The sequence below is a fragment of the Schistocerca piceifrons genome, chromosome 3, assembly GCF_021461385.2.
Source record: "Schistocerca piceifrons isolate TAMUIC-IGC-003096 chromosome 3, iqSchPice1.1, whole genome shotgun sequence".
Taxonomy (NCBI): Eukaryota; Metazoa; Arthropoda; class Insecta; order Orthoptera; family Acrididae; genus Schistocerca; species Schistocerca piceifrons.
In genome coordinates, this window is record NC_060140.1 from 208,778,413 (window position 1) to 208,850,501 (window position 72,089).

Below are 72,089 nucleotides of genomic sequence, written 5' to 3' on the forward strand. Positions count from 1 at the left end.
AAGCAGCTTACAGACAACGGTCAAAGATATTGTGCCTACGCAAGCCTGTAGGGTTGCCATATCTTGCAAAGAAAATCAGTCTCATTACTTTATTGTCACACCTCGTCAGTCAATGGGGACAGTTGAAAATGTGTGCCCCGACCGGGACTCGAAACCGGAATCTCCTGCTTACATGGCAGACGCTCTATTTATCTTTTTTTCGGTATTGTGCGTTGCGTTTGGTCTGGGCGGACGTCACAAGACATTCATTCAAGTTGATCGTTGATTCTTTTACTCAGTTTTTTATTACAGAGGGCGAACAGCCCTCTGATCGAACACGCTGAGCTACCGTGCCGGCATCCATCTGAGCCACCGAGGACACAGAGGATAGTGCGACTGCACGGACTTATCTCTGGCACGCCTCCCGTGAGACCCAAATTTCCAACTTACTGTCTCGCACTATATTCATAGTGCACCTGCCCATTATGCTCATTACTCGCGGCTTTTTACCTATTCCCATAACAGTTCGGGCACTGTTTGTGCATCCGCACGGAAGAAGATGGTCAAATGGCCGGTGAGCCTTATATATATATATATATGAACCGCAAACTATGTTGAAATCGTTCTCTAGGTAGCAGTTTGGAAAATATTGGTGTATGAATAACGGTACATAGGTCAAACTTCCACACAAGTCGAGCGTAGTTAAGCGGAGAAATATGACACGAGGCGGAACTGCTACAGCAGTCCACCGACTGGGTGGCACATTCGCTCCCGCCTTCTACAGACGTTCGCCGTAGCGAAGGGGTTAAAATGGTCCCACATAGCGTACAGTTTCCTGAAACAAATTATTGCATTAAAAAAGACAATTAACTTGGCAAATATGTTTCATTTATATTGGTTGGGTTGGGTTGTTTTGGGGGAGGAGACCAGACAGCGAGGTCATTGGTCTCATCGGATTAGGGAAGGATAGGTAAGGAAGTCGGCCGTGCCCTTTGAAAGGAACCATCCCGGCATTTGCCTGCAGCGATTTAGGGAAATCACGGAAAACCTAAATCAGGATGGCCAGACGTGGGATTGAACCGTCGTCCTCCCGAATGAGACGTTCGTATTAGTGGTACAGATATTTTTCTGTTTGCTTTCGCATAAAGTGATAACAGATGTCTGCAGTAGACGTCACCTTGAAACGTGGTTCTTTGAACTATGGGGATGAATGCATCCTCATAATACGATATCTCGCTGGTAAGCTTCTCTCAATCATGTATGGAATTATCTTTTAAATTCAAATGGCTCCGAGCACTATGGGACTTAACTGCTCTGGTCATCAGTCCCCTAGAACTTAGAACTACTTAAACCTAACTAACCTAAGGACAGTACACACATCCATGCCCGAGGCAGGATTCGAACCTGCGACCGTAGCAGTCCCGCGGTTCCGGACTGCGCGCCTAGGAATTATCTTTTAACTTTTTCCTAAGTGCCTTCGCTGATTTGCTGAAACTGTGGTGTCACAATGATTTCAAATGTTTCAGTTGCTTTGTGTTACCTTCTCTCAAATGATTCTTACGTGTTTTGTTATCCGCAGTAGCACATTCAGACGGAGAACGATGTCCACTCAGTTGCCCATAGCGAATGTTGTTTTCCATCTACACTACTAGCCATTAAAATTGCTACACCAAGAAGAAATGCAGATGATAAACGGGTATTCATTGGACAAATATATTATACTACAACTGACATGTGATTGCATTTTCACGCAATCTGGGTGCATAGATCCTGAGAAATCAGTACCCAGAACAAACACCGCTGGCCGTAATAACGGCCGTGATACGCCTAGGCATTGAGTCAAACAGAGCTTGGATGGCGTGTACAGGTACAGCTGCCCACGTAGCTTAAACACGATACCACAGTTCATCAAGAGTAGTGACTGGCGTATTGTGACGAACCAGTTGCTCGGCCACCATTGACCAGACGTTTTCAATTGGTGAGAGATCTGGAGAATGTGCTGGCCGGGGCAGCAGTCGAACATTTTCTGTATCGAGAAAGGCCCATAGAGGACCTGCAACATGCGGTCGAGCAAAATCCTGCTGAAATGTAGGGTTTCGCAGGGATCGAATCAAGGGTAGAGCCACGGGTCGTAATACATCTGAAATGTAACGTTCACTGTTCAAAGTGCCGTCAATGCAAACAAGAGGTGGCCGAGACGTGTAGCCAATGGCACCCCATACCATCACGCCGGGTGATACACCAGTATGTCGATGACGAGTACACGCTTCCAACGTGCGTTCACCGCGATGTCGCCAAACACGGATGCGACCATCATGATGCTGTAAACAGAACCTGGATTCATCCGAAAAAATGACGTTTTGCCATTCGTGCACCCAGGTTCGTCGTTGAGTACACCATCTCAGGCGCTCCTGCCTGTGACGCAGCGTCAGGGGTAACGGCAGCCATGGTCTCCGAGCTGATAGTCCATGCTGCTGCAAACGTCGTCGAACTGTTCGTGCAGATGGTTGTTGTCTTGCAAATGCCCCCATCTGTTAACTCAGGGATCGAAACATGGCTGTACGATCCGTTACAGCGATACATATAAGATGCCTGTCATCTCGACTGCTAGTATTACGATGCCGTTGGGATCCAGCACGGCATTCCGTATTACACTCTTGATCCCACCTATTCCATATTCTGCTAACAGTCATTGGATCTCGACCAATGTCGCGATACGATAAACCGCAATCACGATAGGCTACAATCCGACCCTTATCAAAGTCGGAAACGTGATGGTACGCATTTCTCCTCCTTACACAAGGTATCACAACAACGTTTCACCAGGCAACGCCGGTCAACTGCTGTTTGTGTATGAGAAATCGGTTGAAACCTTTCCTCATGTCAGCACGTTGTAGGTGTCGCCACCGGCGCCAACCTTGTGTGAATGCTGAGAAAAGCTAATCATTTGCATATCACAGCATCTTCTTCCTGTCGGTTAAATTTTGCGTCTGTAGCACGTCATCTTCGTGGTGTAGCAATTTTAATGGTCAGTATCGTATTTTTGTCCTCTCACGTCTGCAGCCTCTGTGGCAATACATTTTTATTGACTCCATTCAAGAACACCACTTTTCTACAGAGAGTGCTTCTCGCAGATCTAAGGTACCCTTGTGGCAGAATTTTCAGCAGTATATAGATTTACCGCTAATTATTTCTTAACTCATTAATTTTTATTAATTTTTAAATATACCTTCCCACGTAGAGCAAGGAGTTTTAGCATTGTGATCCCTAGATACTGCAGTATCTAAGTATCAAGGTCAAACAGCTAATAATCTCCCTTAATTAATAAGCCCTTTAATTAGTAAGGCTGGCGGCAACGCAAACAGTATTCTTCTTCATTTTTCGAGGGAGAATACTTGGCGCCGGAAGCTTTCAGCAGCGTACAGCAACTCAGGAAAAAACTTGCTGCTCTGTCGGTCCATTGATTCCGTAGGGAGAAGAGTTCGTATCACCGAGGGAGAAGATTGTACCAAAATCAGTCCTTTCTGCATGAGGTGCAAGGGATCTGCCTCTTTAAACTCCGACACATGGCACACCACTCTCATTTTCGAGACTTAATTGTAGCTGATTTTTTTAAAGCGCATTTGTTTCTAAGATTCGCGGTTTATTAGCTGAGGGCCGCATTGTCTGACGCCATCTTGTAGCGCGTTAGGTTGCATTGCTTTAACTGCGAATTAAGCACATACACTGCCTAACAAAAAACGTGATACACCAAGAAGGGGAGCAGCAAATTAAACTTCAAGTGTTGTTATTTCAGTTATTAAAAATGCGCAAGAAACTTGGCAGTATGAACCCACGTCTTAGGACGGCGTGCACCCCGTCTGCTCTGGAAGCATGCACTGATTCATTTGGGAAGGTTGCCATTAAGCCTTTGTATCCTCTCTGGAGGTAAGGTGGCTCACAACCGTTGAAACTGGCAGTTGATGTTCTGGATACTACCACTGCGGTGGAGTTGACGTTGGAGATAGTCCCATGCATGTTCTATCAGGGACAGATGTGGCGATTTTGCTGGTCATAGTAGTACCACAATACGACGCAGACAGTTCATAGAGACATGTGCCATGTGCGGACGAGCATGATACTGTTGCGAGACAGGTAACACATGAGGACGTAGGTTGTCCATGACGTACCATCGTATCAAAAGGAACGACAGGAACACAGCACTCACTTTCAATCACATTGGCTTTTTTTAAATTCTTATATATCCAGATTTTAGCTATAGTCATTTTCCGTGCTTAAGTACATGGAAATTATCGAATCAGAAAGGATTTACATAAACAAGAAGTAAAACACCGTGGTATCCACTACAAATGATCCCTTTTAGTCAACATACCATTTGAGTGAGTTATAATCCTACAAACTGCCAGCAGTACATGTCACCATACGCCTTTACTGACGTACGTGCACATGGAAATTGAAGTAGTTATATACAACAAGTAGAGCATCTTCACTTTGAGTTATGTAGTGTGAGCAACATCCTGTATATTTCAAAAAGTAACTAACGTAGTTTCCGTGCGATGTAGTAATTTAAAATCCATTTTTATTACATAGAATCAGCAAGTATGTTTGCATATCTCGTTTAAAATATCCAAGAAGCGCCGATTTACAAAGTATTTATTCATATGTTAATGGTGAAGCGACCCACCAAATCTTATACAAAAGATCGATAACTGGTTTGTACAGCTGACCCCCCCCCCCCCCCCCCCCACAAAATTGTTACATCACATGCGAAATAAAAAATTTAAAAAAATTTTGAAGACCGTCTTGATAAAACATAGTTACATACTAATTGGAATTCGTCAAAAGCTGAAATCTAGCGTAGTCGCTAGTATCATAGTGGTTAAGTGATCCGTTAAATAATTAAATTAAAAGAAATACAAGAGTTGATACTAACAATTTTCTTGAAGATCTGTTAACATCATAGTAAAGTACCGAAAATCAACATGACAAAGCTACTTGACCAAGATAAAATTAATAAAAACAAACAAGCGCTCTCTATTGACGCAAATTTCTTACGTAACGCATAGTGTACCTCCAGTTGTGGCGCGCTGTTAGCAAATAACGTTGCAACACATTGTCTTGCCCCCTAAGACTGCTAGCTGAACACTGTTTTACTTGTTTGATGGTGAAGCTAATATACAGCATAGGATAGTGCCAATAAACTGAGGCTGCTGTACGTGTTGTAAACAATAGCCTCAGTTTCATTCTACCTGTACACTAGTAAAGTCACATGGTGACATGTACTACTGGAAATTTGTTGAATTATGACTCACTCGGATGGTATGTTGACTAAAATGGGTCATTTCTGTTTCATAACATGGTGTTTCACTTACTGTTCATGTAAACCGACGTAAATTTATTATGTAATGTGTGTTATACCTCCAGTTGTGATGTGCTGCTTGCCAAGAATGATACAACACATTGTCTTATACTTATCGCTAAGGCTAGTAGATGAATGATATTGTACTTGTTTGGTGGTAAAACCAATATAGCTTAGAGTAGTACCAACAAACTGAGGCTGCTCTAACGGTAAAACCGATATAGCTTAGAGTAGTACCAACAAACTGAGGCTGCTCTACTACTTGTAAACAACAACCTGAGTTTCCTTCTGCCTGTACACCACTAAAGTCGTACGGTGTCATATACTGCTTGGAGTTTTTTGGATTATAACTTACTCAGATGGCATGTTGACTAAAATGGATCATTTCTAGTCGATAACGTGTTGTTTTACTTATTGTTTATATAAATCAATTCTGTTTCTCTAAGTTGCTTGGCCGGCCGCGGTGGTCTAGCGGTTCTGGCGCTGCAGTCCGGAACCGCAGGACTGCTACGGTCGCAGGTTCGAATCCTGCCTCGGGCATGGGTGTGTGTGATGTCCTTAGGTTAGTTAAGATTAAGTAGTTCTAAGTTCTAGGGGACTTATGACCTAAGATGTTGAGTTCCATAGTGCTCAGAGCCATTTTTTAAGTTGCTTGTGTTTTAGGACTGTTTGTAGCAAAAATAATAAAAAAAACCAATGGGATTGCCACTGGTTGCCGTGTTCATATCCTTCCTTATAACAATATACAGTCATTACGCACAACAGCTCCATGTGGAATCAAAGTTGGTACCATTCTACCATCACAGTTCTTCAGTGACTACCAGCTGTGATCTGAGGTCATATGTATTGGTTCTGATTCCACCATTTCCTTGTCTTTTACCACTGAAGGTAGCTATTTGTATCAGAATGATAAAAAACAATGGGATTGCGACTGATTGCTGTATTCCTATCCTTCATTATAATTATATATAGTCGTTTGCACAGTAGTTCCATAGAGAATAAGAGTTGCTTCCATTGTATCATTACAGTTTCTCAGTGACTACTAGCAGTGATCAAAAGTCATATGTGTTGGTTTCCCACACTGTTACGTAATTGGTAACACTGCTGTGCACTTCCAAAACAGTGCAAGAATGGAACCTTCCCCGAGGTCGCCGACATACTCGCCAGCGATGGTCATCCAAGGTGGTACAGAAGTACAGTTCACCATTGAATACAAGACGGTGTCATTCATCAGGAGTCAATGGTTCCTGGTTACGGTCCCACACCAATCGCAGCCGTTTGTGTTGTGGAGCTAGCGGTACCGTACACGTAGCTAGCGGCGGAAACTGTCCTTGATGTTGTTGCATCTAAACACTCCGCTGCCCAAACCGGCAAGCGCCCGCTTCATCGACCCTAGCAGGCGACCCAAGCTCGGTCACGCCCTACAATGGCCACCAGCGACACCGCAAGCTCCCTGACCGCTCCACTGTGGCCACCGCATGACACCCAGGAGATTTTTTTCTCGTAGAGAGAAGAGCAGATGACTGAATTCCTCCGTCATGCAGGGCTCCGGGTCAGACTGGAGCGGCGCTAGCTGCGGCACATACGCCGCTGACCGCGGCCTCTAACCAAACTAGGGCTGTTGATAAAATATCGATATATCGTTATACTAGGGGCGTTTGAAAAGTCCGTGCAAAGTCCGAGAGATGGCATCACTGGCGCGTATCGAGGCCATGTTTAGTTAGTAGCATCTTTGGAAAGAACGCACACTAAGTTTCAGCCATATTGCTCTATTTCTTTGTGTTTGGCATGCGTGTGAATCAAGGAAGTCGAGTGATTGTCAAAAAATGGACGAAGAATTTCGTGTGGTGATTAAACATGACTTTATGAAAGGCAAAACGCCTCAGGAGACTAAAGAGAAGCTTGATAAACATTACAGTGACTGCACCTTCGATTGAAACAGTTTATAAATGGTTTCAAAATTTTCGGAGTGGTCATATGGGCACAAGTGATGCTGAACGTTCTGGACGCCCTGTGGGGGTTACGACTCCAGAGATCACTGACAAAATCCATGATATGGTGATGGATGACAGAAGAGTTAAGGTGCGTGAGATTGCTAGTGCAGTGAGCATCTCGAATGAACGGGTACATAATATTTTGCATAAACATTTGGACACCAGAAAGCTATGCGCAAGATGGGTTCCGCGATTGCTCACGCTTGACCAAAAACGGAATCGTGTGGAGTGTTGCAAGCTGTTCAGGAAGAATCCACAGGACTTTAAGCGTCGTTTCGTCACTGTGGATGAAACATGGATACATTACTACACTCCTGAGACCAAACAACAATCTAAACAATGAATTACCAAGGGAGAATCTGCGACAAAAAAGGCAAAGACCATTTCTTCGGTCCGAAGGGTTATGGCGACTTTCTTTTGGGATTCGGAACAGATAATCATCGACTATCTGGAAAAGGGTAAAACTATTACAGGTGCATATTATTGATCGTTATTGGACCATTTGAAAACCGAGCTGCAAGAAAAACACCGGTGACTGGAGCGCAAAATAGTCCTTTTCCATGACGACAATGCACCAACACCCACCTCAGTAGTTGCGGTCGCAAAATTAATGGAAACAGGATTCCAACTCGTTTCACATCCCCCCTCTTCTCCAGAACTGGCTCCCTCGGACTACTATTTGTTCCCCCAATTCAAAGAAATGGCTGGCAGGACAAAGATTTTATTCAAACGAGGAGGTGATTGCAGCAACTAATAGGTATTTTGCAGACTTGGACAATTCCTATTATTATTCGGAAGGGATCAACAAATTAGAACAGCTTTGGACGAAGTATATAAGTTTAAAAGGAGACTATGTCGAAAAATAAAAAGGGTTTACGCCAAACACTTAAGTAGTTTTTATTTTTGCACGGACTTTTTCAAACGCCCCTCAATTTTACAAGAAACATCGATATATATCGACGATTCCTTTCTCCGATACATCCATTTCGAAATAGCAATATAGAGTGCCGATATTTTTATTTTATATTATTTTTTTCGAAATTTTCGTTAAATATTTGAAACTGTTCTTTTGCAGTTGTAATAGAACATAATTTTACTTTCACTGTGTGAAGGACTGTTACTAGTTTTTGAGCTTTCATTACGTCCAGTCTTTCTGACTGACTGTGTGAAGCAAGTATAGGTGGCACAAATAAGAAGCCCAATTGCACTGGGGGTGGGAGGGGGCCTGAATAAAATAACAAGATTTCCGATGTGAAGAAATAGCACATCAATTTTTTACCCAACTAGTGTACTATTTCTTCACATCGGCACTCTTCAAAAACGCTTGCTTAAAATGATGAACAAAATCTGAATTATAAGACTGATCTCTCCGGTAGGCGGTGAAGTGAAAAGGGAAATGCTAACTTAATTAGCGCGCGGTGCCTCCAACAGAAACAGTAATGTTTAACTTCACGACGCAGTTTTTACACAGCAACCGCTAGGTAGCAGAAATGAAAAAAGCAGGGAACTCGGCATGAAGCGATCCAGAAAAATCCAATATTTGAGGAAATCAAACTACGGAACCATTGGATACCTTCTATTGTGCCACTTACATGCAGTTACCATTGTTAGCAAAGTGGTTATCGCCAAGCGTGAACGTGCGTTTCCTTTCAGTTATTGCTCTAAGGGGTTTAAGCAGGCTACTAGCTTGTTGATGTACAGAATATTTAATAATAAATCAATGCTTAAATATACAGTTCTAAAACCGGTAATATATTTCAATGTGGAGCCAATGTTTTTGTAGGTTGGTATGTCGATATTCTTTCCGTCGATATATCGATGGCATATAATGACATCATTTTAAATATCGATACATCGGATACCCGATATTTTTTCAAAATTATATGAACAGATCTACCCCAAACACTAGTGCGAGAGTAGCCTTCTCGCAGCCGGCTGGGAACAACGTGCCACGAATTTCATATGCACGGCACAGTAGAACACACATGCTTGCCAGCAAAGAATAGATTGCGATGCCTTGTCTATTAGGATTCCACGGTCAGGAATTAATGCTCTGGATCAGGCGGCTTAAGTAGGGACCCCTCTGTCTCACTTACAGAGTAAAATTGGCGAAAGTTAAACAGCTGCAGTTAGCGGTTAGCACGAAAGTGTCGTGCTAGTGCCCAAATACGTACACTATCTGATCAAAAGTATCCGGATGCTAACATGGGATGTATCTACCCTTCGCTTTTACGGTGGCTTTTACTCTACTGTGGAGACCTGCAATAATGTATCCGAATGTGTGTGAAGGAATGGCAGCCTATTCTTCCTCAAGTGCCGATACCAGAGAAGAAAGCAGGAAAGAGAGGTTAGTGTTTAACTTCCCATTGACAACGATGTCATTAGAGACGGAGCTTAAACTTGGACTGGGAAAGGATGAGTAAGGAAATCGGATGCGCTCTATTCAGGGAACCATCCTGGCATATGCATTATGCGATGTGCCGTCCCCAGTGAAAATACCGAAAAAAACTTAAATATTAAAAAGATTTAATATGGACGAGAGCTTTTACCTCGATGCGAAATATTATACTCAGTGCGATACTGGCCGCACAGGCGCATAATGTTTCTCATTTCTATTATTATTATGTAAAATGTTAATTTCAGTAGTTGAGTGCAAAGATTACTAAATATGCACAATATAATCTTTGTAAGTTTAATGTGAAGAAAAACAGCGGTCAGTTGTTCTACTTTTTTTTCTCTTGTCTGATGTGGTAGAGGTCGGACATGTTTGTTAATTGCTGACGAATGTAAGCTCATGTGTGATATTAATTCAATAATATAATAGTTTAAAGCTATTGTTCACCTTTATTTGTAGAAGGTGAGCCCTGTGTCATGTTCGTTTCCCTTTAAAATCAGTATTCTGAGTAATTTTCAGCTCAACATTTGCAGCCGCCGCTGCAGCAACAGACGCCATTACGTGGCATTTTTTAATTCACGAATTTAGCGGCAGCGAAGAGATCGCCCGCTCAAAACATAACAAATATTTTTTCCATAGCCGCCTGACGCAGCGGAAGAAAACATGGTTTTCAACATTTTTAGTTTCAGTTACTCGCCGAGATCCAGAGCCAAGACCCGGACTTCAACAATTTGTTAACGGCAGTAAGAACATTTCTCTCGCGTATGTGGGCAGTTGCAAATTATAACAAAGAACTCATGCTTGTTAACAATATTAGCCGAGGCAAATACAAAAATATTATTTCAGTTTTCAATTTAAATGCAATGTTTTTCTAGACTGGCTCATATTAAAGTAACTTTAATGTGAACAAAAAGTTTGGTCATCTTAATCTTTATTAATCAGCCAGTTATTAAAAGCATGAACTTACAAGCATAAATAAAATCTCAAAAATAATTTCAATTCAAAATCAAATCCAAATCACAATCATTAAAAAGTCTCGTGCCCACACATTTTATTTTACCACGAGAGCGATGTAGGGAAACCACGGGAAAAGAAATCGGAGAAGGTAAGTATGTTGGACGCTGCTGTCTGGAGCGAAGTCGACGTTCTATCTCATCCCAGAGATATTCCACTGGGTTCAGATAGGATCTGGAGTAGGTCAGTCCATTTTAGAAATGTTATTGTCCACAGGTCATTGCCTCAGAGACGCTACGTTATGAGATAGTTAACTGTCATGCTAACATAAACAGTCATTGTCTCCGAACTGTTCCTCTAACTGTACACAGCACAAGACGCTCTAAAATCTGTTCATATCCTTCTACATCTAACATCTCCTTAATACACTCCTGGAAATTGAAATAAGAACACCGTGAATTCATTGTCCCAGGAAGGGGAATCTTTATTGACACATTCCTGGGGTCAGATACATCACATGATCACACTGACAGAACCACAGGCACATAGACACAGGCAACATAGCGTGCACAATGTCGGCACTAGTACAGTGTATATCCACCTTTCGCAGCAATGCAGGCTGCTATTCTCCCATGGAGACGATCGTAGAGATGCTGGATGTAGTCCTGTGGAACGGCTTGCCATGCCATTTCCACCTGGCGCCTCAGTTGGACCAGCGTTCGTGCTGGACGTGCAGACCGCGTGAGACGATGCTTCATCCAGTCCCAAACATGCTCAATGGGGGACAGATCCGGAGATCTTGCTGGCCAGGGTAGTTGACTTACACCTTCTAGAGCACGTTGGGTGGCACGGGATACATGCGGACGTGCATTGTCCTGTTGGAACAGCAAGTTCCCTTGCCGGTCTAGGAATGGTAGAATAGAACGATGGGTTCGATGACGGTTTGGATGTACCGTGCACTATTCAGTGTCCCCTCGACGATCACCAGTGGTGTACGGCCAGTGTAGGAGATCGCTCCCTACACCATGATGCCGGGTGTTGGCCCCGTGTGCCTCGGTCGTATGCAGTCCTGATTGTGGCGCTCACCTGCACGGCGCCAAACACGCATACGACCATCATTGGCACCAAGGCAGAAGCGACTCTCATCGCCGAAGACGACACGTCTCCATTCGTCCCTCGATTCACGCCTGTCGCGACACCACTGGAGGCGGGCTGCACGATGTTGGGGCGTGAGCAGAAGACGGCCTAACGGTGTGCGGGACCGTAGCCCAGCTTCATGGAGACGGTTGCGAATGGTCCTCGCCGATACCCAAGGAGCAACAGTGTCCCTAATTTGCTGGGAAGTGGCGGTGCGGCCCCCTACGGCACTGCGTAGGATCCTACGGTCTTGGCGTGCATCCGTGCGTCGCTGCGGTCCGGTCCCAGGTCGACGGGCACGTGCACCTTCCGCCGACCACTGGCGACAACATCGATGTACTATGGAGACCTCACGCCCCACGTGTTGAGCAATTCGGCGGTACGTCCACCCGGCCTCCCGCATGCCCACTATACGCCCTCGCTCAAAGTCCGTCAACTGCACATACGGTTCACGTCCACGCTGTCGCGGCATGCTACCAGTGTTAGAGACTGCGATGGAGCTCCGTATGCCACGGCAAACTGGCTGACACTGACGGCGGCGGTGCACAAATGCTGCGCAGCTAGCGCCATTCGACGGCCGGGCGGGGAGGGATGTCGGCCGTGCCCTTTCAAAGGAACCATCCCGGCATTTGCCTGGAGCGATTTAGGAAAATCACGTAAAACCTAAATCAGGATGTCCGGATGCGGGATTGAACCGTCGTCCTCCCGAACGCGGGTCCAGTATGCTAACCACTCCTATATCACTAACGTCGATTTGCAGTAGGGTTTTGGAACATATACTGTATTCGAACATTATGAAGTACCTCGAAGAAAACGATTTATTGACACATAGTCAACATGGTTTCAGAAAATATCGTTCTCGTGAAACACAACTAGCTCTTTATACTCATGAGGTAATAAGTGCTATCGACAGAGGATGTCAAATTGATTCCATATTTTTAGGTTTCCAGAAGGCTATCGACACCGTTCATCACAAGCGTCTTTTAACCAAAATGCGTGCCTACGGAGTATCGTCTCAGTTGTGCGACTGGATTCGTGATGTCCTGTCAGAAAGGTCACAGTTCGTAGTAATAGACGGAAAGTCATCGAGTAAAACAGAAGTAATATCCGGCGTTCCCCAAGGAAGTGTTATAGGCCCTCTATTGTTCCTTATCTATATTAACAACATAGGAGACAATCTAGAAGCCGTCTTAGATTGTTTGCAGATGATGCTGCCTTTTACCGTATTGTAAAGTCATCAGATGATCAAAACGACTTGCAAAATGATTTAGATAATATATCTGTATGGTGCGAAAAGTGGCAATTGACCCTGAATAGCCAGCCGCGGTGGTCTAGCGGTTCTAGGCGCTCAGTCCGGAACCGCGCGACTGCTACGGTCGCAGGTTCGAATCCTGCCTCGGGCATGGATGTGTGTGATGTCCTTAGGTTAGTTAGGTTTAAGTAGTTCGAAGTTCTAGGGGACTGATGACCACAGATGTTAAGTCCCATAGTGCTCAGAGCCATTTGAACCATTTTTGACCCTGAATAAGGAAAAGTGTGAAGTTATTCACATGAGTACTAAAAAAAATCCACTAAATTTCGATTACGCGATAAGTCACACAGATCTGAAGGCTGTAAATTCAACTAAATACTTAGGGATTACAACTACAAATAACCTAAATTGGAACGATCACATAGATAATATTGTTGGTAGAGCAAACCAAAGACTGCGGTTTATTGGCAGAACACTTAGAAGGTGCAACAGGTCTACTAAAGAGACTGCTTACACCACGCTTGTCCGCCCTATTCTGGAGTATTGATGTGCGGTGTGGGATCCGCATCAGGTGGGACTGACGGATGACATCGAAAAAGTACAAAGAAGAGCAGCTCGTTTTGTATTATCGCGAAGTAGGGGAGATGGTGTCACAGACATGATATGTGAATTGGAGTGGCAATCATTAAAAAAAAAAGGCGTTTTTCGTTGCGACGGGATCCTCTCACGAAATTTCAATCACCAGTTTTCTCCTCCGATTGCGAAAACATTCTGTTGGCACCCACCTACATAGGGAGAAATGATCATCACGATAAAATAAGAGAAATCAGGGCACGCACAGAAAAATTTGAGTGCTCGTTTTTCCCGCGTGCCTTTCGAGAGTGGAACGGTAGAGAGACAGCTTGAAGGTGGTTCATTGAACCCTCTGCCAGGCACTTTATTGTGAATAGCAGAGTAATCACGTAGATGTAGATAGATTGTGCTAGCTGGGTGGCTGATAGCACAATGGAACTCACGAATAGTTAGTTTTGCTTGACGGTTCCTATGCGTCAGTACATGAGGTCTACCTTCTTGGTTTAGCGGTGCTTGATCCTTCGCGTTTCAACTTCACAACAGCATCACATCACTAATAATCGACTTGCCCTCCCGGTTAGCCGTGCGGTCTAACGCACTTCTTTCCGGGCGGGAAGAGTGCCTGTCCCTAGCACGAATCCGCCGGGCGAATTAGTGTTGAGGTCCGGTGTGCAGACCAGGCGGTTTTCCATCTGTCTCGGCGAATGCGGGCTGGTTCCCTTTATTCCTCCTCAGTTACACTATGTCGGCGACTGCTGAGGAAACACTATCTCCACGTACGCGTACACCAACATTACCACGCAAACATTTGGGGTTACACTCGTCTGGTGTGAGACGTTCCCAGGGGGATCCACTGGGGGGCCGAGCCGCACAATAACCCTGGGTTCGTTGTGGGGCGGCGGTGGGGTGAGTGGACTGCTGTAGCCTGTTGTGGGGTTGTGAACCACTGAGGGCTACGGCGGGGACGAAGCCTTTCCGTCGTTTCTAGGTTCCCAGTTCCATACAATACAATACAATACAATATAATACAATACAATACAACAGTCGACTTGGGAGATACAGAAGGGTTGAAATTTGCTGATGCATTTGTTACTTTGCTGACATCCAATGACTAGTCTACGTTCAAAGTCACTGAGCTCTCCTGACTCTGAGCTCTACTGACAAAGTAATACTCCTCGCCTCATTTTATACTAACAGCTCCGCTTCTCGTGACATCTAGTGGTCAAATTCGCATTACATAGGAGTGTCTGGATGCTTTTGATCATATAGTATACTTGTCTAGGGATCAGGCAAGCATAACTGTGTAGAGACGATATTCTACAGACGCTTTAGAGTGCAGCCACGTATTGACGGATTTTCAAAAGAACGTAGAAGTTTAGAAAATTTGTACCAAAATTTAATGTGTTAAATTATTATATCACTAGCTGAGATCACTGCTTCGCTCGCGTAGACTGTATCGCCTGCAGAATTTTTTTTGTTTTCCTTTAATCGAGTTTTTATGTTGTTCACAAACTGCAACATCTTCTAAATTATTCACGCTAATTAAGGCCATAGATGCATGGTCTTTTAGGAATATACTTCTGACCGAAAAGCGATTCTAGAGGCTGGAGTGCAAAGGTTTTGTTCTTCACGTCTTTAGCGTTCTTATGGAGATATTTCCATTGAAATTTTCATCCCCTAACACATATCTCTTTATATATAATACTAATTTTCATAGATTCATCTTCAAATTTTTTATTATTAGTACATATTTTCTTAATTTTAATCCTTTATATCACCCATTTTGGGGTTGAATTTGCAAAAGCAGTGAAATACAATTCTTTTTGTGATTCTTCAACTTCTCCCGGCGTAATTCTCGCTCGAACAGTCCACGGAAATGGGGTACTAAAAAACACTGGTGCACAGGGCGCGCACCATCTCGGACGCAGAGAGTCTGCCCCATGAGCTGGAACACCTCAAAACTGTATTTCGGAAAAACGGGTACTCGGAATGGCAGATCAGAAGCGCTCTCCGCCCCTCCTCTACAGTACAGCGTGTGGAGATGGACGAAGTCACGGAGGAAGAGATAACCACCGCCTATATACCGTATACTGGCACACTATCGGGGAAAATAGGGCGAATATTGAGGAAACACCGAGTAGGAACTGTATTTTGCCCGCCCAATAAAACACGAGCATTATTGGGAAGTGTCAAAGACGATCTCGGTTTGCGGAAGGTCGGCATATACTAGATTCCCTGTGAGTGTGGGAAGACTTACATTGGACAGACAGTGCGCACCACCGAAGATCGTTGCCGAGAACATCAGAGGCACACTCGACTTATGTACCCCAACAAGTCGGCAGTCGCAGAGCACCGTTTGTCCGGAAAACACGAAATGGACTACCAACATACCAGGGTCTTGGCACAGACATCTAAATACTGGAACAGCGTCGTTAGAGAGGCTATCGAAATTCGTGCAAGGGACGGACTCATCAACAGAGATTGAGGCTATAACCCCAGCAAGGCATGGGAACCAGCACTGAGTCTAATTAAAAAGAGGCTCAGCAAAGAAAACGAACGGGCGACTAGGGCGGACGAGGCAGTCACACCGACGCCACCACAGACGCCGACGCCAGCGTCTCAGCGACCGCCGACGCGCGGCCGCAGGCGCGGACCGCGGAGAGAACGCCTCGCCGCTGAAGGGGATTTAGGACGGCCGCCCTAAGCTCAGTTCATCAGCGCACCTGACGAGGGCGACATACTGTGCCCGTTGGACACTATGGACCGACAGTACACCCGTGGACTGTTCGAATAATTCTTTTTATTTCTAACAGAGAAGCCAAATACAAATTTACATAGAGTTAGTTTTGACAGTACTTTCATAACGAAATAATTTCGTTAAAATTTTCACCCCCCCCCCCCCCCCCATTTCACACTTTTAGGTGGTTGGACTTCCAACAACAGTGAAACACGTATTTCTTATTTCTAAGCGAGAAGTAAAATACAAATTTTCATAGATTTAGCTTCAAAAATGATTCCGTAATGAAATATTTCCATAAAAACTTTCATCCCGTTATCTTGAATTTCCAAAAACAGAAAAACGCTTTTTTGAATTCCTAGCTGAGACGCCAAATTCAAAATTTCATAGATTTAGCTTTAACCATGCTTTCACAATGGAATATTATCATAAAACATTTCATCCCCTATTTCACCACCTTAGAGGTTGAGTTTCCAAAAATACTGACACATGTATTTTTTTTATTTGTAACTGAGGAGTCAAATACCAATTTTCATAGATGTAGCTTTAAAAATACTTGAGCAGTTCTTCAACAACGATTTATTGAAAAAAAAAAAACATCCATCCACTATTTCACACCCATAGATGTTAAATTTCAAAAAATGCTGAAACAAGTATCTATTTTTAATTGAAAATCCAAATATTAACTTTCGTAGGTCTAACGCCTACGGTATAAGATCAACACACTCTCCAAGTTTCAAGTTTCTATCCTTAACGGTTTGGCCTGGTTAATGATAAGTCAGTGAGCCAGGCAGTCGCGACGTTGCCATTTGTAGTGTAGAGATTTCACGAGATTATAAACAGATGTTACTTTCGAGTTATCCCTCGTATTAAATACGCGGCTGATCATCAAAACTGCAACACTATGAACGCTGCTTGCAACAAATTCTTGAATATGCAAATAATTAGCATTTCAGTGAAACCGCCAGAAGTTGGTAGGAGTAACATCGTCAACATTCTCTATATACAGAAGTATTATGCAACAGGGTTCTCATTCAGAAACTGAATGTTGTTTGTTTGTTACAAGATATGTTATACCTCGTGTAAGAAGTAGAAAGGTCTAACGGCAAGTGCCAGAATTTGAAAGATCGTAGTCTACTGAGAATGAAGTTTACGGTTTTACGATATCGCTACTTACGTTGGGCAGGACTCTAAGACAGCCTGTGAATATGGAGGAGTAGACGGGTTGGGTAAGACCATACTCTCAAACACCATGCAGTATCAGTTGGGTCAGAAGCGTCCTGCGCCCGAGAGGACGTAATTATGCTCAATTAGTCGTGCAGAAATGTTGGAACACGTGAGGCAATACTAACCTTACGACTTATCTTAGAAGAAAGATTAAGAAAAGGCAAACCTACGTTTCTAGCAATTGTAGACTTAGAGAAAGCTTTTGACAACGTTAACTGGAATACTCTCTTTGAAATTCTGAAGGTGGCAGGGGTAAAATACAGGGAGCGAAAGGCTATTTACAATTTGTACAGAAACCAGATGGCAGTTATAAGAGTCGAGGTGCATGAAAGGGGAGCAGTGGTTGGGAAAGGAGTGAGACACGGTTGTAGCCTCTCCCCGATGTTATTCAATCTGTATATTGAGCAAGCAGTAAAGGAAACAAAAGAAAAATTCGGAGTAGGTATTAAAATTCATGGAGAAGAAGTAAAAACTTTGAGGTTCGCCGATGACATTGTAATTCTGTCAGAGACAGCAAAGGACTTGGAAGAGCAGTTGAACGGAATGGACAGTGTCTTGAAAGGAGGATATAAGATGAACATCAACAAAATCAAAACGAAGATAATGGAATGTAGTCAAATTAAATCGGGTGATGCTGAGGGGATTAGATTAGGAAATGAGACACTTAAAGTAGTAAAGGAGTTTTGCTATTTAGGGAGTAAAATAACTGATGATAGTCGAAGTAGAGAGGATATAAAATGCAGACTGGCAATGGCAAGGAAATCGTTTCTGAAGAAGAGAAATTTGTTAACATCGAGTATAGATTTAAATGTCAGGAAGTCGTTTCTGAAAGTATTTGTATGGAGTGTAGCCATGTATGGAAGTGAAACATGGACGATAACCAGTTTGGACAAGAAGAGAATAGAAGCTTTCGAAATGTGGTGCTACAGAAGAATGCTGAAGATATGGTGGGTAGATCACGTAACTAATGAGGAGGTATTGAATAGGATTGGGGAGAAGTTTGTGGCACAACTTGACTAGAAGAAGGGATCGGTTGGTAGGACATGTTTTGAGGCATCAAGGGATCACAAATTTAGCATTGGAGGGCAGCGTGGAGGGTAAAAATCGTAGAGGGAGACCAAGAGATCAATACACTTAGCAGATTCAGAAGGATGTAGGTTGCAGTAGGTACTGGGAGATAAAGAAGCTTGCACAGGATAGAGTAGCATGGAGAGCTGCATCAAACCAGCCTCAGGACTGAAGACCACAACAACAACAGTCGTGCAGAATGGTACATCCACGTCACGCAACTTAGTCAGGAAATGGGCTTGTTTGCGACATGACAAGTATCCATACGTACACTGCCAGTTTTTTTTTTTTTTTTTGTTTTTTTTTTTTTTTTTTTTTTTTCGGCGCGGCAGTAGACACAGGCACGCCAACAGTGGTGTGCCCAAATAAAATAGTGGACGCAGATGTGACACCACGTCGTCTTTAGTAGACACAGGTGCTACACTACGTCGTCTTTTCGTTAACAGTCCATTTCTTGAGTGTGACATCAGGACGCACCTATCCATGTGCGGAGGTTACGAGTACAACGAACATTTCCAGATTACATTCCTCGTCATACATCCTCAGCACCTGATTCGATGGTATGTGGTGCCATTAGCTTAGTGGTATTGAAACGTACTTCTGCGTAGACTACTGTTTTGTAAGTTTTAGTGTACACACTGATGACCCGAAACATTATGACCGCCTGCTTAATGGCTTACTTGTCTGTCTTTGGAATGAAATACATCACTGACTTGGCGTATCAGGGATCCGACAGTTTGTTGGTAGTTTGAGGAGGAGGTACGCTATGTGATCAAAAGTATCCGGACACCTGGATGAAAATGAATTACAAGTTCGCGGCGCCCTTCATCGGTAATGCTGGAATTTAAAATGGAGGTGGCCCACACTTAGCCTTGATGACAGCTTCCACTCTCGCAGGCATACGTTCAATCAGGTGCTGGGAGGTTTCTTGGGGAAAGGCAGCCCATTCTTCACGAAGTTCTGCACTGAGGAGAGGTATCGATGTCGGTCGGTGAGGCCTGGCAAGAAAACAGCGTTCCTAAAGGTCCCAAAGGTGTTCTACAGGATTCAGGTCAGGACTCTGTGCAGGCCAGTCCATTACAGAGATGTTACTGTCGTGTAACCACTCCGCCACAGACCGTGCATTACGAACAGGTGCTCGATCGTGTTGAAAGATGGAATCGCCATCCCCGAATTGCTCTTCAACAGTGGGAAACAAGAAGATGCTTAAAACATCAATGTAGGCATTTGCTGTGATAGTGCCACGCATAACAACGGGTGCAGCCCCCTCCACGAAAAACATGACCACACCATAACACCACCGCCTCCGAATTTTGCTGTTGCCACTACACAAGCTGGCAGATGACGTTCATCAGGTATTCGCCATACCCACGCCGGCCATCAGATCGTCACATCGTGTACCGTGATTCGTCATTCCACACAACGTTTTTACACTGTTCAATCGTCAAATGTTTACGCTCCTTACACCAAGCGAGGCGTCGCTTGGCATTTTTATTGTACTGTATTGAACTGGGAACCTAGAAACGACGGAGAGGCTTCGTCCCGACCGTAGCCCTCAGTGGTTCACAACCCCACAACAGGCTACAGCAGTCCACTCACCCCACCGCCGCCCCACACAGGGGACCCTCCCTGGGAACGTCTCACACCAGACCAGTGTAACCCCAAATGTTTGCTTGGTAGAGTAATTATGGTGTACACGTACGTGGAGACAGTGCTTGCGCAACAATCGCCGGCATAGTCTAACTGAGACGGAATAAGGGGAACCAGCCCACATTGGCCAAGGCAGATGGAAAATCACCTTAAAAACCATTCACAGATTGGTCGGCACACCGGATCTCGACACTAATTCGCCGGGTGGATTCGTGCCAGGGTCCGGCACGCCTTCCCGCGCGGAAAGCAGTGCGTTAAACCGCACGGCTAACCGGGCGGGCTCATTTGGCATTTACCGGCGTGATGTGTGGCTTATGAGCAGCCGCTTGACTATGAAATCCAAATTTGCTCACCTCCCATCTAACTGTCATAGTACTTGCCGTGGATCCTGATGCAGTCTGGAATTCCTGTCTGATGGTCTGGATAGATGTATGCCTATTACACATTACGGCCGTCAACTGTCAGACAACGGACGACGTCGGCCTGTACGCTTTTGTGTTGTACGTGTCCCTTCACGTTTCCACTTCACTGTCACATCGGAAATAGTGGACCTAGGAATGTTTAGGTAAGTGGAAACCTCGCATATGGACGTGTGACACTAGTGACACCCAATCACCTGACCACGTTCGAAGTCCGTGAGTTCCACGAAGCGCTCCATTCTGCTCTGTCACGATGTCTAATGACTACTGAGGTCGCTGATATGGAGTAACTGGCAGTAGGTGGCAGCACAATGCTTCTAATACGAAAAACGTTTGTCCGGATACTTTTGCTCACATAGTGTACATCAACTACATTCTCAGAGAATGCTCATCTTCTCAGATCGGATACAGAAAAGGTTAATATGATATTAGTATACCGCAGGAGCGTTCAAGGAAAGGTCCCAGAATTAGATCACTTATTGAAGATTATAAAGCGCAGACAGTATTAGCAACAGAAAGTTGGTTGAAACTCGAAGCGAATCCTAAATTCAGATCTGAATATTTATTGTAGGAATAGGTTAGTCGCCAATGGTGCATTTATTGCACTAAAGAATTCGATAATATCTAGTGAGGCTATCACTCATACCGAACGTGAATTATTAATCTGCGTGAAGATGAGAATCAAAGGTCGGTCAAATATGGTAATCGAATGCTTTCATAGACCGCCTGGGACAGGATCTGCAGTGGTAGAAAGCTGCAGAGAATATCATTAGTAACTTTCCTAATCATGGCGTTGTAATAGGGTGTGACTTCAACTTGCCAGGTATAGATTGGAAGAGTCATGCTATCAAAACTGGTGCCAGAGACAGGGATTCGTGTGACATTGTTCTCAACGTTTTGTCCGAAACACAGAGGGTGGGTTTGCTGGATGTTGGGAGCTCCAACGTTAGGCGCGTAATGGGGCCCCTTAGGAACATGGCTGCCAAGGAGGGGAGGGAAGCCAGTGTGCACTCCGTGTGCATTCCGGGGGGAGTCATTCCAGATGTGGAAAGCAAGAGTACAGGGCGCAGCCAACTGCAGGTGGTGGCTCATGTCGGTACCAATGACGTGTGTCGCTTTGGATCGGAGCAGATTCTGTCTGGTTTCGGGCGGCTAGCGGAAATGGTAAAGACTGCCAGTCTTGCTTCCGAGATTAAGGCGGAGCTCACCATCTGCAGCATCGATGATAGAACCGACTATGGTCCTTTGGTGCAGAGCCGAGTGGAGGGTCTGAATCAGAGGCTCAGGCTGTTCTGTGATTTCGATAAGATATCTGTATGGTCCCAAAAGTGGCAATTGACCCTGGATAAAGAAAAGTGTGAAGTTATTCATATGAATACTAAAAGAAATCAGCTAAATTTCGATTTCGCGATAAGTCACACAAATCTAAAGGCTGTAAATTCAATGAAATACTTGGGGGTTATAGTTACGAATAATTTCAATTGGAACGATCACATAGATAACGTTGTGCGTGAAGCAAACCAAAGACTGCGATTCATTGGCAGAACACTTAGAAGGTGCAACAGGTCTACTAAAGAGACTGCTTAAACCACGCTTGTCCGCCCCATTCTGGAGTATTGCTGTGCGGTGTGGGATCCGCATCAGGTGGGACTGACGGATGACATCGAAAAAGTACAAAGAAGGGCAGCTCTTTTTGTATTGTCGCGAAATAGGGGAGATAGTACCACAGATGTGATACGTGAATTGGAGTGGCAATCATTAAAACAAAGGCGTTTTTCGTTGCGACGGGATCTTCTCATGAAATTTCAATCACCAGTTTTCTCCTCCGATTGCGAAAACATTCTGTTGGCACCCACCTACATAGGGAGAAGTGATCATCATGACAAAATAAGAGAAATCAGGACTGGTACAGAAAAATTTAAGTGTTCGTTCTTCCCGCGTGCCGTTCAAGAGTGAAACGGTAGAGAGACAGCTTGAAGGTGGTTCATTGAACCATCTGCCAGGCACTTTATTGTGGATAGCAGAGTAATCACGTAGATGTAGATGTAGAAACGTTCCTCGAGCAGGTAACTAGAGAACAAACTCGTGAAGGTAACATCTTAGACTTCCTAGCAACAAACACATCTGAACTTATCGAATCAGTTAACGCAGAAGAAGAGATCAGTGATCATAAGACAGTGAAAGCAATTATGACGACCGGTATTACAATGAATACAAAGAAAGATAGGACAGCATTTTGCTTAGCAAGAGTGACAGAATAGAAACTGCAGAGTATATGAGTAGTCAACATCAAATATGCATTGCTGAGGACGAAGACTTGGAGCAAAAAATGAAAAAAAATTCAAGTGCGTCATTCAGTACTCCTTAGAAAAGTTTGATCTCAGCAGGGTCGTAGGGGACCGGAAAGACAGACCGTGGTTTAATAGCAATGTTGGAAAACTGCTAAATAAACAGAGAGAGCTTCAACGCAGATTCAAGAGAAGTCAAAAGTTAGCTGACAAACAAAAGCTGAACGAAGCGAAAATGAGTATAAGGAGAGCAATGAGACAAGCGTCCAATGATTTTGTAAGTAAAATTTTGTCAAATGATCTCACTAAGACCCTAAGAGATTTTGGTCTTACATATAAACAGTAAGTTGTTCGAAATCATCTATTCAGTTAGTGATCACACAGGCGCCGAAGCGGAAGGCAGCAGAAAGAAAACCGAAATACTGAATTCGGTCTCCCGTAACTGTTTCACCGCGGAAGATCGTAATACGATGCTTCCTTTTAATCACAGTACGAGCGTCGAAATGGCAGCTACTGACATAGCCGAACGCAGAGTAGAAAAACAATTACAATCGCTTAGTACTGGAAAGGCGTCAGTACCTGATGAGATACCTGTGAGATTGTACAAATATTACGTGAAAGAACTTGCTTCCTTTCTAGTAGCAGTTCATCGTTGTTTGCTGGAACAAAGAGATTCATCTAGCGACTGGGAAAAAGCGCAGGTCAGTACCATTTTCAAGAAGAGTCGTAGGACAGATGCACATAATTATAGGTCTATATTAATGATGCCAATCTGTTGTAGAAATATGGAAAATGTTTTATGCTCAAGAACTGTAATATTTTTGGAGTACAAAAATCTCCTTTATATAAATCAACATGGATTCTGCAAACAGAGATCTTGCGAAACTCGGCTCGCTCTGTTACTCCATGAGATCCATAGCGCTGTAGACAATTGCGCTCATATTGATGCCGTGTTCCTTGAATTCAGGAAGGCATTTAACACCGTCTGGCACTGTTATTTAGTGAAAAAAAATTGCGAAATTACTGAGTACTGGACCAGATTTGCAGCCGAGCGGGATTAGCCGAGCGGTCTGGGGCACTGCAGTCATGGACTGTGCGGCTGATCCCAGCGGAGGTTCGAGTCCTCCCTCGGGCATGGATGTGTGTGTTTGTTCTTAGGATAATTTAGGTTAAGTAGTGTGTAAGCTTAGGGACTGATCACCTTAGCAGTTAAGTCCCATAAGATTTCACACCCATTTGAACATTTGAACCAGATTTGCCACTGGATTCAACACAGAACTGAACACGTCGTTAAAGAGGTGTGATAGGACGGTTACTGTTTACAGTGTATATAAATCATCAAGTACAAAGCGTCAGAAGCTCTTTAAGACTGTTCGTACATGATGCGATTGTCTATAAAAAAAAGTAGAACTGTAAAGACAGTATCGATTTGCACAATGATCTACAGAGGAGTGATAAACGGTGTGGGCTCTTGAATTTGGCCATGTACGTAAATAAATGTAAGTTATAGTGCATAGACAGGAAAGAAATTCACTACTGTCCAATTACACTATTGATGACAAATTGCTGGAAACAGTATCTAACATAAAATATCTTGGAGCGAACTTAAGTGGAATGATCGCGTGAAACAAATAGTAGGCAAAGTAGATGCCAGATGAGATTCATAGGGAAAATCTTAGGCAAATGTGACCCATACATGAAAGAAAGAGCTTACTTGGTGCTTGTTCTACTGATTCTTGAATATTGTTCATCAGTCTGGGACCCTTGCCAGGTGGATAGAAGAGATAGAGAAGACCCAACGAAGAGCGACGCGTTTCATCAAGGTACCGTTTAGTCGGCGCGAGAGCGTAACAGAGATACTCAAAACATTCCAGAGACGTGTTTTGCCTCACGGAGAGGTTTAGTAAAGAAGTTTAGAGAGAGCACTTCCAGGGAAGATTCGGGCAGCATATTACTTCCTCCCACATACATCTCACAGGCCGAGAAAATTCTAGAAATCAAAGGTAATACAGAGACTTGCCAACAATCAGTGTTCCCACGAGCCATTCACCTGTAGAACAGGGAAGGGGCGATCAGTTAGTGGTACCAGAAGTACCCTCTGCCAAACACCGTCAGGTGGCTTGCGGAGTATTAATGTAGATGCAAAAGTAGGTATACAACACGAGAACTTCTAGTCGGTGTTTTGGACAGCAGGAGTTACATTTCTGATGTGTCAAGGCCAGTCGCTGTACCCTATTTTCGATGCCTCCCTAACGTGATCTTTCAACAAGATAATGCAAGACAGCATGTTGTCTGTACTGTCCTGACCTACTTTGTTACAGATGGTGTTCGACTATTTCCCTAGCCAGTACATACGAGGGAGACTGAAAAATTTTCGAACAAATTAAATTTGTCTGTATTTCATGGCTACTTGCTAATGTTTTGCATGGTCATGTAATGTGTTCGATTTGGTCAAATACTTTGTTAATTACAATCATTCAAACATATTGCATGCTCCGAAAAGCTGATTTGACTAGAGAACATTTCCAGGCTACCCTTTTTTTTACGATCTTAAATCAACGTTGGGCAACGGCCTTGTCGCAGTGGATACACCGGTTCCTGTTAGATCACCGAAGCTAAGCGATATCGGACGTGGCCGGCACTTGGATGGGTGACCATCCAGGCCGCCATGCGCTGTTGTCATTTTGCGGGGTGCACTCAGCCTCGTGATGCCAATTGAGGAGCTACTCGACCGAATAGTAGCGGCTCCGGTCACAGAAAACCATCATAACGACCGGGAGAGCGGTGTGCTGACCACACTCCCCTCCTGTCCGCATCCTCACCTTAGGATGACACGGAGGTCGGATGGTCCCGATGGGCCACTTGTGGCATGAAGACGGAGTGCTTAAATCAACACTAATGTTCAAGTAGTGTGTAGAACGGCTTAGAAATGCATTTGCCGAAGAAGCCCCGTCTAAGGCAACAATTTATTAGTCCCTCAGATTTTCACCTTTTCCGCTCTCTGTCAAATCAAATGGCTCTAAGCACTATGGGACTCAACATCTGAGGTCATCAGTCCCCTAGAACTTAAAACTACTTAAACCTAACTAACCTAAGGACATCACACACATCCGTGCCCGAGGCAGGATTCGAACTCGCTCTCTATCGAACAACCTTCAAGAAACTTCCTTTCCAGATGAAAATGCGTTCCGAAGATGGTTCGACGAGTTTTTCGCCTCAAAACCACGTGATTTCTACAGTCGCGGAATCGAAAAGTTTCGCTGGCATTGCCAGACCGTTGTAAATAGTGAAGGAGGATATACTATTGACGCCTAAAGTCTTTTTTATGTGCATCTGTTGTGTTTATTAAATTTACGGAAAACGCTACGAATTCATGCACCAACCTAATATAATTGGTATAGAGAGTACAGAGGTGATCGGCTTTTTCTTAGTGACTACTATCGTGAAGGACGCCAAAGAACTGCTGTTACTGATGAAAATATTCCCGCTGCTGGAGCAATGCTTGAAGAAGATCGACGGGCGTCTTATGAATTTATCTGGACGATATTGGACATTGGTACGAGTCAAAAGGAGAACATTTTACATCAACAGTTTGACGCGAGGAAACTTTGTTGTCTATAGACTCCACTTGAACAGACTCCCGATCAAAAATAACAACGCACTGTCTGGTGCAGAAAAACTCTGGAAAAATTCGAAGATGACACATCAAATTTGGATGGCATATCAGATTTACTGTTATGATCCTGAAAAGAAAATTCAGTCGGTTCAATTGGTGTTTCGAAAAGAATCTCAGTCTAGAAAAGTCCGACGTATTCTCAGTGCTGATATGATGATGGTTGCTAGTTCTTTTTTTTATTTATTTTTTCTAAAACGGACCATATCTCCGCTACAGCATTAGAAGGTAAACGTACCGTTACTGCTGATTGTCACGCAAACGTCTGTTTGCAAGAAATCTTTGAAAAAGTTCTTGAAAACCGCTCAACAAGAAAAATAATTTTACATCACGACAAGGTATCATCCCATACAGCAAAACTAACAAGTAAGTATATAGCTGCCCAAAGGTCAGCACCATAGATTGTCCGCCTTACAGCCCCGATCAAGCATTTTGTGATTCCTTTTTGTTTCCAAAAATTCAACGTGCGTATGTTTGTGTTCGCAAAACTCGAAACAGTTAGTCAATTGGCTTGAAATTTTGACACAAGGTTGCAGTCGAATACGCACGTTCTTATATCTAAAAGTTCTTCACCGATTTACATCAACTTTTTGGGTGATACTCAAATGAGCATTCGGACGGATACTGGCTATATATTTTTAATGTATATAACATAGAAATACATGTATGTAACATATAAAGAGGAAGCGTTGTTACCAAAAACCTCGAAATATCCGTGACGGATTTACTTAAAATTTTACGCGATACTCTAAGGAGCAGTCAGACGTACAATATGCTACATATTTTTAATATATATAATATGTAAATATATACCTAATATATAAATGGAAAACATTGTCACCAAAAGTCTCAAAAAGTATTTGTCGCGTTTACTTCAGATTTTTACACACTATTAGGACGAATAGATCGAAATATTACAAGAATCTCGAAAAGTTCTTGACACATTAAGTCCAAATTTTAAACGATACTGTACTAAACATTCAGACCAAAGAATCTGAATTTGCAATAACAATAAACGATGTTGAAGGTCTGAGAGGAGGAGGGGGTGGGGAAGAGGAGATGGACAGAGGGGAGGGAGGAAACTGAGATAGAGAGAAGAAGGAGGAGATGAACAGAGAGAGTAGTAGGAGAGAGGGTGAGGAGAAGATGGACAGAGAGAGGGGCAGGAGGTGGTGGACAGAGAGGGGGGGGGGGGAGGGGGAAGAGATGTGGAAAAAGTGCGGAAGGAGGAGATGGGCAGAGATAGGGGTCCGAAGGATATCCGGACATGCATTCTCTTGGCTCTGTTTTAAATTTAACCGTACTGAACGATAGCAACGCGTGGCCAGGTATAGATTGTTGAAGATAAAATGCGTAGAATCGCTTTTTCGCCTGCAGATGAGCAATGGAATAATATAAAAACCAAGTTTCTGAAGAGCCTTAGGAAGTGTGACATCATTGCTTTAAGGACTGGTTTCATCGAATTCAAAAAGTCTGATGTTAAAAAAAGGATGTTTTGAAATCAATAAAACCATTTACATTTTCTAAAGCTAATCGTTGTTTGGTTTTCTAAAAATTTTCAGTTTCGTCTTCCTACTCGAAACTCTTTCCCAATGAAAACGTCTGATCATGGGTTGCCGAAACACTGACATGCCATCATTCGTCAGCCACTACGACTGATGAACTCTGCCACAGAATGCAAGCATGCATGGAATGACATACCCCTATGAGCGGTTCTAGGCGCTACAGTCTGGAACCGCGCGACCGCTACGGTCGCAGGTTCGAATCCTGCCTCTGGCATGGATGTGTGTGATGTCCTTAGGTTAGTTAGGTTTAAGTAGTTCTAAGTTCTAGGGGCCTGATGACCTTAGAAGTTAAGTCCCATAGTGCTCAGAGCCATTTGAACCACATACCCCTATCTGTCATCCAAGTTCAGTTCGATTCGGTTCCCAGCGGGTTAGAACCGTTGTTGCAGCCTGACATCACTTCTCTGTGTACTGGTTGGTGATAATTGAAGTAAAGCCACTCACAGAGGTCCACTGTGAACTGTAATTGTCATACCACAGTGAAACTTGGTAGATATTCTAAAGCGTTAATGCAAAACTGATTTACACGTCAAAAAAATGAGTTCCAATTTCCGCCACCAGGTGCAAATTTGGCGCTGTGAATGCAAGAAAGACGTATAGAAATGTTTCCATGCGTAGTGGATTAGGCACAGGATGCCGGCAGAAAAGGTCAAACAGGTGAGAAAGGTATAGTGTCGATTTTATTATTCACCGCTGCTTACACAATTAGTTCAGTATAAGCACAGGAGACATCGGCGAGATGCTGCATCCGTAAAATGACACGATCAGCAATTGCTCACAGCAGTTCCTGTGGAATCCGCGCAATGTGTTCCTCTATTCTGGCCTTCAGATAAAGTACAGACCGAATGTGATAATCACATACAGCGAGTGCAATGGCTCTTCGTGCACAACGTGCGGTTTAACATTACCCCAAATTCGGCAGTGCTCTGAATTCACTGCACCCTGTAGTGTAAAATGTGCCTCGTCACTCCATAGAATATTGCCCAGCCACATGTCATCAATTTCATCCCATGCCAGAAACTAAAGAGCAAATTCGGGACGTTGCTGCGGATCATGAGTTTTCAGTTGCTGCACCGTCTTGATCCTGTATGGATACCAGTGTAAAATACACAGCAAAACCTTCAGTACAGTTGGACAAGGGATGGATAATTTCAGATGCCGAGAATTCTTCCGGGTTGTATGGCGTGGTCCGTGGAATTCTTCAAACCCTGATGTTTCGTCCAAAGCTATGTTGGACATCTTCGGAGGTGCTCCTGGTTGTGCTATCGACCATAGCACGTCAAAGATAAAAACCTCTCATTGATTCTGTAGCGCCACTGTCCATAGACATAGTCGATAGTTATTTTTGTCATTGACAAGGTTTATCTCTGCTATCATGTGAAATACAGACCACGCCCACTTTCCACGGTATTTAGGCCGTTCTTCGACGTTCGACTCGTCAGTCGGCAAGACTCAGCACAACCAGGAACACCTCCGAAGATGTCCAACGTAGCTTTGAACGAAACGTCAGGGATTGAAGAGTTCCATGGACCACAGCCATACAACCCGGAAGAATTGCCGGCCTGGGTGGCCGAGCGGTTCTAGGCGCTACAGTCTGGAATCCGCGACAGCTACGGTCGCAGGTTCGAATCCTGCCTCGGGCATGGATGTCTGTGATGTCCTTAGGTTAGTTAGGTTTAAATAGTTGTAAGTTCTAGGGGACTGATGACCTTAGAAGTTAAGTCCCATAGTGCTCAGAGCCATTTGAATTTGAACCGGAAGAATTCTCGGCAGCTGAAACATCCAGTCGTGAAAGCTTTCATTGTATGGATGGATAATTCTTGTGACACTGCACGAGCTGTAGCACTACTCGGGGCACGTGCTGCATGGTCATTTACAGCAACAGCAACCACCGGGGTGCCTTTCTCTTCCAGGTACCACACCAGGCTCACTCCCTGTTTCGAATTTCATTATAATCTTCTTAAAACCATTTAATGTCATCGGAAGACCTTTTAGTACAGCACTGTAATTGGTGCTGTTAAGATAAAACTAGCAGCACACAGTCTCTCTTCTCGATTGCCACGCTTTTCATTCACATAATGGCTTGTCAAATGATAGTGTAGATGTCACACCATCATACAAACAGTGTACAGTGCCAAATTTGCACCTGGTGGCCACAAGTGAAACTAATGTTTTTTTCCTAATGTAAATCGGTTCTGCATTAATGCATTAGCATCCCTACTAAGTTTCGCTGTCATGCGGTAATTACAGCCTACACTGGACCTCTGTGAGTAGCTACACTTTAATTATAACCACCCGGTAATGTATTTCGCGCCTGTACACCCCCAAACATCTAAAAATTTACTCACGTATTCTTCCTACTTTGCTGCATAAGCACAACAATTAATTTCGTGATTTGCTGTCTTTGCTGGTGTTGCAACTTCAGTGGCCAGCAGTTTTGTTAGTTTTATTGCGGTATTACATTTGCAAAGCCCTTGGGCCTGGTCCACTGTTTTGAGATAAAAAGCTGAGGAGTTATTCTTTATTTTTTTTACTTTTTCGTGAATTTATTGTGTAGTCGCTCTGTAACTGCGAACAAGTTCTCCTTCATTAAGTTATCACTTGCAGAAGGGCTGACAGGCGCCTTTCCGAAATAAAAACAAGCCGCGGAGCTGAAAGTGACCTTCGGGAAGTGCAGCAGTCCTGACATCTGTTATAGATGAGGCATGGCGACAGCTGCGGTTGGGACACGTATGTGTCTGCGGCACACTTGCGTGACGATGGCGCCTGACCTGGCAAACCAACAAACGGCTGCCAGACAAACACCTTCCACGGCTGTGCTCCTCCGAATAACAGTGAGAGAAACAAAAGGAGGCACCGGGCGTGACAGAAAGTGAGCGATGCGAGTCTGCTGCAGAGGTTCGCCGTGAACTGTTTTCATTTCTTCCCCTATTTGACTTTGGTTACAAGTCCTGTGAGCCAGTGCCACCCTCATTACATGACAATCTCGTTTGAACTCAATTTACTGTAAAAGTCAGGGAAATCTCGTGGAATTCTGAAATACAGGGTGTACATAAAGTCCAGGTTCACTTCCAATTATTTATTGCACAAGAACTAAACATTGTACAGATGTCATGCATACTGCGTTTTGAAGAGAAAATCTGAAAGTTTTTTTTTTTTTTTTTTTTTTTTTTTTTTTTTTTTTTTTTTTTTACAAACATTCGATATGCGAACCATGAGTGACCCGGCAGACGTCAATACGGTACCCGTCCCAGCATGGCATCGTCAACACTGGGATGTCGGCTTCTCTTTGTCAGGCACAAGCAACCCGTCGAAACGAATTTGTTGTGCCAGTGGTAAATGGCCTTCCTTGTTGGTGGCTTCTTATCGTACTTGGTTCTAAACATCCGTTGAACAGCTGTAGCACACCTTTCGACTTTTTGTCTAACTCTAACGCACAGAAAGCTCGCTCCGCACCTGAACTCGCCATGTTTGACACTAGCGCTGACTATCGGCGAATTACCGAACTACGCTGTGGCGGTATACATGAAGAAAAAAAAAAAAACTTTCAGGGTTTCTCTTCAAAATGACATATGTATGATATCTGTACAACGTTTGGTACTTGTGCAATAAATAATTGGAAGTGTTCCCGGACTTTATGTACGCAGTGTACAATGAGTTAGCACTAGAGAAATTAAACTGTTTGCTGAAGGAAGTAAATGTTCCGAGTCATTTTGTTACAAATCATTCTGAGTATCTGCTTCGGAAAAAAATCTCTTGTGAGGTCACATAAGCAAAGATGAAGGCGGCTACTGAATTGTAATATTTGTTTCTCGATGGCGGCTACTTTTAGCGCACTCTTCAACCTCGGAATTTTCATTGTTATTCGTGTGTCGTCTGGCTGCAGGTCCGTTTCCCATTACATGATTGTGGAGCGCGTAAGAATCGGCCACGTTGCTGTGAATTTCTCATTCGCACTAAAGCAAAGACGTTTTTCTTTTTGTCATCGGTCAGAAAATCCGACCCAAGCCAGTCACTTCACTTCAGAGGAGCTCTTGCAACGTATGTCCTCAATTACACTAGTGTCGCAATTCCGCATTCGTCTCTCTGGTTCAATGTTATTTCCATTGACGCTATTACAGCCCATTTTTGTTGTTTTTACAATTGTTATGAACTTTCAAAATGTTGAAGACACTCCTGAGCCCCCCCCCCCCCCCCCCCCCTCGACTGTGAACTGCGTTACGTAATACGGATTTTGAATGCAAGTAGTGTTAAGCCAGCTGAAATCCATCGTCAACTTGCAGCTTGTAGAGATTTGTGGTGAAAATATAATGGAATCAAAAGAACACTCTATAGAATGTAGACACTCATGATCCCCCAAAATACAAAAATTCAAAACAACATTGTCAGCACAAAAAATCATGTGCACTGTGTTCTGCGACACACAAGGCATTCTGCTTGCTAAATTCCTTCCCAGAGGTGAAACCGTCAATACGGTACGATGCTGTGAAACAGCGAGAAATGCGCGCAGTGGAAAACAAAAGCCCTTACAACTAAGAATGTAGCCAGGATTTTATCAATTGTGGAAGGGAGGGGGGGGCGTCCGATTTGTTTAAGAGGACCTTAAAAAGGCTCATGTTTCTCTTTCATTCGGAAAACTCATTTATTCGTTAATTTTACGTACACAATTTGCTTTCCGGAGGCCTTCATACAAATAGTATTTGGCTTATAAAATGAAGCAAGAAAAGCGTTTCTTAAAAAAGTATATCATATATTCTCAACAGGGTGTAAATTTTAAGCTGACAAACCAGAATAACTCGAAAAATAAGCTTCACACGAAAAAATGTGTAGAATCCAAAGTTGATTATTTTCGAGAGGAACATCTGCTGGAGCTAAAATTAGCCCGCCACCCCAGCCTCCTGTGGGTGGGGTGGGGCGGGAGGCAACTTTAAAATTTAAAATGGGAACCCCCATTTTTTATTGCAGAATCAGATTCTGCATAAAAAACTACGTACATTTAGTCCTGTACATTTGTTTTGATTCTTGGTAGTTGGCGCTGTTCAAAAATGTGTGTGAAATCTTATGGGACTTAACTGCTAAGGTCATTAGTCCCTAAGCTTGCACACTACTTAACCTAAATTATCCTAAGGACAAACACACACACACCCATGCCCGAGGGAGGACTCGAACCTCCGCCGGGATCAGCCGCACAGTCCATGACTACAGTGCCTTAGTCCGCATTTTTTTTAATCTCATTTTTGTTCGCTTTTGTTCGTTGCGTCTGCTTGGGGCGGACGTCGTAAGACATCCGTTTTTTAAGTTCGTTGATGATTGATTAACTCAGCTTTTTTATTACAGAGGGCACATAACCCTCTGACCGAACACGCTGAGCTACCGTGCCGGCTATTAAAATCTCATTTTGTTCGCTTTCGTTCGTTGCATCTGCTCGCGGCGGACGTCGGAAGACATCCATTTACGTTCGTTGTTGATCTGTTAACTCAGTTGTTTTTATTACAGAGGGCTGCTAACCCTCTGACCGAGCATGCTGAGCTACCGTGCCGGCTATTTGGCTAATCCCGCACGGCCAGTTGGCGCTGTAATACAAGAAAATCCATGTTCTCATTTTTGCGTGGAAATGGTTACAGATAAATATACTTATTAACTTCGTAAATTTTTATTCGCTAAAACTAAAACTCTCCCCATAGGGTGGGGTTTGGGAGAAAGGAATTCTAGTTTTACAAATGTTGACCCAACTATCTTTTATTTATCGTAACCATTTTCCACGCAAAAATGAGAACATGGATTTTCCTGAATTACAGCGCCAACTACCAAGACTCAAAACCATTGTTTAAGACAAAATGTACGTAGTTTCTTTTATGTAGAATCTGATTCTGCAATAAAAAATGAGGGTTCCCATTTGAAATTTTAAAGATGCCTCCCGCCCCACCCCAGGGGTGGCGGGCTAATTTTAGCACCAGCAGAAGTCTCCCTCGAAAATAATCCACTTTGTATTCTATACATTTTTCGTGTGAAAATTATTTTCCGAGTTATTCTGGTTTGTCAACTTAAAATTTACACCCTGTATACAGGGTGATTCACGAAGATATGCAAATATTTTAATATGTTATTCTACAAGTAAAACTAAAGAAATAATTTCATATAAACAATAGGTTCACGAATGTTTAGTTACGGAGTTACGGCTAATAAAAGATTCTACAGCAACTTTGCTAACGTAAAGTCATCGCAAAACTGTACGAGGTTAAAGTAAAGCACGAGTTCCATTTATTATGTTGTTATTTGGCTCGTGAATCTAATAAAAAAAATCCCGCCTGTTTATCTGCAGTAGTAATCAACACACACTGTATTGGACCATTCATTTTCCCAGAACGTTTAACTGGCGAGACGTACTTCTAAAATTCCTTCAAGAAGGGCCCCCTTTCCCGAAGATGTTCCACTTGCTACGCGATTACAAATGCATTTTCAACGTGATGGTGCGCCTCCACATTTCAGTAACGCCGTTACTACACATTTAAATGAGCATTTTCCCACCAGAAATGAATTGGTCCTGGTGCTACATGTCTGTGTCCACCCAGATCGCCCAATTTAACACCAATGGATTTTTGTGTATGGGGATGGGTGAAAGACATAATTTATGAGAACAAAGTCATACACGTGAGGCATTACTTGCTCGCATTACGAATGTAATAGACGTAGCCTAGTTAAGAACAACCCTGAAACAAACAAGCAACAAAATCTGTTGTGAATGTATTGTGAAATTATATGTACACTGTACAACTTCCTGAACACTGAGCTTTGTTTTTTCCAGTTTAACATGAACTCACGTGTGCTGTTGTATTGATAAAAGCAGATTACCTGACACATTCATAGTTTCAGTTAACGTCATTACCATTATTTTTCCAAAAGTAAATTCTCTACAACTTCTGTTGAAAACTTTGTGCAATTGTCTGGAATTTAAAAAAAAGGAATTGGGTAAGTAGTTAATAAAGAAAAATTTTGCGAAATTAAGTCTTTTCTTCGGTAATTTCCAAGAATGATTACCTATCGAAGTTGAAGCGCTCCAAACGATACATATCGAAGTTGCGATAGTAAATCGATTACGGAGGTCTAGCGGCGCGCGTTATGATAAATTACTTGTGATCGTCATTTGTATCAGTTTTGCGTTGTTTCTTCAGTTTCAGTACATTACGTTCCGGCCATAATTGTTTGTGACATTTTTCCTTCATAGCGAGTGTAATGGGTGCTGCTTCTCAAGTTTCGTCTGCGGATTGCCTCACATGGAGAATTCTCATTCCATGCATATGCAGTGTAGACAAATGTTTGACTTTTTCCCGGAAATATGGACTTCTGCCCGACGACGACACGAGAGACTGTATTGACTGTGGTGCTGCCAAGTTCGTGAAACAGCGTAAGAGGAGTGCGGACACTGAGATTCCATTGCAATTTCATTGCGCACTTTGTGGAAAGCGAACCAGCATCAGGAAAAATACGTGGTTCGAGTCCTCTAAATTATCGATTGAGACGAGAATAATTCTTGTGTCGTGTTGGATTCGTGATTACACTCTGCAAGCCACAGCATCAGAAACTGAGCTATCGGCGAATACCGTCTGTGATTACTTCGGGTTTTGCCGAGAAGTGTGCTACGTCATAGCGACAAACGACAGTGTGCTAATTGGTGGACCGAATAAAATAGTGGAAGTAGACGAGTCTCACATTGCTAGGCGAAAGACTCAGAGAGGGCAGCCTACTAAATCTGAAGTAGATCATATTTGGGTTTTTGGTGGCATAGAAAGGGAGTCACGCGAGTGTTTCGTTGTCAGGGTATTGTCGCGAGACAAGGCGACTCTAGTGGGTCTTATAAAGCATTTCATACTGCCAGGAACAAACGTCATCACCGACGGGTTTCAGTCATACCAGAGACTCAAGGGTTCGAGCACGAATTTTTGAACCACTCTGTCGAGTTTGTCTCTTCAGATGACGCCAGTGACCATACCCAGAACATAGAACGCCTGTGGAAGTCTGTCAAGTCAACCATAAAAAGAGAAGGCAGTCCAGGACAGAGGGACGAACTCTATTTGTTCCAGTACCTATACTTTCACAACTTGCGTCTGTAGGGGAAAGTCGACGCATGCGACACTCTGCCGATATTCCTACGCGATATTGGCAGAGTTTACCCCGGGTATGGCAAAAAAGATCCCTGCAGCTTATACATCGCGCGGACTCTCACAAGACGGTAACACCGACGGCGACTAAGGTAAGTCGTCTCCTTTCAATTTACCAGTGCTTCTCTAGTGACACCTTCAAACATACTCGTAATGCGCGCCATGAGACCTCCATAATCGATTTACTATCGCAACTTCGATATGTATCGTTTGGAGCGCTCCAACTACGATAGGGAATCATTCTTGGAGAATACATTTTCTTCTCTGGATATTCTGGAACACTACTGCAGATACACGTCTGGGACATATTTTAGTAGATTCATCAGACCAATAACAACAAAATAAATGGAAATCGTGCTTTACTTTAACCGCGTACAGTTTTGTGATGGCTTTAGCTACATTGGCGAAGTTGCTAAATTTCAGGCAAAATCTTTTGTTAGCCGTAACTCCACAACTAAACATTTGCGGACGTGTATTTATGTCAACTTTTTTTTTAGTTTTACTTGTAGAAGAAAATATTAAAATATTTACACATATTCGTGAATCACCCTGTGTGTATTCTATAGGAAGTTTCACCAAGTTTCACTATTGCAGAGCGGAAGAATCTTAACGTTGGGTCGAATAAATTATAAAATTATATGGGTTCAAATCTTTATTGATAACTGCTATTTTTTTCCTACTACAAACTTCGATTTAAATTTATAAGTTACCTGGAACGGTAATTCCCAAGAATGATTACTTATCGAAGTTGTGGGGTTCAAACAATACATATCGAACGTGTGGTCGTAAATCGATCATGTGACTCCGGTGGCGAGCATTATGAGTATGTTTACGGTGGGCACTACAGATCGACAAAAGAAGAGCATTACAAAACTATTCGTAATTGCAAAGGAGACAACTTACCTTACTCGTCGTCGGTCTTGTCGCCATGTGAAAGTCCATTGCGGTGGTCTGGATGGGTGATTTGTAAGAGTCGAACCATGTATTCCTCCTGATACTCGTTCGTTTTCCACACTGTCCTCAATGAAATTGTAACGGTATTTCAGCACCGAAACTGTTCTTAACGAAGTTTTACACACTTCGCACCACTACAGTCTACACAGTGCCCTCTTTCCTCGTTCAGTAGTACTCCATATTAGCGACAAAAAGTCGAACAATTTTCTGCGCTGGATAAACATGGAATCAGATTCTCCCATGTGAGAGAATCCGCCGAAGAAACGTTAAGAACACCAGGTATCCTACTCACTAATGACATAAATCGTCTGGGTTTCCCTAGCAACTCACAAATAATTCACGGAGGTACGTAATTTAGAGCAACCAAGGGAACGACGGAAAACAGATAAAAATGACGATCACAAATAATTGATCACAACGCCCGCCACCGTAGTCGCATGATCGATTTGCGATCGCACGTTCGATATGTATCGTTTGGACCCAGCGACTTTGATAGGCAATCATTTTTGGAAATTACCCCTGGAACCAAGTCAGAAATTCTTCAGCGCGTCAAAGCGTCCCAAATTCCTCAATTCAAACTCAAATTCTTATAATACCTTTCGCTTCATTACAATGCTTCAATTTCCTTGACTGATCAAGAACTTCTTTTGCATTATTATTTGAACACTCACCTTGATACTATAGCACCAAAATTTATTTATAAAATAGAATACACAGATACTATGGGCTACAATTTGGGATCTTGACATTGATGGACATGTGAATTTCAACTAGGTTCTAATGCATACGACGTATAAATGAGTTTGTATTTACCAATGATAATGTGGTTATATAGTCTCTGACGGTAATATACTCAACTGTGATGTACAACATGTCGTACATACGACGTTTATTTATAAATTCGTTAGAGTTGTGACGGTTGGAATCACTGTTCCCAGGATATTACGAATAAGACAGCCAAAATATAAGATCATTCTTATACTTTTTTTAAGAAGTAAAACTTAAAGACAAGATAAATCGTCGTTCCACAAGTGAGGCATCTTTTTCACAGATACATATTACAAAATGGCGACTGCTAGCTGCCTTCCAGTGTAAATATAACATGTCTTTTAGTGCTGTGAGTCTCCGAAAAGATGTTCGGCTCGCCTTCTATGGAAAAAATGGTTCAAATGGCTCTAAGCACTATGGGACTTAACATCTGAGGTCATCAGTCCCCTAGACGTAGAACTACTTAAACCGAGCCAACCTAAGGCCAACACACACATCCATACCCGAAGCAGGATTCGAACCCGCGACCGTAGCAACCGCGTGGTTCCAGTCTGAAGCGCCTAGAACCGCTCGGCCACAGCGGCCGGCTCTGCGATGCAGCTCTTTTATTTAAGCCAGAGTGGCTGCATCTGTAAGGGAATTGGAATCTGTCAAGAAATAAAGGAAATCGGCAGAAATTGACTGCAGCCTATAGTAAGGGGCCTCCCCCAGCGTTTACCTACACTGAAAATGGGAAACCACACTAAACCATTTGCAGGGTTGCAGGCGAATGCACTCGAACCACCCCTCCTCATCAATCCAGGAATTGCTAGCTCAACTTCTCAAGGCGCAGATCTACCCTGGTCGTGGAGAATTTCGAAAAAATGGTTGTTGTACATTGCTTTAATACACTCCTGGAAATGGAAAAAAGAACACATTAACACCGGTGTGTCAGACCCACCATACTTGCTCCGGACACTGCGAGAGGGCTGTACAAGCAATGATCACACGCACGGCACAGCGGACACACCAGGAACCGCGGTGTTGGCCGTCGAATGGCGCTAGCTGCGCAGCATTTGTGCACCGCCGCCGTCAGTGTCAGCCAGTTTGCCGTGGCATACGGAGCTCCATCGCAGTCTTTAACACTGGTAGCATGCCGCGACAGCGTGGACGTGAACCGTATGTGCAGTTGACGGACTTTGAGCGAGGGCGTATAGTGGGCATGCGGGAGGCCGGGTGGACGTACCGCCGAATTGCTCAACACGTGGGGCGTGAGGTCTCCACAGTACATCGATGTTGTCGCCAGTGGTCGGCGGAAGGTGCACGTGCCCGTCGACCTGGGACCGGACCGCAGCGACGCACGGATGCACGCCAAGACCGTAGGATCCTACGCAGTGCCGTAGGGGACCGCACCGCCACTTCCCAGCAAATTAGGGACACTGTTGCTCCTGGGGTATCGGCGAGGACCATTCGCAACCGTCTCCATGAAGCTGGGCTACGGTCCCGCACACCGTTAGGCCGTCTTCCGCTCACGCCCCAACATCGTGCAGCCCGCCTCCAGTGGTGTCGCGACAGGCGTGAATGGAGGGACGAATGGAGACGTGTCGTCTTCAGCGATGAGAGTCGCTTCTGCCTTGGTGCCAATGATGGTCGTATGCGTGTTTGGCGCCGTGCAGGTGAGCGCCACAATCACGACTGCATACGACCGAGGCACACAGGGCCAACACCCGGCATCATGGTGTGGGGAGCGATCTCCTACACTGGCCGTACACCACTGGTGATCGTCGAGGGGACACTGAATAGTGCACGGTACATCCAAACCGTCATCGAACCCATCGTTCTACCATTCCTAGACCGGCAAGGGAACTTGCTGTTCCAACAGGACAATGCACGTCCGCATGTATCCTGTGCCACCCAACGTGCTCTAGAAGGTGTAAGTCAACTACCCTGGCCAGCAAGATCTCCGGATCTGTCCCCCATTGAGCATGTTTGGGACTGGATGAAGCGTCGTCTCACGCGGTCTGCACGTCCAGCACGAACGCTGGTCCAACTGAGGCGCCAGGTGGAAATGGCATGGCAAGCCGGTCCACAGGACTACATCCAGCATCTCTACGATCGTCTCCATGGGAGAATAGTAGCCTGCATTGCTGCGAAAGGTGGATATACACTGTACTAGTGCCGACATTGTGCATGCTCTGTTGCCTGTGTCTATGTGCCTGTGGTTCTGTCAGTGTGATCATGTGATGTATCTGACCCCAGGAATGTGTCAATAAAGTTTCCCCTTCCTGGGACAATGAATTCACGGTGTTCTTATTTCAATTTCCAGGAGTGTATAAAATGTATCACAGCAATAGACGGGATTCTGATATTTCATGCTTTTCCTTTAATAGTGCATGTTTCGTCATTTGATAGTGCATGAATGCCTGCGCATTTTAAGATCTAATAGCGCAGGAAACTCGTGGCTTGAGTTAGCGTGGTATAACAGCTTAAACAGATTTTGGACGAAAGGGGGGGGGGGGGGGGGGGGGATACACACTGCAGTCGGCCTGAACAAATTTAAGCAACCAGCTGAAAAAGTATTTTGATAACGAACTATGAATGTGCTGTCATCAAATAACCCTTCCGCTCTCCACAAACACTTCCCCATTGTTCCGTTTCGGAACTGGTTTTCATAACTTCAGTACCGCCCGGATGACCAGACTGGGCGATATTTTACCATTTCGGGTTATAATGATGGAATTTTGAGCAAATTTTTTAAAAGAAATGTAACAATCGCTGTTTGGGCGATCAACGGGATTCCGGGCATCACAGGCAAATCCAAATTAAATTCTATGCATTGATTTTAATCTTAGTTGTAATACTGTTTCCTGCTCCACTGCCTGGTAAAATATTGAAATATTGCAACCCCCAGAGTTCTAAGAGTCCCGAAATATCGACTCCAGCGCTAACATTACACTGCTGTAGATAGGTAATGAAGTTATTATAGCAGTGCGTTCATATTTTTAACTTACCATAACGCGAGTGGAGGAATCAAAACCAGTTTTCCTTTTCTTTCTTGTTACAAACTTATCCAAAGCTAGAAACCATCAGAACAGCACGCAGCGCAACAGTAAACGGCAACACTTACATTAAATTCAACTACGGGTAAGAATTGAACTAATTAATAAAATAATAACTGAACTCATGTAAGGCCAACAATGTACAATAATTGGTCGTGGTCAGATACCTTGTCGTGGCTAAAGTGCGGATAGTCGATATACGTAAGTGATATCGATATATCGATAGTTTAGTATAAAGCCCGGTCCACATGCAACGAGCTGTCTGCGCGGACATCAGGGCAGATGTATGTACATGCAAAAGATCGCTGCAAATGTGGTGTGTTCACACGACACAAACTCCAATCTACTACTCGCCCGCCATCTGTCGGTGTAGAAACGAAATATCAGTGGCAAGCGACTACGCTCCCCGTAAACGTCAAAAATTTAATTCAGTTATTTTGAAATATAGAAATGGAGGAAGTTCTGTTGTGGTCTGTGTTCGCAACTTGTGTAGCAAAAAACATTCAGACCAACCGCAGGAAACAGAGAAAGCGGTCAAAATGGTGTAGACAGTGGCTGCTAAAGTGAAAGCTGTTTTCTCACGTAAATTTACTGCGAGATTTGCAGGGCGAACCTTAAGAAAGCCAAGCAGATCAAAAGACCATAACGTTGGCTGGTATACTTTATCTACTCCTACACCAGAGCTTCTAGATTTCTGAACTTTGGATAACTCTTTTCGGTAAACAGTTCGCGACGATTTTTTTTTATTACTGTTTCTTTGTTTGCCGAGGCGTCAACTGCCCGCAATTTTTCAATTAGAGCATTGTATGGTGCTGTCTTTTTGTCTCGGTCACTATATTCTTTACTTTTAATCTTCCACAAACATGGATGGTTTCTATATATTTCAATGAATTCACTAACAAACTCGCGAGAACACTGAGGAGTATCAGCCATTTTAATGCCCTGTGCGCACAAATACAAACACTAGACTGAGCAAACAGCTGTTTCGCGCCAGATTTGCGGCGATATCCTGTCCACACACTCCAACTTGTCTGCTCAGATGTGGTTTGAACCCACAGATTTGATAGGTTTCGCTCAAACCTCCAACTCCAACTTCCACGTTTGCACACACTTCAGGTTGGTGCAAATCGTCTGTCCTCACGCAACGAGCCGTCTGCGCAGATGTGATGTGCGCAGACATTTGCGCAGACAGATCGTTGCGTGCGGACAGGCCTTTAAGGTGGTCTTGTTGATTATCGATAGTGCGTACCGCTTTTTTTCTCGTGCGATTGAAACATAAGGGGTGGTAAAAAAAATTCCTTTCGAAGGCCCTGCAGTTCAGAACTGATATGCCACTCAGGCAAAACCGCCTGGGCATTGAGATAACGAACCCATTGACGTACCATGTTGAAGATATCCGTTTGATAAAACATCGTTTCCTGCTGCGTGAAGAAATGCGTAAATCACTTTTGCACAGCATTGTCTGACAGAAATCGTCGAACCTTCACGTCGTTTTTTAATGGACCACAGGCGTGATAATCTCATGTGGAGAAATCAGGACTATTGGGCGGGTGCTTGAGTGTCGTCCATTTCAGTTGGCGTAACTTCTGCGATACGACATTTGCGATATTGGGACGTGAGTTATCATGAAGCATCAGCACCCTTTGTCACACAATTTCACAACGATGGTTTTCGGTACACATCTTCCCCCACATACATTCTTCATTCTCTGATGGATGCCAAGAAAAGAATAGCAGCATGTTCGTCCTCTTTGGACGCATTTGGTAATAACGCCGCCACAGTTCACGTTTCTGCATTTACTGTACACACTTCGGAAAAGCACGAATGCCACACTAATCCCTTGTCAACCTGTCGGTGTTTATATACACTCTCCGGAGTCGCTCTGCGTTACATACCAATCGCTGCAGCAACGCCCTCAAACGGAAACTTCCTGATCGCCCCTCATATATTTCGGTTTCGCTACGTGGCAGCTAGACCCCCTGGAGCCCCACCCCTGATCTCGCACCACTTGTTCTTGAACTTGACGCGTGGTTATGGAGGAAGGCGCTTTGACAGTGAGGTCGACACAAAAAACGATGTTCAGCAGTAGCTGACTTCACTTGCGGCATCTTTCTATGAAGAGGGCGTAGAAAAATTGGTTTCCCGCTACGACAAATGTCTGAAAAATTATGCCAACTGTGTAGAAAAATAGTTTAAGGAATGCTCTTTCCCATAAAATTAATTTTTGTTTGAAAAAAATGTTTTTAAGAATTTGTTTCCAAAACGGTGCCTACATTCCGGACGTGCCTTGTATTTGTTGAATGTATTCCAATATCTGTCTTCGCCCCTGCAGTTTTTGCTCTCTACTACTTCCTCTAGTAGCATGGAAGTTATTCCCTGATGTCTTAACACATGCCCTTCTTCTTGTTAGAGTTTTACATACTTAATGTTCCTTTCTTCGTCGATTCTGCGGAGAGCCTCCTCGTTTCCGCAGATACGTCAGACGATGAAAGCGTTTACGATGATGATGAACGTGAATAAACATTTACCAACCCATCCCGAAATAACTATTAGACCAAGATACGTTATGGAAATATTGCAAAAGAAATACATTGTGGTAAAATTTCTGATATTGCGTTTAATCCCATTATATTTCTTGTTTGCTTTCTGTTTTTTTGCATTTTAGGGTTATAAAAAAAAATTTCCCAGCAGAGCGAAAGTTACATTTGTCGACTATCATTTCTATATAGATTATTCACCAAGATGCCACAAACCATTTGTACCTCATGAGCAATTTTCTAACTCTGCTACCGGTAATCAGTGAAATCAGAGAATAGATTAACGCTTAACAGCATCAAAACGCAATGCATGTGGTTTCTGACGAGGGTGTCTTGTAAAAACGAAATTTTATAGCCCCAAGCTGCTCAAACAGTCAGTGAAGACGACCATTTTAAATTCTTAGGACTAAGGGTAGGTGGAAGATTATCTTGGAAGTGTCGCATTCGAGATCTTGTGCAGAAACTGAATGCTACTATCTTCACTACAAGAAATATTTCTACTATCTCTTGACAATGAAACGAAAAGGGTTTTTTTTCTTTTCTTACTCTCAATTCAGTTATCTCGTGTGGTGTTACACTACTGGCCATTAAAATTGCTATAACACGGAGATGATCTGATACAGACGCGAAATTTAACCGACAGGAAGAAGATGATGTGATATTCAAATGATTAGCTTTTCAGAGCATTCATACAAGGTTGGCGCCGGTGGCGACACCTAAAACATGCTGACATGAGGAAAGTTTCCAACCGATTTCCCATACACAAACAGCAGTTGACAGGCGTTGCCTGGTGAAACGTTGTTGTGATGCCTTGTGTAAGGAGGAGAAATGCGTACCATCACGTTTCCGACTTTGAAAAAGGTCGGATTGTAGCCTATCGCGATTGCGGTTTATCGTATCGCGACATTGCTGCTCGCGTTGGTCGAGATCCGATGACTGTTATCAGAATATGGAATCGGTGGGTTCAGGAGGGTAATACGGAACGCCGTGCTGGATCCCAACGGCCTCGTATCACTAGCAGTCGAGATGACAGGCATCTTATCCGCATGGCTGTAACGGATCGTGCAGCCACGTCTCGATCCCCGAGTCAACAGATGGGGACTTTTGCAAGACAACAACCATCTACACGAACAGTTCGGCGACGTTTAGAGCAGCATGGACTATCAGCTCGGAGACCATGGCTGCGGTTAAGACAGGAGCGCCTGCGTTGGTGTACTCAACGACGAACCTGGGTGCACGAATGGCAAAACGTCATTTTTCCGGATGAATCCAGGTTCTGTTTACAGCATCATGATGGTCGCATCCGCGTTTGGCGACATCGCGGTGAACGCACATTGGAAGCGTGCATTCGTCATCGCCATACTGGTGTGATGGTATGAGGTGCCATTGGTTACATGTCTCGGTCACCTTTTGTTCGCATTGACGGCACTTTGAACAGTGGACGTTACATTTCAGATGTGTTACGACCCGTGGCTCTACCCTTCATTCGATCCCTGCGAAACCCTACATTCTGTTCTGTTTACCGCATCATGATTGTCGCATCCGTGTTTGGCGACATCGCGGTGAACGCACATTGGAAGCGTGTATTCGTCATCGCCATACTGGCGTGGTGGTATGAGGTGCCATTGGGTACATGTCTCGGTCACCTTTTGTTCGCATTGACGGCACTTTGAACAGTGGACGTTACATTTCAGATGTGTTACGACCCGTGGCTCTACCCTTCATTCGATCCCTGCGAAACCCTACATTTCAGCAGGATAATGCACGACCGCAAGTTGCAGGTCCTGTGCGGGCCTTTCTGGATACAGAAAATGTTCGACTGCTGCCCTGGCCAGCACATTCTGTAGATATCTCACCAATTGAAAACGTCTGGTCAATGGTGGCCGAGCGACTGGCTCGTCACAATACGCCAGTCACTACGCTTGATGAACTGTGGTATCGTGTTGAAACTGCATGGGCAGCTGTACCTGTACACGCCATCCAAGCTCTGTTTGACACAATGCCCAGGCGTATCAAGGCCGTTATTACGGCCAGAGGTGGTTGTTCTGAGTACTGATATCTCAGGATCTATGCATCCAAATTGCCTGAAAATGTAATCACATGTCAGTTCTAGTATAATATATTTGTCCAATGAATACCCGTTTATCATCTGCATTTCTTCTTGGTGTAGCAATTTTAATGGCCAGTAGTGTATATTCGAGGCAACTCTGTGCACTCGTCAAGAATGTTCTTAGCTCAGAAAATAGCGACTAAACTGATATGAGGCGTAAGTTCGTGAAATTCGCTTTTCCAATTGTTCAGGTATCTTGAAATCTAACTGTCCCATCCCTGTACATATATTCCATCATGGGTTTGTTTGTTGATAATATTGACTCATTCATTCAGTGAACAATAGACGGAAAAAGAATTTGCACTTGTAATCAGTAGTCAGTCTCGGTCAGTTAAACAAAAAGATAATTTGAATGTACTGAAATTTGGCTATGAAGAAAACGGGAAGTGGTCTGACAGACTTAAGAATGATGCAGTAATGAAGCAAATAGAAGAAGAAAGACGATTATTGATGGTGATCAGAGGGAGGCACCAAGCGTAGGCATTGTCTGTAACAAAGAATTATAGAAGGAAAAGCGGAAAGAATGAGAGGAAGAGGAAGGGAAGAGAATTGAAATGATCCATGACATTAGAAATGGTCTACATACTAAAATATGATGGAAGACGCTCAGAACAGGACAAGATGGGGAGCCTACAGTTCAAACCTGTCGTAAGAGAGATACACTAAAGAGGAAACACGTCTTTAAGCACTGCACGGAAAGATGTACAGTATTCGGCAGGTTGAATTTTTAATACGCTTCCACCAGAAGAGATAAAAATTGAGTGATAAATGCCAAGTATTCAAACCCAATTTGAAAGATTTCCGCCGGCCGAAGTGGCCGTGCGGTTCTAGGCGCTGCAGTCCGGAACCGCGAGATCGCTACTGTCGCAGGTTCGAATCCTGCCTCGGGCATGGATGTGTGTGATGTCCTTAGGTTAGTTAGGTTTAAGCAGTTCTAAGTTATAGGGGACTACTGACCTCAGATGTTAAGTCCCATAGTGCTCAGAGCCATTTGAACCATTTGAAAGATTTCCTTGCGGCACACTACTTCTATTCTGCGCAAGAATTGCATGCAGTAGTTGAGAACTTTTCTCTATAATGTGTTATCCGTATACCCTCTTACAAGTGTGTTCATGTTTTATTAGTTTTTTCGTTTGCAAATTTTCTAATGAGGATTCTGTAAACTATGTACTGATTCGTTCCATAACCAAGCACATGTGGCTCGCATGGTGCCACGGAAACTGACAGATAAATAAACCATTAAATGAGACAAAAAAATTGCTTCAGTAAAATTCGGAATTTAGACTTGAAAACCTGAAAGAAATATTTTGAGGAAATAAAATCGCTACGCTGATATCTCTAAATGTGTGTGTGTGTGTGCTTAGAATAAAGGAAAAAAAAAGGCTGGACAAATGCGTGTAAGATACGGCTCGTCTGAGGGTCCCGTACAAATTGAATTACGTACAGTCTGTTAGCTAAGAGCGTGGTCGGCATTACACACCAGCCCCGGGTCTACTTTATTTCCGAATCGGGGTAAAAATTTAATCGTAGCGCCCCCCCCCCCCCCCCGCCTCCTCCCACCCTCCCAACCCCTTGAGCGTTTGAGATAGGACGCCAAAAATAAAAAATAAAAAAAACATGTTTCACAAATACTTACATTTTGTAGCGCATACATTTCTGAAGAGTTTGATATATAAAACATACTGTACATGTTCGAGGAAATGTAAGACACGTAATTCGGTCTTAAGTTAAGTGCAATGCTGCGCCTCTTCGTTTTTCTATCACACGTCACTATATTTCACTCTATGGAATTCAAACGTGTATATTTCGTAATGGAAGCCATCAAACTCATTCAGGACAGTGGAAATTAAAATGTCCTGTGGTGGCTCTCCTGCTCCCATTCTGCTGGTTTGACATCCTACACCCTTTAAGAAAATCTCACAATTAATACTGGATGGGATTATTTGTAACCAGGAGTTATATAATGACTCTTCTGAGAATTTGCACTCTTTACTGCCAATTAGCTAATAACTTTCTCTTTTGTCTGCCATAAAATGAGATGCCACAAACATAAAACCAATAGAGAGAAGGAACAAGCTAGACAATACATATTTATTCAATCCTTAGGTCCCAGCACTTTTTTTCTCTCTAATCTTGCTATAGTTTTACATGGCGTGCTTTCCTTTCTGCCAAAGAATCTATTACTTTATCAAAGTTCGTCAAACGTTTTCCTACATGAAAAACGAAAATGTCGTTGTCTAATACTGAAAAAAAACTGTTAATACGGATAGTACCCAAGACTGGTGTGATTTTGCATTTGATTACGTCTGTTTTGTCACTGTCTGCTAGATGAAATGAAATAGCCCTATCTAATATAGCAGCAATTGTGACACACGCCAGATAGGCACGACTGGCACAAATGGTCATTTTTATCTACCTCATTTATCTAAATAACACGACAGAATATAATTCACGAAGTACCAATGTAAAATGCCTATTACGTCTACTACAAGCAATAAGTTGTACGTTAAGAAATAGTATCACATTCCATTCATACACTCTAGTTTTCCAAGCATGAGAACGAAAAGTAATAATGCGAAATTTTTATATAAATTTTGAATCGTTATATTCTTTCGTATAATTTGTGTGATGTCGCCGTTTCTTTTCCTTCTCCATTCTAACAAATAATCTTGTCATCACTAATTCTGTAACTATTCCTGCCATTGTCAGAACTTATTCTCCAGTTAACTTCACTAACCGTGCCAGACACACAGGATCAGTTATTATATCCCGCGTTTATTCTCCGGTTTCTGTGCTGTTCTTAGACTAGACTAGAACTGCTGCTAACCGGGGACTGTACAACTGATAGTGTAGCGATCCGGCAAAAATTTTCTTCCAAAATTTCATTTTCTTGGACACAACAAGAAGAAAATATGTGACCTTTCTTGTATGTTATTCCTGTTGGTAATTTATTTCCCGCCCGATTGGCCGTGCGGTCTAACGCACGGCTTTCCGGGCGGGAAGGAGCGCCTGGTCCCCGGCACGAATCCGCCCGGCGTATTTGTGTCGAGGTCCTGTGAACTGGCCCGTCTGTGGATGGTTTTTAGGCGGTTTCCCATCTGCCTCGGCGAATGCGGGCTGGTTCCCCTTATTCCGCCTCAGTTACACTATGTCGGCGATTGCTGCGTAAACAAGTTCTCCACGTACGCGTACACCACCATTACTCTACCACGCAAACATAGGGGTTACACTCATCTGGTGTGAGACGTTCCCTGGGGGGTCCACCGGGGGCCGAACCGCACAATAACCCTGGGTTCGGTGTGGGGCGGCGGAGGGGTGAAGTGGACTGCGATAGTCGTCGTGGGGTTGTGGACCACTGCGGCTGCGGCGGAGACGGAGCCTCTCCGTCGTTTCTAGGTCCCCGGTTAACATATAATACAATAAAATAGTAATTTATTTCCACTCTGTTAATCTGAATCTCTCATACTTATAACAACGCTGATCATCTGCTCACCCAGTCAACCACATAAACAAACAGCAATTAACATTCACCGTTATAGTTTATTCGGCTCAGCTAGTGTAACCACGTCACCTTTTGTCCACGGGAAAGCTTTTTATTTCTGGATTCCCCTGGCAGAGACATCACGTACACTATGCGCACATCCAAAAATCAACTTATGTTTCGTTCAGAAATAAACTTAGAAAAAACTTTGTGTTGTGCCTTACGGCAGGTCTTGTCATGGGGGAAGCCTCGTCAGAGAGGTCCACCGCATGAGCGACTAGGGAAGTGATTCCACTGGTGGTTTCCCGTTGCCTTCCACTGATGATTAAATAATAATGAGGGCAACATAAAACCAAGTCCCTGAGCGGAGAAAATCTCCGGCTCAGCCGGGAATCGAACCCGGGCCCCTTGGCGTGACAGACCGCCGCGCTGAACACTTTTTTTTTTTTTTTTTGGTTCGTTGCGTTTGTTCGAGGCGGAACTACCATTTCACCCGTTTAAGTTCGTCGTTGACCCGTTCACTCAGTTTTTTTATTACAGAGGGTAGCTAATCCTCTGACAGAACAAGCTGAGCTACCGGGCCGACCACCACTCAGCTATCAGGGCGGACAATAAACTTAGAATGTGTTCAAAAATGTTCAGAAACTAACTGATATGCGCGTCCAAATCATATGAATAATCGCTATAGCAATGTGCGCCAGATAGTAGAAGTATCGCCTTACTTCTTTCACAACCCAACAGAGGTAACCTTTGTCCTTTATGCAGTGTCCATAAACAGTTACTCTACTTTGAGTTCTTGAATGAGATATCGTACACAAGAAGAGACATTAATGCAGCTTACGCGTCACGGCTATGAAAGATATTTCATGCTAACTGTCAAACGGTAGTTCAACGACAAAAATGAACTGCAGGAGCACAATGATCTGGAACACCGCAGCAGTCTTTGCGTGTGCAGGTACTGAATTGGCTCTCAGAGTCGCCTGACACTAATCCTATTGGAAACGTATAGTCATACATCAAAAGGAAGTTGCAAGGAGAAAAGATATTCACTCCGAAACAGCTGTCAACGCTAATTTGACGCATTTGGAGGTCTCTTCGTCGTGAATACGTGGAAAACTTGGTTTCAAGCAAGCCTCGGCGATGCCAAGCAATTATTGGTGCTGTGGATGACTGGACATATCGTTGATTGTAACCATATTCTTCTTTTGTTCACGTAAGATTATGTATGTTTTAGTTTGTTGCCGAATACACTAAGGTGACAAAAATCTGGAATAATGACATGCACATGTACAGATGGCGTTAGTATCACGTACACAAGGTATAAAAGGGCAATTCGTTGCCGGAGCTGACATTTGTACTCAGGTGAAAACGTTTTCGGCCTGATTATGGCCGCACGACGGGAGTTAACAGGCCCTGAACGCAGAGTGGTAGTTGGAGCTAGACGCATGGGACATTCCATTTCAGAAGTCGTTAGAGAACTCAATATTCATAGTGCCAAAAGTGTGCCGAGAACACCAAATTCCGGACATTACGCTCACCACGGACAACGCTGTGGCCGACAGCCTTCACTTGGCGAATGGGAGCAGCGGCGTTTGCATAGCGTTGTCATTGCTAACAGACAAGCAACACTGCGTGAAATAACCGCAGAAATCTTTGTGGGACCTACAACGAACGTATCCATTAGGACATTGCGGCGAAATGTGGCGTTAATAGACCACAGCAACGGACGACCGAAGCGACTGCGTTTGCTAACAGCACAACATCGCATGCAACGCCTTTTCTGGGCTTGTGACTGTATTGGTTGGATCCTAGATAACTGCAAATCCGTGCCCTGGTCAGACGAGTCCCGATTTCAGGTGGTAAGAGCTGATGGTAGGGTTTGAGTGTGGCGCAGACCCCATGAAGCCCTGGATCCAAGTTGTCTAAAATGTACAGTACAAGCTGGTGAGGGTCCATAATGGCGTGGGCCATATTTACAAGGAATGGACTGGGTCCTCAGGTCCAAGAGCACCGATCATCGACTGGAACTGGTTATGTTCGACCACTTGGAGACTATTTGGAGCGATTCATGGACTTCATGTCCCCAAACAACGATGGAATTTTGTGGATGACAATTCGAGCGAACGATTTGGCCACACATATTACTATATCTTCGTCGTTTACCAGCCATGGCTGGACAGACTGCGTCACAAATACAATGTTTATCAACTAACATTTGTACAACACCATACACAAAATTTATATTACAGATAAAAAATAATATTTATGCAGTGCACAAAACACATAGAACATAGAGAAAATGAAATATAACGAAACAGGAAATTAAAACTTCATAGCAGCAAATAAAAATACCATAAAGCAAAATGTTTAGAAATCCATGCAGATCACACACATAAAGTTCGTTTTGGCAAAATATGCACTTTAAGTAAAACACGAAATTAAATGTGCAGTTAACTGAGAACATAAAAAGAAGATTAAATTTAGGCAAAATTATATATAAAACATAACAATATTTATTATTTTGCCCATTCACTAGAACCACTGTTGAAAAACTCTTCCAAGGAATATAGTGGATGTTGTTTCAAGTCCTGAGCAATTTTTTTCCGAAATAATTCTGGTGGCAGGGATTTCACTTCTGGAGGCAGTTGACTGTACATTTTTAGGGCGACTGTTGGAAAGCTGTCTTGTGTACTTGATAGGCGACACCTTGGCACTTCAATGCTCCTCTTACAGCGAGTGCCATGATTATGTATTTCTTGTCTTATGCTAAATTTCCTTTGATTTTCTTTTATATAAATTGCCCGACGAAACCCCACTGAACATGTGTGGAATGTAATCGAGAGGTCAGTTCATTCACGGAATCTTGCAACAGCAACACTTTCGCAGTGATGGACAGCTATACAGGCAGTGTGGCTCAATATTTCTGCAGGGGACTTCGAACAACTTGTTGAGTCCATCTCATGTCGAGTTGCTGAACTATACCAGTCAAAAGGAGGTTCAGCATGATATTAGGAGTTATCCCATGACTTTTGTCTCCTCAGTGTACATTTTTCTGCTGATTAACCCGACCACAATCTTACTTAACAGACTGTATATGGATAATTCAACTATAAGTTTTGATGAGAGAGTTTACGAATATCAAAAAATGTGGTGTAAGTGGTCGTGTCACTTGACTGCATTGACTTAGGAACTTAAATTATTTTACAACGCCAATGGACTGTAGAGCTTAGTATTTGACATAAATTTCAGCTTGATATCTCTATGCATTCCTGAGAAAAAGGGTTCTTAACAGACAGGCAGACAGACATGGATAACAGAGTGATGCTATAAGGGTCCCACTTCTACTGATTGAGGTACAGAACCCTAAAAAAGGAAGCGTAACTGTGAGATAGGAGGGTACGCTGCAAAGTAATGCCTACAAATTTTTTATGGGAAAACTCTTAAAGTTTTTATTTAAAACAAACTGTGTTAACTTTCTACATTTTTATTCTTCATGTCTACATATTTGCAGCCCTCTATTGAAGGAGGGCTCTGAATTGTAACATTTAAGATGTCGGTGGGTAACATATGTTGGTGCATGAGAAACAGTGTGCTGTAATTGTTTTTCAATTTTGAAGAGTTCGTCCACAAATGGAGCACCCTTTCCTTCAGCATGACAGTGCTAGATCGCCCTTCAGCATTGCGACATCTGCAGCAGTATGATGTCTTGCATTCATCGTCATTGATTATCCTTCATACACTCTCGACTTGGCCACATACGATTTTTGTCTGAACTTCATGAACACTTTCGAGAACTTCACTTTGACAGTGATGAAGCGGTGCAAGAAGAGGTGAGGTTGTGGCTGTGTCAAACTAGTCTCCTGTTGGGAGAAATGTGTTCATTGCCAGGGTGACTGTGTTGAAAAATAAATATATAGACATGAAGTGCAGAGATGTAGACTCTTAGTAACATTTATTTTATTCAAAAAGCTTAAGAGTTTCCACATAAAAAATTTGGAGGTATGGCTTTTCATCATACCCTCATAAAAGAAACATAATCAAGATAAAGGCATTCTGTTCGAAAGTTCATATCTCTGTCCATTTGTGAAATTAAAATCTGCTTCTGGATAATACTAAACCACTGTGATGCTTATCCCATACATTGTCATTTACTTGGACGCGCAGCATGATGCCCTCTCAGTGGTTGAGGCACTGCTGGTGAAGACTACCTAAATCTTAGAAAGTGGTCCTCTTGCTCTCATATAATGCATGAAAAGGTTCCCTGAAATGTTGGATGTCGAGAGTCAACTGGATCCAAGCACCCTCTATCAGTCCTATGTCAGCAAATACTGCATGGCATTCCAATCCGTTGATTGTTTTCCTCATGAGGTGAGTGTGATGTGGTTGCATATTATTATCTAGAAGAAGAACCAATTGCCAAAATGCTGACTGTAGAGCTGGACTGGGGAATCCTGTTCTGATACTGCACGGCCCCCAGATTAACCTCACTTGGTGTCTGACAGCCATACATGTTACTGACCAGACTCCCCACTGACCCCTTGGGACTGTGTGCCTGACACTTGCATTGGCACCTAGCCACCTCCACACTCTTCTATGATAATCATCAGGCACCAGACACATCCTGCACTCAACACTAAAAAGTACCCGGTGCCACTGACACAGGTTCCATTTCAGGTGTTCTCTCACTCACCTTTTGTCTGCAGCTCGTGGTCTAGTGGCTGGCGTTGCTGCCTCAGGATCACGGGGTCCCGGGTTCTATTCCCAGCCGGGTTGGGGATTTTCTCTGCCTAGGGACTGGGTGTCTGTGTTGCCCACATCATTTCATCATCAACATCATCATCATCTTTTGTGAATGTGGCTAAAATTGGACTGTGTAAAGGGCACTGATGACTGCGCAGTTGAGTGCCCCACAAACCAAACATCACCATCACCACCACTCTCCTTTCGGATTTCATAAGACTAGGTTATGTGGAGCTTGCTCCGTACTGACTAGATCAACACGGCCCCCACCACCAACCAGATTCTTCCAAAAAGGCAGTGCACAGTTCTACTGTACCTATGAGCCAAAATACGTAGGTAGTGATCATCTGCTAATTGTTAATTTATACTCATAACTATGTTACTAATAATATTTTAGACATAAGCATGTGAAACACAACCATTTATACAAGTGATGGGCTTATAAATACCTACGGCTCACATGTTTAATTAATTGAATTGAAATTGGTCACTTTGTCAAGCATTTTATAAATACTAAAGCTTGGAAAGTAGGTTTTCCACGAACATCGTCTTAGTTTTTAAAATTGAATGTTTTAATGTAGTATGTGTGACAGTTGAAGATTCTATGAAATGTTTTTTGTATAAAAATTAGAACAAAATTAATATTTCAATAAATGTTTGTGTACTAGGGCTGGATTACCTAGTCATCCTGGTGGCATATAAGCTAGGGCAAGCTGCAAACAGCAAAAGGGCTACTAATTACTCCCAAATACTCACAGTTGTACAGTTTCACAATGCAGTGGTTGTAACACACAGCCATCACAATAAATAACTTACAAAGTAGTAGTTGTGGTGATGGTGGTGGTGATAATAGTGGTGGTAGTAGTGGTAGCAGTAGTAGTAGTAGTAGTAGTAGTAGCAATAGTAGTTTTTGTTGTTGTTTTTGTAATTAGGAATTGTCCCCATGAAGGACTGGTGCATATCTGAAAACTACACAAGTCTTTGGTGATGTGACTTCTGTTATCTACCATTGCTTTAAGGTTTTCAACAATTTAATATTATGCCTGAAATCCATAACTATTGCATTGTGGAATGTACACTGAATGATGGGCATCTGAGAATGAGACAGCTTGTCAAAACAGTAAGGGGTAGTAATAAAGTACTAATTATCATTTAGAGAAAATAAAGTTACACAATTAATTTTTTATTTCTTTCCAGGCACTCGTCTGCAGTTCTAGTACATACTGAAATCGTCATGCCAGAGAATCATAGTGAGTCACTAGAGGAGCTAAACCAAATAGGTGCATCTCATTTGTAAAATGGAATACTATGTGGCAATTTGTTTTCAGCATTTGTTGGGAAACAATGCTGCAGCTACCCATGATGAGTTAGTAGAAGTGTAGAGATGTGGCAACTATGTAACAGCATGTGGCACAGTGGTTAAGTGGTACATGTGCTTCCAGAGTGATCAAACGAGTCTGAATGACGAAGAATGAAGTAGCATACCATCTCTATATGAAGAACCAAAAATTGCAAGAGAAGTGCTTGAAGATCAGCATATCACAATCAGACCAATACTCAATAAAGTAAAAATCAGTCATGGAGCAGCTTTCAACATCCACCATGACATTTTGAACTTAATAAAAGTTGCCATCTGGAAGGTTCCGTGACTGCCCGCACTCAGTGTAAAACCTGCTGAGATGAGGCAGGGCAGTGGAAATGTTGCAACTGTGTCAGGCCAATCCTGATGGCTTCTTTACTCATTTGATTACCAGGGGCGAGTGGTGAGTGTAACATTATCACTCAGGACAAAGGAGCAATGCAAGCAGTGGAAACATGCAGATCCACCATTGCTGAGAAAGGTGAAGACCCTATCATCATCAGGCAGAGTAATGATGAATGGTGTTTGGGACTGTCATGTTGAAACTCTAATAGAGTGTGACCATGAGGGGCAAACTGCCATGAGAGTACACTGCCAAGACCTGATGAGATTAAATGAGACTGTTAGGAAGAAGCATCATGGGAGGTTGTCCAACAGGATGTGCTTGAGCTCATTCTGCACAGAACACAGTCACATGGGCTGCTTTTTAAGGCTGTAGTGCAATGGGGTAGAGTTGGTGGTGACAATGAATAATAACAACACAGAGACAATATAGCACACTTTTGTTACTGAAAGAGTCGTACACTTCAGAAGCATTCGAATTCAATAAAGTCATATGGCAGACTAACAGGCAGAGTTTTGTGCAAGGTCCTGGCCAACCACCAGTTATTATGTTTGTCAAGACAGCGTTCCCATGAAGCCATCATATTATCCGTCTCCTCCCCCCATTGTTCTCTTGACATGACAGCCAATGACTTCTTTCTCTTTACTTGAATGAAGGAACCCTTACATGGCAGGCACTTGAAGAATGATGTCGAGGTAGTACAAGGTGGAATCCAAAATTTTCAGGACTGATGCTGCCATATGGAAAGTAGGAGTAGTAGATCGTTGCACCGTTAGGTGGCGAGAGCTGCATATCTGATGAGTCAGATTGCGGAGTGGCATTCAGCTGGAAGGATGTGTTGCATGTCTACAGTGATTTCCTTAATACTCTGTGTTTGGGGGACAGAACATGAGTCGTACACGTGTGTTTGAGTGGCATGCCCGGGCTATCCAAGACCCAAAAAAGCGAGTCAGGTGAAGAGCAAAGTGATGAGCATGATCATCGTTTTCTTGGGGTCCAAGGGAATTGTGCATGAAGAATTCATACCACCCAACCAAACAGTGGATTCTGCATACTACTATGACATTTTGCAATAGCTCTGTGAAAAAGTGGGGCAACGAAGGCCCAAACTTTGGCATCAAGGGAACTGGCTGCTGTATCACGACAACATGGTAGTTGTACCCCACCCACTGTACTCACCAGATTTGGCACCTTGCAACTTTGTGCTACTCCCAGAATTGAAACTCAAGTTGAAAGTCCGTTGGTTCGACACTCTAGAGAGGATTCAAGAAGCATTGCTGGTGGTAATAAACACCCTCAATGAACAGGACTTCCAGAACACGTTTGACCAGTGGCAGAAGCACTGGGACCAGTGTGTATGTGCGAATGGGAACGACTTTGAGGGTGATGGTGACCATTAGTCCTAAGGTAAAGTTTTCAACCAATGGCAGCACCAGTCTCGAAAATTTTGGATAGCTCCTTGTATTTGAGGTGAAACATTTTCAACAGCAAAAATTCAGACTTCCACAGTGAATGTGCCCACCAGGTTATCTATCAATAGAAAAAAAGTGTCACATTGAAGAGTGAATTTGTAGGGAAGGATTAACAACATCACCAAGGTTTCAAAATCGCAACTTGGTGTTTCCCAAGTGATAATTAAAAGTTAATGATAACCACTTTATTATGACTTGGTTAAGAATCAATATGATTGCTATGGTACTGCTAACAGACTTACATCCTATATCTGCCAAATTTGCTGCTGCTTTTCTTGAAAGCAACAGATACTCTAGATTGTTTTTCAAGAGTCTTTTTCATATTATATCGCATTTATCAATTTGTTTATTTTTGTTGTGTCTGAGATGTATTTAACAGGTTGTATTTTAAGATTGTTGCAACATAGTTATTTTTTAAGAAAAGTTTCCCTCATTCAGAACAAACAGCAATTTATCACATCAAACAGAAATTCTGTCCAAGTAATGCTGCATCCTCCTACAGCCACTTAAAGACAACACTTTCCTGTACACCACAGTGTCATCAGCAAATGGTCACAGGTTGCTGCTCAGCCTATCCATCAGATCATTATGTATATAGAGACCAAGAGCAGGCCTATCACACTTCCCTGGGGCACTCCCTATGATTGTGTCAGATGAACACTCACCATTCAGGACAGTTTACTAGTGTTCCATTACTTAAAAAGTCTTTGAACCACTCATACATCTGAACAACTAATCCATATGCTCAGACCTTTTGTTAACAGTCTGCAGTGTGGCACTGAGTCAAACAGTTTTCAGAAATCTGTAAAAGATGGAATCTGCATTTTGCCCTCCATCCATAGGGTATTGTGAAAGATGAGGACAAGCTGAGTTTTGCATGAATGTTGGCTTCTAAATCAATGTTCATTTGTGGACAAAATCTTTTCTGTTCCAAGGAAATTTATTACATTCACATTTAGAATATGCTCAAGAATGCTGCAGCAAATTGACATTAAGGGTATTGGTCTGTAATTTTGCAGGTCCAGTCTTACATATGAGTCCCCTACACTTTTTCAAGTCACTTAGGACTTTTCATTGTGTGGGCGATTCACAATAAATGCAAGCTAAGTCTGGGTCCAGTGCCGAATTGGGATTTCATCTGGACCTGGTGACTTTAATGTTTTCAACTCTTTCAGCTGCTTTTCAATGCCAGGATTTTTATTTCTATGTCCTCCATACAGGGGTTTGTACGGAAACCACCACTTGTGTTGACAGAAGATCCTCAGCTAATATCATAAACCAGGAGGTGAGACAAATTAGATTACATTTGTTTCACCTTAACAACTTTTCTCCACAATACAGAAATTCTTGAACAAAATTAACTGGTCTATTACAAAATTGTATTGTCACAGTGGTGCATGTTTCCATGAAGAGTTGCTTAAACTTCCAGGTGAGGACCACTCAGTGGCCAAAACAACGGCACAAAATTCCCGTGTCAGTATTGAGTATTATTTCTTCTTAGATCTATTAAAGAGCTGTATCAGATAATTTGTCTCATAGATGTCTGATATTCTGTCAGCAAAAAATATCATAGTTGCATTAAAAAAAATGGTTATTAGTGAAGTTTTGGAAACAAGTTGCTGTTTGTTTCATGAGTCCCTCGTCACTGATCATCTCTAGGTGCAAACCGTTTACAAATGTTTTTACAGAGTCAAAAGTAATTTGAGGAAAAACGAGATAGAGGGGCTGGCCAGTACTTACCTCAGCTCAGTACAGCCAATAGATGCATAAAACAGAACAGAAAATTTATATATCTTAGCTTTCGGAACTTTGTCCCTTTGTCAGGGAGAAGAGAGGGGAAAAAAGGGGAAGGAGGGAAAGTGGATTCAGTTACTCACAATCCAGGTTATGAAGCAACAGGGGAAAGGTAAACAGAGAGGGTAGCAAAGATGGAGTCATGGGTGTCCTCCTTCCCATTTACTCTTCAGTCTTCTCCTCTTTCCCTTTCCTCTTTAGCCATTAATGCATCTTTTCATCCTACATAGTTGTGTTTATCTTTATACTATATACCTCTTTACTTCTGTATGCATCCTCTTTGGTTTGAAGCTGGCACAGTACTTACAGTAGAATATCTTTGGCTTCCCTCTGACACCCATGACTCCATGCCACCATCTTTGCTACCCTCCCTGTTTACCTTTCACCTGTTGCTTCATAACCTGGGTTGTGAGTAACTGAATCCCTTTCCCTTCTTCCCCTTTTTTCCCCTCTCTCCTCCCTGATGAAGGAACAAAGTTCCGAAAGTTAGGATACGTAAATTTTCTGTTCTGTTTTGTGTATCTATCGGCTGTACTGAGCTGAGGTAAGCACTGGCCAGCCCCTCTATCTCTTTGCTAGTATTTGTTTCACGTCATTATATGAGATTTTCCATTAATCATTTTGAGGAAAAAAGGTTATATATGAGGGGACTTCAAAAAGTATGTTACACATAATTATGGCTGGCCAAGTGACTTCTATTGAACACTGCACAACATTTCAAAATGACACAGATACATAACAGTAGTTTTCAACATAGTCACCAAGTCTCTGTAAATAACAGAGACACTGAACTGACAATGGAAATCCATTTTTTGGTCAAGAAGCCATCTGAGAACTGCTGTGTGAATGTCCTCATCATTGGAAATTTTTTTTCCCTACAGATGTTCTTTCAGCTTTCTGAAAAGATGGAAATCACATGGCGCAAGATCTTCCTTCCTTCCCAATCAGCATCACCCAAGTATGTGCGACCTTTCTCTGACAGTTGGCACCATTTCATTATGGCTGGACACGATCCTGTGTTTGGTCCATATACCACTAGAATGGTGAATCTGTGCAATTACACATTTGGCCACAAGAATCATACTGCCCCCCCCCCCCCCCCCCCATACTTCAGCTTTGAAGTTTCCAGTTACTGCGCCATTTCACTTCCACACTGTGGTGCACCTATTACCTGTCCTGCAGCAGAACTGTCCCTGCAGCTATGCAGATGCTCACTGACAGCCAAAATATAAGTATGTAAACAGACCAGAGACTAATGGGAATCATTCTAGTGATGGTACAGGGAAAACCCACTGACATAAGCAACTTTGACACAGTACAGATTGTCATGGCCTGGCACCTGGGAATGCACACCTTAGAAATGATGCAACTGATCATCTGTTCTCATGCTGTTGTAAGTATCTATGGAAAGTGGGTGAAGGAAAGAGTATATGGCAGGGCGTCAAACGCTCATGTCTCATTATAAAATGAGGAGGTGGGATAGGTGCTGATCTGTGCCAGACCTGATGTCAGATACAATGCAGGTGCAGCCACAAGACTTAGTGTTCTGGAGCATGCTGTTTAAGTGCACATTGTTGATCATTGGTCTCAGCAGCAGATGACTCGTAGTTCTTAGTGAAACCAATGAAATCATCAGTTATGATTGCAGTGGGTACAAGAACATCAAAATTGGACCATGGGTCAAAGTGAACATGTTGTCTGGTTAGATGAATGAAGTGTCTTGTTACAACATGTTGACAGTTGTATTTGGGTACACTATCATCCAAGTGAATGACTGCTCATAATGTGTACTGCACCATGAATGCTGGCAAGTGAGATTGTTTTATACTATGGGGGACACTCAGGAAGGAAGGAAAGGAAGAGTAGGGTTTAACATCCCATTGACATTGAGGGACATTCATCTGGGCTTCCATGGGAACATTGGTAGTAATAAAATGCACCTTAACAGTTATGGACTATGTGAACATTATTATGGACTACATATACCCATTTATTCTTGATGTCTCTCCCAACAGTGGTGGCATCTTCTGGAAGGATAACTGCCCATGTACAAGGCCATATAGTGCGCTGTGGCTTTAGGAGCATGACAGTGAACTCACAATGATGTCTTGACCATCAAATTTGCCTGTTCTGAAGTCGATGGAATAGGTCAGGGTGCAATCAGTTGTCAGCTCCTGTGCCAGCCTGTAATTTATGGGAATTGAGAGACCTGCATGCAGAGATCTGGTGCCTTATAAGTCTAGAAACCTACTAAGGACTTGTTGAATCCATGCCACGCAGAATTATTGCTGTATTGTGTTCTAAAGCTGAACCAACATGCTCTTAAACACATGGTCATAATCTTTTGGATCACCAGTGTATACCATGAACAGTAACAGCCCTGCTATACTCCCTTGGGCTATATGGGAATTAGGTTTCATATCAGTAAATTTCTTCCCTTTAAGAAAAGTGTGCTGAGTTCTAACTGTTAGTCTCGAATGCACTCAAAAGTTGGTCCAGTACTTGGTAAACTTGTATTTTGTTCACTACAGAACAGCATGGAACTGTATTGAATTCCCTCTGCAAGTCAAGGAACATTAAACCAACTGTTGTCTAAAGAATTCTCACACTCATAGATAAACAAAGAAACTTATTTCACAAAATCTCTATTTACGGAATCCATGTTGATTCATATACAGACGATCTACATTCTTCAAAAAGGTCATAATACAAAAGCATGATTTTAAATAGATCTGTTTTAGTGGTATAGAACAATAACTGAAGCATACACATGAGTAACTCTGTACATAACATTTCACCTTAATAAAAGAAACCAGAAAAAAACATCCGGTTCCAGAAAGTAATGACAATGCAATTGCTTAGCAACTTCTTTTTAATTGTTGTACATATTCTTTGGTACGAAAAAGGATAAATGAAATGAACAGTGAATTCTAAGGATGTTTTTGCCAAGATTTTTGTTTCTTATGGAAAAACCTCACTATACAGCATTTGGTAAACAGTTCATTCTACAACATTGGTTTCCTTTAGTGAGCACTGAAGTGCCCAGTACCAAAAGGCTCTGTGTTAAAACCCCATTAAACAACACAAAACAAGTGTACTGTGTTATTTGCCATGACCAAGAGATGAAGGATGTAGGCTGCACTAGGTACTGGGAGATGAAGAAGCTTGCACAGGATAGAGTAGCATGGAGAGCTGCATTAAACCAGTCTCAGGACTGAAGACCACAACAACAACATACTTTACTTCCAGGTTTGTGTATTTACTTCAACTTTTAAAGCAGTTATAACGATTACAGTCTCAGTCTTGAAAACACAAATGAAATAAGATCTCTACCAAGTCCTGAAATAAATATAAGTTTTTTCATTGACATTCATACCTATGGAGAAGTTCATATGGTCTTCTAACAAGTGTCATTATCAGCTTGAAAATTCACTTCAATTATGCCTATTTTATTAAACTGCTGTTGTATTACAGTTATATTTGAGTTAGTTTGCTACATGTCTGTCTACAAGGATAGGCTGTATTCTTTGCTAAGCATACAGTATCAACACATTGCATTAAGCAAATATTTCATACAAAGAACAGCATTATGATACTCCCATACAGGGTGGTCCATTGATCGTGACTGGGCCAAATATCTCACGAAATAAGAGTCAAATGAAAAAACTACAAAGAATGAAACTTGTCTAGTTTGAAGGAGGAAACCAGATGGCACTATGGTTGGCCCACTAGATGGCGCTGCCGTAGGTCCAACAGATATCAACTGTGTTTTTTTAAATAGGAACCCCCATTTTTTATTACATATTCGTGTAGTACATAAAGAAATATGAATTTTTTAGTTGTACCACTTTTTTTGCTTTGTTACGGATGGCGCTGTAATAGTCACAAACATATGGCTCACAACTTTAGACAAACAGTTGGAAACAGGTAGGTTCTTTAAATTAAAATACAGAACGTAGGTACATTTGAACATTTTATTTCGGTTGTTCCAATGCGATACATGTACCTTTGTGAAATTATCAGTTCTGAGAACACATGCTGTTACAGCATGATTACCTGTAAATACCACACTAATGCAATAAATGCTCAAAAGGCTAGCACTTTGTTTCACAAAACTTGTGACCTCTGTCCCTAATTTCTCCTGAAGCTGTTGGCCCACACCCCTCCCAAGACTGCTACCTATAAGCAGCATTTTTCTTTTCCTATTCTGGTTTGATTCCGACCTGTCTTTTTTCTTTAAGCTAGTATTCTGCTTCAACCTACATTCAACTAAATCTGAATGAGGCACTGTTGTGCACTATGTGTTCTTTGCTCTTTGTGCTGATTGATGAACATTTTTGGGATCCACCTCGCACATAGATTATGAGATCCATTGGCAGTCCTATACATTGGGGTCAGAGCAACATTTTGGAATTCATTAAACAGACCACTAATCGCCAATCACCAATGACTTTAAAGTTTTTGGTTCACTTGACCAACAGTGTTGTCAGTCTGAATACTGGGCCTGTTACTCTGCTGTACATTGTGAACATTTGTCTGGCCATTTTGAAATTCGCAACACCATTTTCAAACTTGTTTGTCACTTATTATTTCAGATCCATACTAGACATACCTCACGATGGACTTCAGCAGCTGAAAATCCTTTTGCTAGCAAAAATCTAATCACACTTGCACACTACACAACTGGAGGGATCTATGAACATCTCGGCTATTGTGATCTGCTCTCAGTATCTGTCAAACAACTACTGAATCAAACCAACACTGCAATAGTTTTCTAAAGAGTTGGTAGACAATGCTGCATGTGTGAAACTTAAAACCACCAGTCAAATATTGGCCACCAGACCCTAGTTTTGGAATGTGCCTTGTATAATTATTGTGATTACTTATACACTCCTGGAAATGGAAAAAAGAACACATTGACACCGGTGTGTCAGACCCACCATACTTGCTCCGGACACTGCGAGAGGGCTGTACAAGCAATGATCACACGCACGGCACAGCGGACACACCAGGAACCGCGGTGTTGGCCGCTGAATGGCGCTAGCTGCGCAGCATTTGTGCACCGCCGCCGTCAGTGTCAGCCAGTTTGCCGTGGCATACGGAGCTCCATCGCAGTCTTTAACACTGGTAGCATGCCGCGACAGCGTGGACGTGAACCGTATGTGCAGTTGACGGACTTTGAGCGAGGGCGTATAGTGGGCATGCGGGAGGCCAGGTGGACGTACCGCCGAATTGCTCAACACGTGGGGCATGAGGTCTCCACAGTACATCGATGTTGTCACCAGTGGTCGGCGGAAGGTGCATGTGCCCGTCGACCTGGGACCGGACCGCAGCGACGCACGGATGCACGCCAAGACCGTAGGATCCTACGCAGTGCCGTAGGGGACCACACCGCCACTTCCCAGCAAATTAGGGACACTGTTGCTCCTGGGGTATCGGCGAGGACCATTCGCAACCGTCTCCATGAAGCTGGGCTACAGTCCCGCACACCGTTAGGCCGTCTTCCGCTCACGCCCCAACATCATGCAGCCCGCCTCCAGTGGTGTCGCGACAGGCGTGAATGGAGGGACGAATGGAGACGTGTCGTCTTCAGCGATGAGAGTCGCTTCTGCCTTGGTGCCAATGATGGTCGTATGCGTGTTTGGCGCCGTGCAGGTGAGCGCCACAATCAGGACTGCATACGACCGAGGCACACAGGGCCAACACCCGGCATCATGGTGTGGGGAGCGATATCCTACACTGGCCGTACACCACTGGTGATCGTCGAGGGGACACTGAATAGTGCACGGTACATCAAAACTGTCATCGAACCCATCGTTCTACCATTCCTAGACCGGCAAGGGAACTTGCTGTTCCAACAGGACAATGCACATCCGCATGTATCCCGTGCCACCCAACGTGCTCTAGAAGGTGTAAGTCAACTACCCTGGCCAGCAAGATCTCCGGATCTGTCCCCCATTGAGCATGTTTGGGACTGGATGAAGCGTCGTCTCACGCGGTCTGCACGTCCAGCACGAACGCTGGTCCAACTGAGGCGCCAGGTGGAAATGGCATGGCAAGCCGTTCCACAGGATTACATCCAGCATCTCTACGATCGTCTCCATGGGAGAATAGCAGCCTGCATTGCTGCGAAAGGTGAATATACACTGTACTAGTGCCGACATTGTGCATGCTCTGTTGCCTGTGTCTATGTGCCTGTGGTTCTGTCAGTGTGATCATGTGATGTATCTGACCCCAGGAATGTGTCAATAAAGTTTCCCCTTCCTGGGACAATGAATTCACGGTGTTCTTATTTCAATTTCCGGGAGTGTAGATTACTTTGTATACGTATGTTAGAGGAAAAACAGTTACTTTGAATTAAACCACTGCTCTTCATCCTATACCACTAGCTGCTTGTGTTATCTAATGCTACAAACAAAGCATTTATGTAACCGTATAAAGACCACTGTCACATGTTTATGTACTGACAAAGTAATGATCTATCTAATATGAGTATTAGAGTTACACACAAATTACAGTCAGCATTTTTGAGTGTAAGTATACCAATAAATTACAGAAGTAACTACTGTTCTTTTTTTTAATTTCATTTATAAAAATTTGGTGATTTTTTTGGTTTTGTGCATGATGCCTATGGCAATATGTTATGGACTTTTACAGCATAATATAAAACTCCATTTTGAACCATGGAGAAAGCTGCATAATTTGTACAGAGAATATTTGGTTGGATTCATATCCAGAGTCCTCGTCTTCAGCCTTACATCCAAGTTTGACTTGTCAAAGGCCTACTCTCCTCCCCCAATCCAAGTGCTAGCTCAGCCCAACAGTGCTTAATTTCAGTGATCTGATGAGAACCGGTGTTACCACTGAGGTAAGGCCATTGGCAAAATTGAACCCTGCCTCTCACAATTTGTACCACAACCCAACTGTCCACCTAACCATCCCTGGTTGCATTCCAAGAATTCCTTATCTTCAACTTGATGTCACCATCCTTCCACAAGTCCCTTTCTAAGAACACCAACCCTTCAGCAGAAGAAAGGACAGCCATACACAGCCTCAAAACATATCTTGACCTAATCATGGTTCCTGTAACAAAAGCCCCACCACTGTCTTTATGACTACTTGGTGGAAGGCCTCAGCCGATTGTCTGTCTCCTCCACTTATCAACTCTGTCAGAAATATCCCATCCCAGAAGTCCAAGATACAGTCCCTGCTTAAAGCCTCAGCTCCTTCCCAGAACCATTTCCCTCCTCATCCCCATGAGATCTCACTCCCTAAAATACACAAACCAAACAATCTTGGATGCCCCATTGTAGCTGGTTGTTGTGCACCCACAGAAAGAATTTCAGCCCTCACTGACCAACACCGCTAACCTATTGCCTGAAATCTAAATCTACATCTACATACATACTCCACAAGCCACTTTACGGTGCATGGTGGAGCATACTGTGTGCCACTACTGATCATTTCCTTTCCTGTTCCACTTGCAATCGTTCTGCAGTCAGCTTCAAATTCCGACTCTCTAAATTTTCTCAGTAGTGTTTCTTGAAAAGTACATCACCTTCCCTCCAGGGATTCCCATTTGATTCCCCAAAGCATCTCTGCAATACTTTCATGTTGTTCAAACTTTCTGGTAACAAATCTAACAGTCCATCTCCGAACTGCTTCAATGTCTTCTTCTAATCCAATCTGGGGCGGATCCCATACACTTCAGCAGTACTCAAAAATGGGTTGCACCAGTGTCCTATATGCAGTCTCCTAAGCAGATGAACCACACTTCCTGAAAGTCCTTCCTATAAAATAAAGTCAACAATTTGCCTTTCCTACCACAACCCTCATGGGTGCATTCCATTCCATATCGCTTTGCAACGTTACACTTCGATATTTAAATGATGTGACTGTGTCCAGCAGGACATTAATAACACAGCATCCGAACATTATGGATTTGGTTTTCCTATTCATCCATGTTAATGTACATGTTTCTACATTTACAGCCAGCTGCCATTATTAAACCAACTAAAAATTTTGTCAGAATCAATCTGTATCCTCCTACAGTCATTCAACTTCTGACACCTCCCCATACACCACAGCATCAACAGCCAACAACCACAGATTGCTGCCCACTATATCTGTCAGATCATTTACATATATAGAAAACAATAGCGGTCCTATCGCACTGTCCTAGGGTACTCCTGTCAATACCCTTTGTCTCTGATGAACACTCACTGTCAAGGACAATACAATGGATTATATTACTTAAGTAATGTTTGAGCAACTCACATATCTATGAACCAGTTCCATGTGCTTGTACCTTAGCTAACAGTCTGCAGTCTGAAATCTATAAATATCGAACCTGCCTGTTGCCCTTCATCCAAAATTCACAGTATATCATGTGAGAAAAGAGCAAACTGAGTTTCCCACTGGTAACGCTTACTAAAACCATGCTGATTTGTAGACATACGCTTCTTGGTCCCAAGGAAATTTATTATATTTGGAATCAGAATATGTTCAAGAATTCTTGGGCAAACCAATGTTAAGGCTATTTGTGTATAGTTTTGCGGGTTAGTTCTTTTACCCATCTTATATACAGGAGTCACTTGCACCTTTTTCCAGTCTCTTGGGACTTTGCACTGGGTGAGAGATTTGCGATTAATGCAACCTAAGTAAGTAGCCGGTGCTGTAGAGTACTGGGATTCCATCTGTACATGGCAAGTTAACAGTTGTTTATCTATGCCAGGGATGCTTATCACTTTGTTGTCCATGTGGGAATCTGTTCAGTGGACAAGCAATGGTATGTCTGCACTATTCTCTAGCATGAACAGTTTCTTAAATGTAAAATACAAAACTTTGGCTTTCGTTTTCCTATCTTCAACTGCCACTCTACACTGGACAATGAGTGACTTGATGGGAGCCTTAGATCTACTAGGCAACTTTACTTAGGACCAGACTTTTCTTGGGTTCTCAGCCACATCTTTCACTAAGGTATGACGGCAGCAGTTGTTATATGCTTAGAGCATAGACCTATTCTCAGGCACATGAACCTCTATTAACCTTTGCCTGTTCTTACTTGCACATTCTGCTTTGAAGAGATAGTGCAAAAGCCCTTGCTTCCTCAGCATTTACTGAATTTCATTGCTAAACCACAGTGGGTCTTTCCTGACCTTAATCCACTTACTATGAACACAGTCCTCCAGACCTTGATTTACTATCTGTTTAAACCATTTAAACTCCTCCTACTTCTCCTTTGAAGGGAAGATATACAAACAAATCCGTAGCACAAGCAGGGGCACTCTCCTATGCCAAACTGTTTACAGACCATCTAGAGGAAACCATCATAGGCTCCCAAAACCCCAAACTCCTGGTCTTGTTCAGGTTCGTTGATGATGTATTCATGATCTGGACTCAGGCCCAAGACAACCTATCCTTGTTCCTTCACAACCACAACACCTTCTCTCCCATCCACTTCAACTGGTCCTCCTCAACCCATGGTCCCACCTTCTTAAACATTGACCCCTCCTCTCTGATGAGTTCATCCATACCTCTGTCCACATTACACCCCCAACCACCAACCATACCTGCGCTTCACCAGTTGCCATCCCTTCCATACAGATTGGCAACCCAGGGATGGTGTATCTGCAGTGACAAGAACTCTCTTATCCAATATGCTGAATGTTTCACAAAGGCCTTCCAAGATAGTCACCACCCACTAGGGAGACGTGTGTAAACAACCTCCAAGATGGTGTCTCCCAGGCAACAGGCTGCATCAGCAGCACAGCAGAAAGTTTACACAAACGGCGACCCAACTGGACAGAGAGTCCCTCACGGTCAACAGCAGCAAGTGCATCCTCAGCGAAAAAACCGTCTGAGCGCTAAGACAATTAATATCAGACCATCAGTCCATATTATGCAGTTAAACATAGAAGGCATCAGTCGCAGTAAATGTGAGCACCTAGGTAGAATGGCTAAGGAACACCAAGTTGATGTAATTGCACTGCAAGAAACACATTTAGCTGACAAATTGTAGTTGTGATTATATTTCAACTTTGCTCAGATTTAATAATGACTGGTGTTTGTTCTGTTTATATTATTATGTATGTGTGTGTATGTATATTTGTATTTATATGTTATGTTATGTAAATTTATGATGTCAATACCGCACTTGCACTGGTAAAGCCATACGATAAACAAATAATAACCACCCACTATACCTACTACCCAAAGAGATTTCTTGTGCCATGTCCCCACACATCCCCAATCCTCCCACCACCCCCAAGAATCAGGTACAAAGGATCACTCCCTTATCACCTGGCACTGCTCTGGATTGGAACAACTGAACCACATCCTTTGCAAGGACTTTTATCTAATATAATGCACTGAAATATGTGACACCCTACCCAAGACGCTTCCCACTACTCCTGAACTGGTGTTCTATCACCCATCCAACCTCCACAGCATCCTAGTCAATGTGTATGACACTCCCAATCTCATCCCCTTGCCACAGGGATCATATTGTGAGGAAGACCCAGGTGCAAGACCTGCCCAATCCACCCACCCAGCACTTCCCACTTAAGTCCTGTCACAGGCTTTTCCTACCCTATCAGAGGCCAGGTTACCTGTGAAAGCAACCATGTCATACCAGCTCTGCTGCCATTACTGCACAACTTTTTATATTGGTATGACTACCAACCAGCTTTCCATCAGGAAGAATGGCCACTGCTAGAGTGTGGCCAAGAGCAAAGTGGATCACCCTGTAAGACAACATGCAACTGAAACTAATGTGCTTGAACTGAATGGCTCATTCATAACCAGGTCATGCAGATCTTCCCCTCCACCAACAGCTATTCTGAACTGTGCAGGTGGGACTATCCTGACAACATGTCTTCTCCTCCCGATATTATCTTGGCCTCAACCTCTGGTAACCTATTACTCACACAACCTCCACCCAACAGTTTCCACCCCCTTTATCCATCACCTCCTTTGTATGTTGCAGAAATTGACAGTTATTTTACATATGAAAATATATATTTTTTATACTATAAAAAGTGTGAGGTCATCCACATGATGGTTAAAAGGCATCCATTAAACTTCGGTTACACGATAAGTCAATCAAATCTGAAGGCTGTAAATTCAACTAAATGCCTACAAATTACAAGTACAATCAACTTAAATTGGAAATAACACATTGAAAATGTTGTGAGGAAGGTGACACAAAGACTGTGTTTTGTTGACAAAACTCTTAGAAGACACAACAGATCTACTAAAGAGACTGCCTACACTAGACTTGTGTATCCTCTTTTGGAGTACTGCTGCACGGTGTGGGATCCTTAACAAACAGGAGAGAGTTCAAAGAAGGACAGCACGTTTTGTATTATTGAAAAATAGGGGAGGGAGTGTCATGGACATGATACAAGATTTGGGATGGACATCATTAAAATAAAGATGTTTCTCATTGTAGTGGGTTTATGTCATTTGTAAACTTTCTCCTCCCAATGTGAAAATATTTCGTTGATGTCAACCTACATAGGGAGAAATGATCATCATAATAAAATAAGGGAAATGAGAGCTCGCATGGAAAGACATAGGTGTTCATTTTTTCTGTGCGCTGTTCCAGACTTGAACAAGAGAGAATTATTATGAAGGTGGTTCGATGAACCCTCTGTAAGGCACTGTAGAACTCGCATCTCCTCATCCTCTTGGTGCACCACTCTCTGCCAATTCACCTACTGGTTTTTCCCCTACTCTGCCCCTGTCCCTTTCCCCAATGCTGCACGTGGCAGCCTTGTACAGCTACCGACTAGACCTTGCACCTTCCACCAGGCAGCAATGACACCTCCTCCTTCCTTGCTCACCTTCACCCGTATCCTACTGTCCCTCCCCTTTGCACTCCAGATTGCTGCTTGCAGTTGACACAGAACCATTGTATTCGGGGCAGAATGGCCAGACATAGCTGTCATGTGTGCATTTCATGTGCTTGCTTGTATGAATGTGTGCATGTTTTCTTTTTTTGAAGAATGCTCTGCCTGAAAGCTAAATGTGTAACAGTCTTTTTTTGTGCCTGTTTGCAACTCAACATCTCATCTTTATGGTAAGTAGCAGTCTATCCTTTTCGTACTACTGTTCATATTCCTACATGGGCTTTCCACGGTTTAAAAATTTAGAACAATATCTCAATCCAAAATAAAATTAGACAATCTTTAGTCTCACCAAATTTTTACTGCTTTGATGTAGTTCAGCACAACACAAACATTGAATACTCAAGTTTACTCGAGCTAACCATCAATGCTTGCATAATAAGAGGGTGGTTTGAAAAGTTCTCAGAATCAGCACGAGAGGTCAGCGCTAGCGCAACGAGTTGTTCACGTGATATTCATTGGACTGTAGCCTGTAAACATGTGCCACATCAGTGCTCTTGGAAGAGAACTGTGGCAGTGATGTGACTCAGTTGTTGTTCCCGCACAGTGATTTGCAAACATGGAAAAATTGAGATTTGAGCAATGATTAAGTACTTCGTAAAGAAAGGTATGAAAGCAAAGGACATTCATGCCGATTCTAGAATACATTGGGGGGGGGGGGGGGGGACTCTGATCCTTCATATCCAACTGTTGCCAAGGGGACAAATAAATTTAAATTTGGTAGGGAGAGCTTAGATGATGATCCGTGCAGTTGTCGGCCAAGATGTGTTACTACTCCAGAAATCATTGCAAAAGTGCACTAAATAGTCATGGAGGATCGCTGATTGAAAGTGTGTGACATTGCTCATTCTTGTCAGATGTCATCTCAAAGGGTATATCACATTTTAACTGAAGAATTAGAAATGAAAAAATGATCTGCAAGATGGGTGCCGTGACTCTTGACACTGGATCATAAACGCATGCGAATGGACCTATCAGAACAATGTTTGGCCCATTTTAGGAGAAATGAACAAGATTTTTTGCATATGTTTGTGACCACACTTGGGTGCACTACTATACCCCAGAGACAAAACAACAGTCAAAGCAGTGGAAACATGCCGATTCTCCACCACCAAAGAAAGCAAAGACAATTCCTTCGGCAGGAAAGGTCATGG